At 39.5% G+C, this 72,089-nt stretch overlaps 1 protein-coding gene, 1 long non-coding RNA gene and 2 other non-coding genes across 4 annotated transcripts; 2 read left to right on the top strand and 2 right to left on the bottom strand.

Moving 5' to 3' along the window:
* Positions 1-5,955: 5,955 nt before the first annotated feature.
* On the bottom strand, positions 5,956-13,165 carry LOC133547810 (uncharacterized). The gene is made up of 2 exons (XR_009805624.1): positions 13,044-13,165; positions 5,956-7,739 (listed from the first exon to the last, which is right to left on the bottom strand). It is a non-coding gene; the product is annotated as an uncharacterized LOC133547810 (long non-coding RNA).
* Positions 13,166-19,907: 6,742 nt separating this feature from the next.
* Positions 19,908-19,980, top strand: trnak-uuu (transfer RNA lysine (anticodon UUU)). The gene has a single exon. It is a non-coding gene; the product is annotated as a tRNA-Lys (tRNA).
* Positions 19,981-21,795: 1,815 nt separating this feature from the next.
* On the bottom strand, positions 21,796-21,882 carry trnay-gua (transfer RNA tyrosine (anticodon GUA)). Its single transcript is given in 2 exon segments — positions 21,796-21,831; positions 21,846-21,882. It is a non-coding gene; the product is annotated as a tRNA-Tyr (tRNA).
* A 39,863-nt stretch (positions 21,883-61,745) lies between these two features.
* Positions 61,746-71,609, top strand: LOC133547811 (uncharacterized). The gene is made up of 2 exons (XM_061893325.1): positions 61,746-62,185; positions 70,519-71,609. Exons 1-2 carry the CDS (start codon positions 62,083-62,085, stop codon positions 71,022-71,024), a joined length of 609 nt encoding a protein of 202 aa, XP_061749309.1. The 5' UTR covers positions 61,746-62,082; the 3' UTR covers positions 71,025-71,609.
* The last annotated feature ends 480 nt before the right edge of the window (positions 71,610-72,089 follow it).

Raw genomic sequence — 72,089 nt, forward strand, 5'->3', positions numbered from 1 at the left:
AAGTATATTTTTGCTGTGGATTCAGGTGTGTACTGGTCTCATCATTATAGACTGTGAATACAGGCAGATGATGGGTTATGTAAGTATATTTTTGCTGTGGATTCAGGTGTGTACTGGTCTCATCATTATAGACTGTGAATACAGGCAGATGATGGGTTATGTAAGTATATTTTTGCTGTGGATTCAGGTGTGTACTGGTCTCATCATTATAGACTGTGAATACAGGCAGATGATGGGTTATGTAAGTATATTTTTGCTGTGGATTCAGGTGTGTACTGGTCTCATCATTATAGACTGTGAATACAAGCAGATGATGGGTTATGTAAGTATATTTTTGCTGTGATTCAGGTGTGTACTGGTCTCATCATTATAGACTGTGAATACAGGCAGATGATGGGTTATGTAAGTATATTTTTGCTGTGAATTCAGGTGTGTACTGGTCTCATCATTATAGACTGTGAATACAGGCAGATGATGGGTTATGTAAGTATATTTTTGCTGTGGATTCAGGTGTGTACTGGTCTCATCATTATAGACTGTGAATACAGGCAGATGATGGGTTATGTAAGTATATTTTTGCTGTGATTCAGGTGTGTACTGGTCTCATCATTATAGACTGTGAATACAGCAGATGATGGGTTATGTAAGTATATTTTTGCTGTGGATTCAGGTGTGTACTGGTCTCATCATTATAGACTGTGAATACAAGCAGATGATGGGTTATGTAAGTATATTTTTGCTGTGGATTCAGGTGTGTACTGGTCTCATCATTATAGACTGTGAATACAGGCAGAGGATGGGTTATGTAAGTATATTTTTGCTGTGGATTCAGGTGTGTACTGGTCTCATCATTATAGACTGTGAATACAAGCAGATGATGGGTTATGTAAGTATATTTTTGCTGTGGATTCAGGTGTGTACTGGTCTCATCATTATAGACTGTGAATACAGGCAGATGATGGGTTATGTAAGTATATTTTTGCTGTGGATTCAGGTGTGTACTGGTCTCATCATTATAGACTGTGAATACAGGCAGATGATGGGTTATGTAAGTATATTTTTGCTGTGGATTCAGGTGTGTACTGGTCTCATCATTATAGACTGTGAATACAGGCAGATGATGGGTTGTGTAAGTATATTTTTGCTGTGATTCAGGTGTGTACTGGTCTCATCATTATAGACTGTGAATACAGACAGATGATGGGTTATGTAAGTATATTTTTGCTGTGGATTCAGGTGTGTACTGGTCTCATCATTATAGACTGTGAATACAGGCAGATGATGGGTTATGTAAGTATATTTTTGCTGTGGATTCAGGTGTGTACTGGTCTCATCATTATAGACTGTGAATACAGGCAGATGATGGGTTATGTAAGTATATTTTTGCTGTGGATTCAGGTGTGTACTGGTCTCATCATTATAGACTGTGAATACAGGCAGATGATGGGTTATGTAAGTATATTTTTGCTGTGGATTCAGGTGTGTACTGGTCTCATCATTATAGACTGTGAATACAGGCAGATGATGGGTTGTGTAAGTATATTTTTGCTGTGGATTCAGGTGTGTACTGGTCTCATCATTATAGACTGTGAATACAGGCAGATGATGGGTTATGTAAGTATATTTTTGCTGTGGATTCAGGTGTGTACTGGTCTCATCATTATAGACTGTGAATACAGGCAGATGATGGGTTATGTAAGTATATTTTTGCTGTGGATTCAGGTGTGTACTGGTCTCATCATTATAGACTGTGAATACAGGCAGATGATGGGTTATGTAAGTATAACTTGCTGTGGATTCAGGTGTGTACTGGTCTCATCATTATAGACTGTGAATACAGGCAGATGATGGGTTATGTAAGTATATTTTTGCTGTGGATTCAGGTGTGTACTGGTCTCATCATTATAGACTGTGAATACAGGCAGATGATGGGTTATGTCACAGATCATTACTCCACTGATGTTTGAAGACCGCATATTATTAGTGAAGATGTTATCGATGAATACTGTGCGATGTTATTCTAGTCGGTCTTGTAATGGTTGGGTATAAACTCATACTGTGCATCCTGTTAATATAGTTTTATGTTGCTATGTGGTTATTTGGATTCATGAGATTAATATTATAATCCCCACAAATAAATATTGTTTTATTAACTATTTCTGAGAAAGTTTTTTCAGCCCACTCAGTAAATAGTTCCACATTTGAACCTGCTGACCTGTATATACAGCTAATTATGATGTTTTTCTGCCTTTCATTAATGATTTCTATTGATAAGCATTCAACTATATCATTTACTGATACAGTCATGTCTTTTAATATTTTGTATTTATATTTCTTATGAACGTACATAGCGACTCCTCCACCCATTTTATTTGTTCTGTTAACATAGTTTAAATTATAATCCTTTATCTCAAAATCAATGCCTTTTGCTTCATTAAACCATGTTTCGGATATAGCAATTATGCTAAATGGATTCACAAAATGTTGTAAGTAGTCTTGAATTGCACTGGAATTTGCATCCATGCTTCTACTGTTAAAATGGATGACTGAAAATGTGCCTTTTGATTTTATTGAGTTATTATATTCCCTTTCTGAATAGTATTTGCAGTTAATGGAGTCAGATGATGGAAACATATTGTCTGGATCGAGATGATATTCCAAGTCTAATGAATTGTGATCAGTATACTCAGATGATTTTAGTTCAAAAAGCTCGGAATCTAGAATCCTTTGTTGTATTGTTAAATTGTTGTCTGTAATATCAGAGGACTGATTGTATGCCATTGAATGAACTTGTAAATGTACTTTTTAACTCTCCTTGTCCCACTAATTCACATATTTATTCATATCTCTTCAGTTCCTGTATGTCTCTAACAACCAGCACTTTTGCTTGTTCAGGTGATCCGTTCAGTTTTATGACTATTTTACAGTTTGTGACCCAAGTATTCTGTATTTTGTTTTGTTTCCTTAAGTGCCAGGCTTTTTTTGCAATATCTGCATTCCTTTTGATCAGGTGATCATTCAAATATACGTTGGTGCCTTTTAGCTTTCTCCCTTGTTTCATGAGTTCAGTCTTTCTTTTCCTGTTGACGAACCTCAGGATGACAGCAGGGATGACGTCCCTCTTCGCAGGCAGAGGATGACACGCTTCCATTGAGTTCTTGTCCAGATGAATGTCTCTGGAAGCCAGAAAGGCCACAACCTGCTCCTCCACCGAGCCAGCCTCCGGGTCCCTAGATGCACTCTCGCTCCCCACAGCTTGTGCATATGAGCGGGGTTTCACTTTTAGCCCCGTCACGATCACATCATTCAGTCTAGAATACTGCTCCAGATCTTCCACTTTCCTCTCCAACTCGCCAATCTTCTTACCCCTCTCCTGGATGCACATACGGAGCTCCATGACTTCGTTTAAGAATTATATCCTGTTTAATCCGTATGTCATTTACGTCTTGTGAAAGACATTGAAGTGACTTTTTAATGTCCTCGTTTTCCTCCGCCGCTGGGGTTCTCTTCGGTCCCGTGACGACGAGCCCTTAAGACCCCACAGTCTGGTCAGAGATGATATTTAGCTGCTCAGCGATGTGTTGACAACTTCTGCGTCTTTGTTAGCAGCTAACAAGCTAAGCTAACTAGCGAGCTAAGCTAAGTCAGCACGAAACGCGGCGAAATGCTTCTCGCGCACCAAGACAATCTTATCCCTAAATAAAGACTCAAAGATGTATTTTATACGACGTGAATATTTAAAAACTGGAGAAAAAGTAATGAGACTGACTTATTAGCGTTCGGCTCCCTTCTCTGTCGACGTGCGAATGATGCCAAAAAACATGAAACAAGATGGGAAATCCTTAAAGGCTTATTGTGAAAATGTAATAATGTTTATAGACATGCAACAACAGCAACATATATGCTATCTGTTGTTATGTTCCCGATTTTTGAGTGTACAAAATGAAAGTGTGTGTTGAGTCTGACTTGGACATAATATGGACTATACACAAATGCTTTTTTATGAAAATGTCATTTTGTTTATACATTATATGCAATCTGTTGTTTCCCTAATTGTTGTTGTTGTTGTTGTACATGGATGAGGGTGTGTGTTGCTGAGCCCCACTTGGACATTACCATGAATTGATGAAGGTGGACCCCGACTTAAACAAGTTGAAAAACTTATTGGGGTGTTACCATTTAGTGGTCAATTGTACGGAATATGTACTGTACTGTGCAATCTACTAATAAAAGTATCAATCAATCTGGACTGGACCTGGTTTTAAAAACCTTTAGAAAAGTCTAATTTCAATAATAACCTGGTCTTGTGAAGATAAGGTCATTTTTTATTTTATAAATAAAATCAAATAAGATAAATAAAAAATTGAAATATAAAACATTTTCTTGGATAAAAAAAGAAAGTAAAATAATATAAAACAATTACATACAAAATAGTAATTAATGATAATGTTCGGCACACACAATCATGTGTTTTTCAGGGACTGTGTCCCTTGCCGCCTGTGCTAGATATGTTGAGGGAACCACAATTTTGGTAGCAGAAAGAAACAACCCTTTTTTGTGTGAGTGGGTGTGGATGAGTGTGAATGGGGGAAGGGGGGGGTTGATGCACTAATTGAAAGTGTATCCTGTATATTTTTATGTTGATTTAATAAAAAAAACAATGTATTGAAACAACAGTAGCATAAGGAAAGAAAAACAATAAATACATATTACACTCATGATATTATTATTGTCTTTGATGCTAATCATTTTTATAATGTATTTTAGAATGTGGGAGGTTTTCATGTTCTTTTTAAATTTATTCTGGCATTATATAAATTATATCTATATATGCGAATATATATACATATATTTATTTATTTATTGTTTTTCTTTGATTAGCTATCCATCCATCCATTTTCTACTGCCTGTCTTTTTTGAGGTCTCCTAGGAAAAGAGGCCCCAATTGGGACTTCGGGATGCAAAACAATTGACAACCATATCCTTGAAAGGAGACTACCTGTCTAGCTCAAACGCCAACCTTTAAGTTCTGACTGAAAGCAGTTGTTTTCCAGATATTTACACACCAACATCTCCTTCTGTGGTCAGGTGGTGTTGTTTAGCTTTAGCGCACACCCAGACAGTGAAAGAAGGAACATAGAAAACGATGTTCTGGCTTCTCCAGGAGAGGAGTCCTCCATATTTGACCTGACCTCCTCCCAGGAACTGCAGTCCTGTGTAAATGACGCTCTCTGGTAATTAAGCGACTTTTGCTTCAGTAAAGCGTCTCCGACGTCTGTTTGGATCCAGTCGCTCTGCCGTGTCGCCCTTCTGTCCGGACGAGGATGACAAGACCAGAAATACACTTCAAAAGCTCCAGAGTTTTACCTCAAAAATAGAGAGATAAGACAAAGTCAGAGTCAGTTGCACAAAACACCGAAAGGGATTGGCGCGGTTGGGAGAGTGGCCGTGCCAGCAACCTGAGGGTTCCTGGTTCGATCCCCACCTTCTACCAACCTCGTCACGTCCGTTGTGTCCTTGGGCAAGACACTTCACCCTTGCTCCTGATGAGTCGTGGTTATTGCCTTGCATGGCAGCTCCCGCCATCAGTGTGTGAATGTGTGTGTGAATGGGTGAATGTGGAAATAGTGTCAAAGCCCTTTGAGTACCTTGAAGGTATAGCAGTATGAACCTTTCAAGTCATGGCTGCAAACTGCCAGTAAGAAGAAGAAGTAATAGAGCTGGTTGCTTGTTTCTCTCGTGAGATCTGACAACATTAATAGTTTAAATAGAACAATTGACAGGTTGACAACATCCAAACAAACCAAGTCATCTCCAATACATCTCAACATTACACACATCCTCCAGGCTGAGTTAGTCTACATGATGAAGTAAGCTGGAAACTACATGTAAGTCATATAAAGAAAACATTTAAAAATTGACTGCGATAACAAATAGAATAAAAAACATCCCCACAAATATTAACTACATTTATTGTACCCAATTGTATTTGAATCATACATTGTTTATTGCATAAAGGTCCAGGGACATACAAACCCTGTTTCCATATGAGTTGGGAAATTGTGTTAGAGGTAAATAAAAACAGAATACAATGATTTGCAAATCATTTTCAACCCATATTCAATTGAATGCACTACAAAGACAAGATATTTGATGTTCAAACTCATAATTTTTATTATTTTTTTTAAGATAATTAACTTAAAATTTCATGGCTGCAACACGTGCCAAAGTAGTTGGGAAAGGGCATGTTCACCACTGTGTTACATCACCTTTTCTTTTAACAACACTCAATAAAAGTTAAGGAACTGAGGAAACTAATTGTTGAAGCTTTGAAAGTGGAAATCTTTCCCATTCTTGTTTTATGTAGAGTTTGAGTCGTTCAACAGTCCAGGGTCTCCGCTGTTGTATTTTACGCTTCATAATGCGCCACACATTTTCCATGGGAGACAGGTCTGGACTGCAGGCAGGCCAGGAAAGTACCCGCACTCTTTGTTTTACGAAGCCACGCTGTTGTAACATATGTTGAATGTGGCTTGGCATTGTCTTGCTGAAATAAACAGGGGTGCCCATGAAAAAGATGGCGCTTAAATGGCAGCATATGTTGTTCCAAATTATTATGTCACACATGTTACTTGTGCTGATGTTACTTAAACTTAAAGTTTTTACAGTTTATTTCAAATCCTGCAGTTTCATTTGCTGCTGCTGTTCTCACCAGCACACTTGTGTTTCTTACACTGGTACTTAGAAGACAATCTTTCACCACACACACTGCAACTCAACACTTTCTCACCTGTGTGTGTTCTCATGTGTACTTTTAAACTTCGATTTATGACATAACTTTTACCACATTCTGAGCAGGAAAAAGGTTTCTCTCCCGTGTGTATTCTCATGTGCGCTTTGAATTGGTACCTTTGAGTAAAATCTTTACCGCAGATTGAACATGTAAAAGGTTTTTCTCCAGTGTGTGTTCTCATGTGTGCTTTAAAATTGTGCTTTTGAGTAAAATCTTTACCGCAAATTGAACATGAAAAAGGTTTTTCTCCAGTGTGTGTTGTCATGTGTAGTTTTAAACTTTGATTTAATACAAATCTTTTACCACATACTGAGCAGGAAAAAGGTTGTTCTCCAGTATGTATTCTCATGTGTACTTTGAAATTGTGCTTTAAAGTAAAACATTTACGACAGATTGAACATGAAAAAGGTTTTTCTCCAGTGTGTGTTCTCATGTGTCTTTTCAGATGACAATGGTACTTAAAAGTTTTGTGACAGTGAGAACATGCGAAGTGAGTGTTGTCAGTGTGACATGTCTTATCATCTTTAGAGTCTTCATCATCAGTGTCAGGAGAGTGTGACGTTGTGTCCTCACTATCTGATAGTGGAGCTAAGAGCTTGTCTGCTTGTGATCCTCCACAGTGGTCTCCATCAGCTTCTGTTGTCATGTGTTGTGTTGAGCTGCTGCTTGGAGGCTCCCCCCCCTCCCCTCTCCTCACTTTCACCTTTCACCTCATCATCTTCACTCTTCACAATCAAATGGAACTTCTCCAACCATTCTTGACTGATGCTGTGTTCCTCCTCTTCCTCTTTAAAATGCGGGGTCAGTGGGTTATTTTCTTCCCTTTGCATTTGCAATGTATGTGGCGCCTTCTCTTCCTCCTTAATGTGGAAGGGCTGTGGCTCCTCCTTGCCCATCCTGAAGCTCCACTTCTGTTGCTCAGAGAGAAGATGTTCTTCACAGACGTCTGCAGGACACAGGAAGACAAACATGGTCGAGAGGAGTCCATCTTTTTTTCAGTCACATGTCAGGAGCGATATTGATAAGATTTTACCAATTCAGATTTAATTTTCAATTCTGCTTTACGATTCGGTTATTTGTGGACTCTTTTGCTTTCAAATTCGGTAAAAAGGTGAATGAACAGGTCGATTAGCACCTACAGTGAGGTCTTAAGAGGCCCAGACCTTACGGGTCCCCTATGGGGTGCCAGAGGACCCTAAGGAAATGTTTCTGCTTTGAAAATATCTATAAAATAAAAACATTTTTGGCTATAAATTAACAAGACACTACAAGTTATTTTGGGGTATTTCACAGAACTTTCCTCCAGAAGATCTTAGCTCCGTCCATGTCAGATGAATATCAAATGGAGCTGTTTGGCCACAATACCCAGGAATATGTTTGGAGGAGAAAAGGTGAGGCCTTTAATCCCAGGACCACCATTCCCACCATCAAGCATGGTGGTGGTAGTATTATTCTCTGGGTCCGTTTTGCTGCCAATGGAACTGCTGCTTTAAATGGGACAATGTAAAAGGAGGATTATCTCCAAATTCTTCAGGACAAGCTAAAATCATCAGCCTGGAGGTTGGGTCTTGGATGCTGTTGGGCGTTCCAACAGGGCAATGACCCCAAACACACGTCAAAAGTGGTCAAGGAATGTCTAAATCAGGCTAGAATGAAGGTTTTAGAATGGCCTTCCCAAAGTCCTGACTTAAACGTGTGGACAATGCTGAAGAAACAAGTCTATGTCAGAAAACCAACACATTTAGCTGAACTGCACCAATTTTGTCAAGAGGGGTGGTCAACAACCAAAAGCGCCTTATTGCAGTGAAACTTGCCAATGGACATGCAACCAAATATTAACATTGCTGTATGTACACTTTTGACCCAGCACATTTGCTCACATGTACAGTAGACCCATAGTCAATTCATAAAAAAAAAAAAACTTTATGAATGTTTTTAGTGAGCAACAAGTATGTGCTCCAATCACTACATCACAAAAAAATAAGAATTGTAGAAATGATTGGAAACTCAAGACAGCCATGACATTATGTTCTTTACAAGTGTATGTAAACTTTTGATCGCGACTGTATGTGTGTGTGTATATATATATATATATATATATATATATACACACACACACACACACACACACACACATAAAACAGATTTAAGTGTACCACTAATGGTACGACAAATGTTCTTTAATTGTTTAAGTACAGTGTTTTAGTTTCCTATATTGAATGAACCTGAAAGTTCATTGAGGTGGTACTTGGACAGCCAAGTATTTTTGGTGAAAAAAGTTTGACAACTACTGACGTAGTAAACTACATTGGCAGACACCATTTTGTTTTACCTAAAACGACGTCTGCGCATAACTATCGCTTCCAATGAGATCCCGTTTTTATCTTGAGTTAACAGTAAAAGGAGAAAGCAATATCTGCGTCGTTTCATTTTTCTCTAACTACTTTCCACTGTGTTTGTTAGAAAGTTCCACAACTGTTGACGTTATCCCACGCTTGTGCTACAGCACTCATCTCATTGTGCAACATGTCAATGTTTCAAGTGGAACTAAACCTGATCTCTGAAAGAGGCACACATTATTTCCAAAGCAGGGCCCCCATCCACATATACAATACTAGAACATATCTGATGAAAGCAAACATTATTTTGTTATTTGAATTATAAGTGGGCCATACCAGCTATTAGGGTTGTACAGTATACTGGTATTGGTATAGTACCGCTAATGAATCATTCGCTGTACCGTACCCTCGCATCGAAGTCACGTCGTGACATTGCGGGTTTACGAGCAGACGAGCATGTTCGGCGGCACACAATCACTGAGTACTTACAAGCAGACACAGCGTGGAGACAGAAAAGGAACAACGGATTCATTTTGGCTTAAAAACTAACAATAAAGGTGAAGTTATAACACTGAAACACCCTCAGGAAGAGGGGCTTTAAGACATAGCAAGCTAGCTAGCGGCTAACATCCATCCGCCGTCGGCAGTGTTTAGCTACTTCTAAATCACTAATCCTCGCCTCCATGGCAACAAATAAAGTAAGTTTCTCACAAGTAACATTATCACTGGAGGACGAGGAACAGCTAAACATGCTTCACTACACACCGTAGCTCACCGGCTTCAAAATGTAAACAAACGCCACATATCTAGCCGATACTACTATGATTACGTCAATATTTTTTGGTATCACAACATTTTATTTCACTTTTTTTTTTAAATGTATACAGTATTATGTTTATAAACACAGGAAATATGTCCCTGGACACATGAAGACTTTAAAGATGACCAATGTATGACCCTGTAACTACTTGGTATCGGATTGATACCCAAACTTGTGGTATCATCCAAAAACTAATGTAAAGTATCAAAGAAGAGAAGAATACGTGATTATTACATTTTAACAGAAGTGTAGATAGAACATGTTAAAAGAGAAAATAAGCAGATACTAACAGTAAATGAACAAGTAGATTAACTATCCATTTTTACAGTTTGTCCTTAATAATGTTGACAAAATAATAGGTGTATAAATGAGACAACATGTTAGTGCATATGTCAGCAGACTAATTAGGAGTCTTTGTTTGTTTACTTACTAGTAAAAGACAAGTTGTCTAGCATGTTCACTATTTTATTTAAGGACTTAACTGCAATAAGAAACATATGTTTAATATACCCTAAGTTTTTTTTGTTAAAATAAAGCCAATAATGCCATTTTTGTGGTCCCCTTTATTGAGAAAAGTACCAAAATAAATTTGGTACCGGTAGCAAAATATTGGTATGGTTCCAACACTCCCAGCTATATTTGAATATTGTCTAATGGAAATGACTGCTGTCTGATAATCACATGAATAACCAGTGTTGGCGTTAACACACTTTGTATGTCTTTTTACGCATTGAAATCAAAAAGGACGTGCATTTCCTTAAGTCCGGGCGTCCCTGGATTGCAGAGTGTTTTTTTTTTAAACCGAACTGCCTTCTGTGGGTCAAAACTCCAGTTTGCTTGTTTTTTTTTTTTAACGAATATCACTTTCCGCCAGTGTTCCAGGTTCGATCCCCGCTTCTGCCATCCTAGTCACTGCCATTGTGTCCTTGGGCAAGACTCTTTACCCACCTGCTCCTAGTGCCACCCACACTGGTTGAAAAGTAACTGTCCGGCTTGCCCCTGACAGTTTGGTTGTGTTTTAGTTTTTCCTCTGTGTGTAGTATTTCCTGTCAGCGCCATTATTTATCTGTTTCCTGGTTGTTTCCCTGAGTGCTTTGTCTCCCCAGCTGTGGCTGATTGGCACCTGGCCACACCTGGTGTCAATCAGCCAGATACTATTTAAAGCTGCCTTCCCCACCAGTCAGTGCTGGATTATTGTCGTGTCGTGTGGATGTCACCACTACCTGTCAATGTCATTTATACTAATCGTTGTAGCTGTGTCTACTTCTGTTCACTCTGCTCATGTCATAGTTCCTTCGTGTCACAGTAAGTGTTTTTGCTTTTAGTCCCCAGTTAGCCTTTGTGCTAGTTTTGTTCATAGCCAAGTTTGTTCTCCGCCTTGTGCGCGCCTTTTGTTTGTACCCTTTTGTTTGTTCAGTTTTAGTGTTAAATTAAATCATGTTTTCCTGCACAATGCCTGCCGCCATCTCTGCATCTTGGGGTTCAGCAACAACACCCCCTGACAGTAATTCAGATATTAGGTTTCACTATGTAAAAACGCTTTGAGTCACTAGAGAAAAGCACTATATAAACATAATTCACATGATTGATAAGCATTTGTTTTTAAATGGTGGTGTTAAAGGCCTACTGAAAGCCACTACTAGCGACCACGCAGTCTGATAGTTTATATATCAATGATGAAATATTAACATTGCAACACATGCCAATACGGCCGCTTTAGTTTACTAAATTGCAATTTTAAATTTACCGGGAGTTTCGTCTTCAAAACGTCGTGTATTGATGACTGACACCACTTTGTGGTGATGTTCTTCTACACATGGAATAATCATCAGTTATTGATTATTATGAATTGTGTAATTGATCCTGTTTCCTGCATTTACATTAATTATTGATTAAAAAGTAACAACTTATAGAAAACCTCCTGCTGGGATTTTAATACCGTCATGACTGCATGAAGTCAGTCTGCACGTATAAAAGTGTCATTGTGCTGCAGCATCAAGTGACGCCAACCTGCTCCTCCCACTACCAACCTACCAGCCAACCTTGACGTGCACCTCCAAAATAGTCCCACCTCACGTCAACGGTGACCAGGACTACAGAGCTGTGGTCGGTTGGCTTTACTTTTACGCGCAATATCCTCTCCTTGTTCTTCCTTCTGCGAAAGCAACATTCTTAAAACCAACGGAAAAAAAACAGAAGTGCAGTGAAGCACGTGTAACAATTGCCAGCAAGTATATATATATATATATATATATATATATATATATATACAAATTTATAAATATCAACATATTTTTAGAATATTTGGGTACCTCATGATTCGACTACAAACAAAATATTGATGCAAATTCATTTTGTGTGCAGTATATTAAAGCTATTTTTAATATTTAACATTTATTTAATTAAATATTTATTTTAGTCCGACTGAATAAGCATTAATCACTTACAATTGTGCAAATAGTGTATTCGTAATAACAAACATCAGTTGATTTAATTTCCATGATATGTCCACCCAATGCAGCTAAGATAGGCTCCAACACCCCCCGCCCCCCCTCGCAACCTCAAATAGGGACAAGCGGTAGAAAAGGTATGGATGGATGTTATCAAGGGAATAGAAGTGCGTGCAAATATCATTTGTATTTATTGCTAATAAAGTTGACACCAATATAAAGCAGACCACTGCAATAATACATTATATTACACTGTCATTACAATAACAATAATATTTTTTGTTCATCCTGTAAAGCATCTTTGAGTACACTGAAAAGCGTTATACCAAATAAAATGTATTATTATTATTATTATTATACCATGTGACTTATTCCAGACTTAAATTTCGAGACGTTCGTTTCTTTCTAGTAACAAATATTCAATGATGTTAAGCGTGACTGTAATATACAACAAAAAACAGTTAAAGTATTAAATAAGTCAATATAATTCTCATAGAGAACATATAAAATACACTCCTCCAAAAAAAAAACGCTCGCATTTGCTACAAAGGCCTGCTAGCGGGCTAACGCTAGCACGTTAGCTTCGAACAACATATGAGGTAAATAAGATAAATAATATGAAAATATATCATGTATATTACCTCATAAGCCGCGTGTACAAGAGAGGAGTGGAATATATTCTTCCTATTGTTACACCAGCAACTCTTTTTTGTCTTCTGTGGCCGGGCGAAGGAAGTGTGCACCACTCACTATTGTCCCAGTGAAACACGTGTTTGAAGGAAGTGTGCACCACTCACTATTGTCCCAGTGAAACACGTGTTTGAAGGAAGTGTGCACCACTCACTATTGTCCCAGTGAAACACGTGTTTGAAGGAAGTGTGCACCACTCACTATTGTCCCAGGGAAACACGTGTTTGGCCAACATTTGTTCCGCAATTGACAACACCTCGATGACGTCACACAGGAGGAAGCACAAAACAAGATGGCGTCTGGCGGAGAATACGTTGTTTTGGTTATTATGGTTTCTAGGTCTTAATTACAACGTACATGTGCACAGGTGTGTCGTTTAACGCAGTAAACGTCCTTATTAATTGTTTGTATGCGGATACATTAGTCTGAGTGCACTTTGACGTGCTAGCCTAGCCTGCTGGTTAGCTTAGCTTGTTAGCTGCTAACAAAGAGAGGCGGAAGTGATCGACACATCAAAGCAGAGATCCAATGTAAGTGTAAAGTGTTTTTATTGTGTGAACATGTCTACGTTACAAATGATGTGAGTGTTGGTGACTCAGCGACTAACTGCTGCCGCTGAAGAAATATTTGTGATGTAAAAAAAAAAAAAAAAAACGACAACAGAATAAGAGGAGGAACTTTGTTCAACAAAAGAGGAGAAGGAGCGACAACATCAACTACTGGACACAGTTTTCTAGAAACATCAAATTGTGTTACACATCCATCCATCTATCTTCTTCTGCTTATCTGAGGTCGGGTCGCGGGGCCAGCAGCCTAAGTAGGGAAGCCCAGCCTTTCCTTTCTCCAGCCACCTTATACAGCTCTTTCTAGGGGATCCCGAGGCGTTCCAAGGCCAGCCAGTTTCTAACATAATAGTGAGAGTCCAGTCCATAGTGGGGCCAGCCAGAGACCATCCCGAGCGCAGACAGGTCAGTAACGCAGAGATGTCCCCAACCGTTGCACAGTTGAGCGGTCCACCCCAGGTTCTGACTCTGGACAGATATACATAGATATATATATCACACACTGGTGAAAAACCTTTTTCTTGCTCAGAATGTGGTAAAGATTTTGTTCAAAGTAAACATTTGAAAGTACACATGAGAACACACTGGTGAAAAACCTTTTTCTTGCTCAGAATGTGGTAAAGGTTTTGTACAAAGTCCCCTTTTAAAAGTACACATGAGAACACACACTGGTGAAAAACCTTTTGTCTGTTCAATCTGTGGTAAAGGTTTTACAGAAAGTCGATGGTTGAAAGTGCACATGAGAACACACACTGGTGAAAAACCGTTTTCCCGGTCAATCTGTGGTAAAGGTTTTACAGAAAACTGGTGTTTGAAAGTACACACTAGAACACACACTGGAGAGAAGTCCCATTCCTGTTCAATCTGTAACAGAAGCTTTTGTGAAGGATCAACCCTTGTAGCACACATGAGAAGACACCCAGGAGAGAAAGTGTTGAGTTGCAGTGTGTGTGGTGAAAGATTGTCTTCTAAGTAGCAGTGTAAGAAACACAAGTGTGCTGGTGAGAACAGCAGCAGCAAATGAAACTGCAGGATTTGAAATAAACTGTCCAGACTTTCATTTTGACTTTCTAACAACATCAGCACATATAACATGTGTGACATTGTTGTTTGTGTAACACAATCTTGTTAATATGCTTCCACATTTATAGATTAGATATTTTGTATTAATGATTTCATCAGTCAAGCACATGCATTAATATGCAACATTGTGTACTTTTATTAAAAAATGGACAGAACAATTTGAGTAGATTAGATAGTAAACAGTACAATACATATTTTACATGCAATAAACATTTTGTGCGTATGTATACACACACACACACACACACACACACACACACATATATATATATATATTTATATATATATAATTATATATATCCTGTATATTCATCATACAATTTTATATGAAATATTGTATTTGTAATTGTTAATAATCCCATAGATTATCACCTTTATATGATATACATATGTACTGGTTCACATCTGAAACATCTTCTGGACCACTTCAGGAAGCATATTATTATTTACTTTATACATCATTTGAACAGTTGTCTTTCATACAATTTTAAAATGTGTCTTTTTAAACCATTTGTTGGGTCTCTATAATCATTTTTATTCATTATCGTCATTACTCTGTATTATGATGATTGTGTTGTGATTGTTTTATATGTATGTCTCCTGACCTTTATGCAGTATAAAAGTGAGAGAAAATGGCAGAATTTTTTTTTTTTGTGAAATGATGGTTTTGTTTTTACAAACTTACATTTGTGGATGTATTATATATATTGTGTTTTAAACATTTGTTTTACTGTTTTTTATGTTCTTTTTTAACATCCCCAAAACAACATCAATATCAGTCAAAGTTTGGAGTGTCAGGCAAAAGCCAATATTGTACATCATCCCACAGAGATTTACTTTGCATACATTCTTAAAATAAACTGTTTATTGTGTTTCCCAATCACAGATCGAACAAGTGTTGTCTTCAATTGCAAAACAACATCCAAAATATTACTTTAAGTGGTCAATTCCGTCTTTTTTTTTCTTAAATTAAGTCTTTTGCCTTAGAAAGAATGGAACATTTTAAGTTATGAGTTTTTTTCTTGTTCCAGGTTGTACTTAATGAAATCTTCAAATAATAAACTATTTTTATCAGTCAATAAGTACATCAGTGACCAAATGCCTTTTTCAAACCATTGCTGTTCAAAGATGGATTTGTTCCTCATTTTAATATAAGAACAATTCCATAGTGGAGTATTGTGTGTGATGAAGTTGTGTTTGTAAATTAGTTTCCAATACAACAACACTTGCTGGTAGGGATGGGTACTGTTCACATTTCAACTGATTCGGAACACATTCCACTACCTCCAAATCAATACCAAGCCTCAACAGTACGACTTTTTGGTACTTTTGTGTGTGTTAATCATTTTGATTGTGATAAATTTATATTGCAATGTTTAAAAATAAGATTATTATTGATAATTGCGGTCCTTTCGTTACCCTTTGTTTTTTTGTTTTTTTTGTTTTCATATCATCATTTACATGTAGCTTTATTTACATTTGCAAGTCCAGTACGCTAGATGGCTGTAGTGTAAATTCATGATGTTTTTTGTTGCGCCCAAAAAAGTGTTAATACTGTATATATTGGATTTATTATGCACCAGCTGTCTGATACTAACATTCATCTTAGTTATAGTTTTAATTAACTCATTTGGTGGGTGTTAACGTCATGAGAAATTGCTAATGCTAATCAGTAGCATGTCAATAGCAAAGCCAATGTATATTAGCATCAAGCTAACATAACTTTTATAGCGTTTTTTGAGTCCATTTCTTTGTTGGCATTGACAATTGCAACATTTATCTAAAGGTAGTTTGACTCAGACTGCTCTCAGTGCTGCTGGAGTGACCTCCAAATGCCAAACAGAGGTCAAATGAGTTTCCAAGTTGGATATTCAACAGACATTCAACATCCAGCCAGGCTGACTGTTTGAAAACTCATGCCACGTCTGTCAGTCCCTGCTGACAAGTGCTTTACTTTAAGGGACCGTCAATAAAGTACTTGTCATTAGCTCACTAAGAACATTTCAATCGTCAGTAGCTTCAGTCATGTGACCTAGAACCTCAAACCTACTTTCATATTGTTTGTTCATCACTGCTGTAGTCGGCGCATGCCTTGAATTGTCCAGTTTTAAGGGATAAGCAGTAGCAAATGGATGGATGGATGTTTAGTGACAGAGTGGAAACTGTCAAACCTCAAGCCCACCAAGTGCTCGAACCCAAAGCAGTTTTGGGAGAAAAGTTTACTGGTCAGATGAGACTTTGCCTCACCTCCAATCAAGAGTGAAAAGGCTGATCTTTGTACACAAGCAGCTTTTCCAACAAGACAACAATATTAAACACACATAAAAACTGTTTTCAAAGGGTTTCAGGCAGGTTTCTGGAATGTCCGTTCCAGAGACTGGACCTTAACCCTGCTAAACATTTGAGAACATTGCTTTGAACTGGCTCTGTGTCAAGAAAGCAACACATGTCAATCAAATCTACCAGTATTTCCAAGAACGGGGTCAAATATGCAAGCAAAATGTTGCCAGAAGCATCTTGCTTCATTTTTATTTATTTTTACGTGTTGTGAAGAAACCCTGAAGTGCTCTGTTATAAGAACATCAGACTTTCATTCTGACTTCCAGGATTCAAGTCCATAACTTTTATGGACAGAATTTCGAGGCGCAGTCAAGGCGTTGAGGGGATCGGGTTTGGTGACTGCAGGATTAGGTCTCTGCTTTTTGCAGATGATGTGGTCCTGATGGCTTCATCTGGCCAGGATCTTCAGTTCTCACTGGATCGGTTCGCAGCCGAATGTGAAGCGACTGGGATGAGAATCAGCACCTCCAAGTCTGAGTCCATGGTTCTTGCCCGGAAAAGGGTGGAGTGCCATCTGCGCGTTGGGGAGGAGACCCTGCCCCAAGTGGAGGAGTTCAAGTACCTCGGAGTCTTGTTCACGGGTGAGGGAAGAGTGGATGGTGAGATCGACAGGCGGATCGTAATGCGCACGCTGTATCGATGAAGAAGGAGCTGAGCCGAAAGGTAAACCTCTCAATTTACCGGTCGATCTACATTCCCATCCTCACCTATGGTCATGAGCTTTGGGTCATGACCGAAAGGACAAGATCACGAGTACAAGCGGCCCAAATGAGTTTCCTCCGCCTGGGTGGTGGGTCTCTCCCTTAGAGATAGGGTGAGAAGCTCTGTCATCCGAGGGGACCTCAAAGTAAAGCCGCTGCACGTCCACATGGAGAGGAGCCAGATGAGGTGGTTCGGGCATCTGGTCAGGATTTAGGGCACGTCCAACCGGTAGGAGGCCACGGGGAAGACCCAGGACACGTTGGGAAGACTATGTCTCCCGGCTGGCCTGGGAACGCCTTGGGTTTCCCCGGGAAGAGCTAGACGAAGTGGCTGGGGAGAGGGAAGTCTGGGCTTCCCTGCTTAGGCTGCTGCCCCCGCGCGCTGACCTCGGATAAGCCGAAGAAGATGGATGGATGGATTAAGTAATGAAGTTAAACATTGTACTGATATGATCCATGAGCTTATAATGCAATTTTACCAAGTGATAAAGTAACAGCACAAAGCACACATCAGTCATATTAAATGATGCATCAAGGACAATACTGTAATGACATCAAATAGATATTTTTAATTTCGCCAGAGTACCTGGTTGGTTTTCACATCTTGTTCAATACCTCTTTTTTCAAAAGTTATCCTGCCACCGTCACCGTGTGGGTTGCCGTGACACTGGACACAAGACGCATCATAGCAGGTTTGACTGTTTATTATTTCAATAAAGCAGTCTTCTTCTGGCCATCCGATCGCGTCACTTTTCAGCGCGCGGGCTCTTCCTGCTTGCCGCCGCCGCACGCCTTTCGGCATACGGCGTTTGCGTCCGTTGCGGGGGTCGTCATCTCACTCTCTCGTCCTTGATCGTCGTGCTCGTTGTCTGTTTGCCGTGGTGTCCTCGCCTACTCCTCCTCGCTCGTTCCTCCTTCCCCTCTTTTGTGCTGCAACAATAGATGAGCAGATTGAGCACAGGTGTGTGGTGAACGCACCTGACTTGGCTGGCTGGGGGCGTCGCTCTGAGTGCGTCCCGCCTCCTCTCTCCGCCGCACGCCCCGCCTCCTGGCCGCCATTGCGGGTAGGACCGACATTTGTCCGACCCTGCTGTTGGCTCCTCTGCTCCGTCTCTCCACACATCCAAAAAAAAACAGGAAGGGTATGGTGCCATGAGCCGGAGTCAAACCAGGGTTGCTGCAGCCACAACACAGAGTACTAACCACTATACCATCACGGCTGTAACAAACCATCCTGAATGATAATGTGTTTGCTTCCCTGTTCATGTTCATAGACAGAATAGTCACATCTAGTTTGAATGCTAGTGACCAAGCCCCAACATGTTTTACTCTAACAAGAGGAAGGCGTGCTCAGGTAAGATTTGTTTTGTTTCACCTTTTTCCTCACCCACTTTATTCTGATTGAATGTCCCAAGTATACCAACAGATACATCTTCCAGTTATCTATTCACAATAAAAAAGACAAATTATGCATGTTCCAGTTAGTAGATATTTATTTTAAATGCAAAAAAACACTCTCAAAGAAACAGCACTAAATTTTGTTTCAGTTCAATTAACAAAAACCAATGAGCTAGCCAGGAGTTGAACCTAGAATCTTCTAATCTGTAGTCAGACGCATTATCCATTGCACCACTAGCCCTATGTGAAGAAATGTTTTACTGTAGTACAAGTTGTATATTGTAAACATCTTAGGCCAAAGGAACACACAGTTTACATGAGGCTTACTACCAAAACAGGGCTTTACTGACTGCTTATGTTGGACTTTAAAATCTAGTGACCTTCTATTTGTTGCAGCCTGGGCCTTCACCAGCTCTACCTGTTGCAGCTAACCTCCACTAAAAATTAAAACAAAATGCTTCTGGCAATATTTTGGGGAGCATCCAAGTTAAATGCAGCTCAGAGTTTGCAACTTTGGGAGAGGAGCTTCTTTTTTGGTCAAAACCTTCTTTGTTGATGACGATGTAAAACTGGCCTATCTGTCAAAAATGAGCTTTGGGTTCAAGCACTTGGGGAGCTTGAACTTTGACAGTTCCCAGCTTGTCACTGAACATGCTGACTAATTCACTTTCACCTGAGATTGCCAATATGGATGTTATCTCAGATGTTGGACATATCAGCACACCAAAGGTCCTGGGTAGCTCAGTCGGCAGAGCATCAGACTTTTAATCTGAGGGTCCAGGGTTCAAGTCCCTGTTTAAGTGGCTGATGCTGACCTCCATACATTTCTCAAAAAATGTCCCTTTGCCCCCCTGCAGCAGTCCTTCGAATCTATATTTAATTTAAATAGTTTTCAAAAATGATTGTTTTTCCTCTATTTCATTTGAAAAACTGATATTCAAAAACATCCCTCACATCCACTTTAGTTCAGGTGGGAGAGCGTTAATGTGATCATCAGAAGGTTTAACCGCAATACCTTAAACACAAATTGTTAGACAGTGTATCTGTATGAAAAAGTTGTGGTTAATATTTTGCTGTAGGTGTGTTAGATGCACCTTCACCTCACACTGAGCTCAGCTTTATTACTCTCAGTTTCAAGTTATACAGTCCAAGACAAACCCCTAAGGCAACACATTTGTGTTTGAAACAGCCCGATGTAAGGCTCAGTTAAAGACCGTTAAACCACGTAACGCTTGTCCAAATTAAAAATGGAGGAAATGTTTGTAACAACTGATACTAGGACTCCACCAGCAAGGCTGGCAGGCCAGGGAGACCATTTCAGTATTGTAAGAGCCACAGAAGGCTTATTAACAATAGCTACCATTTTAGAAGCACACATATTTATGCTGAAACCCAGGATCGAACCAGGGACCTTCAGATCTCCAGTGTGACTCTCTCCCAACTGAGCTATTTCATCTATACGAATGCTTTGGGTTTTCTTATTCAAATGTAACCAAGGTCTGCCCTATTGGTGACTTTTGAGGGGTGGAAGGAGGTCTTTCCAAGGGGGTCTCAAAGTCTAGTATTGGTCAGCAGAACAGGTACTTGAATCCCGGAAGCTCAAAAAGAATGTCTTACGCTCCATGACTGAGCATTTCAGGCTCTCTAAAAAATGTACCAAAATGCTTCTGAAGAATGTTTTATTACCGAGAATGTTATGATTATTGCAAACATTTGGCAGATTTTTCAGAAATTTTCAAAAGTTCTTAGCAGGCTAATAATTAAGTCTTCAAGTGTAGATGAAAAATGCTGAAAAGAAAAGCAGTTTAAGCGTCATGACCCGGAATTGAACCAGGGTTGCTGTGACCACAACACAGAGTACTAACCACTATACCATCACGGCTGTTCCTACTCATCTTGATTGATAATGTGTTTGCTCTCCTGATGTCTAATGTTAAACCATCTGCTCAAGCCACATTCTGTTTGAACGACATCATGGAAGAGAATCTCAATCAGTGTGCTAATACTTGATGTTCTGGGGAAATATTTAGGTTTTACTCCATGGTGGTGTAAAGAACAACTGCTAAGATGTAAAATAGTCACATTTATATTGTTGTGCTCACCTTTTTCCTCACCCACTTTATTCTGATTGAATGCCCCGAGTATAAGAACAGATACAACTACCAGTTATACATTCACAATAATAAAGGGAAAAAAAACACATTTTTCAGTTTGTAGATTTAGAAAAGCCAAAGCAAAGTAAACTCCCCCCAAAAATCACACAGAATACTGTTTCAGTTGAGTTAACAAACAACAGCACGCTGGCCAGGAGTTGAACCTAGAATCTTCTAGTCCGTAGTGAGACACATAATCCATTGCATCACTATCCCTACACAAAGAAACATCTTACTGTAGGACAGGTTGTGTTTGGTAAATATCTTACGCCAAAACAACACACAGTTTACATCCTCAGGATGTAAGACATTGTTTGGATTCTTATTTGAACCACATCACACAGAAATGTAATGTATGAATGAGTGAGAATGAGGGAGGGACGTTTTGGGTTGGTGCACTAATTGTAAGTGTATCTTGTGTTGTTTATCTTGATTTAATTTTAAAAAAAGAAGCGTAACGGGTGATCCTTCGAGCCAGATTTGAACCAGCGACCTAAGGATTTCAGCATGAGCAACTACAGTCCTCCACTCTACCAACTGAGCTATCGAAGGTTAGGATCAAACAATACTAATTCTGATTTTTGAGTCACATTATTATCAAGCAATTAATCAATCAAAGTTGACTTCTATAGCCCTAAATCACAAGTGTCTCAAAGGGCTGCACAAGCCACAATGACATCCTCGGCTCAGATCCCACATCAGGGCAAGAACAAACTCAACCCAATGGGATGACAATGAGAAACCTTGTAGAGCAGTGGTCCCCAACCACCGGGCCGCGGCCACAGAATAAATTTTTATTTATTTATTTTTTAATCACAGTCAGTTTTTTACTGCATGCCACTGGTAAGCGCACGGGTGAGAAGAGGTTTTAAAATGATTAGCTCCTGCTTACTTTTACCGCATGCCTTGATTAAGCGCAGGAGTGAGAAGAGGTTTTAAATTAATTAGCGCCCCGGCGCCTATTCAAGGAACTACGGTATATTATCACACAACTCTTATGCTTAAAGGCTGTTGCTATGGTTATTATCAAGTGTGCTGAAATTATTTTTTCTTTGTCTGTGCAAAGCTGGCAATCCACAAGATTGCAAGCAAGTCTCTTATCAGTGTTTGTTTCCAGAACCGGCCTGCTGACTGCCAAGACCGAACATCGAGTACCGTGACGTAGACAGAACAGAGACAAGGTGATATCACAACTGTCAGCACATTTACATTTATGTATAATTATATATTGTGTCTAGCTGGAGCTGTGAAGATGACCCCCTTCCCTCAGCGACAGCCTCAGTGATGTAACCAGGGACCTCCCAAATAAATAGAGGCAGCACGTGGGCTGGACTTTTAGAACGTAGTTTGGATCTGTAACTAGAGTACAGCCCAAAACACATCTCTCCTCAATTGAGCAAAATGTAACTCTGTCTGTGCATGATTTCTTCCTTCTCGTCTGTTTAATAGACGCATCAGTGTTTGAACCTGACACCACTATAATCTTTTTACTCTTTTCTACTCTTTTAGCACTCGACTTACCTTCATGACCTTCTCTCCCCTCTAGTCCTATCCATGTCCATACCTTCCTCATACATCAGCTCACTGTCCCCTTCCATCTCCTTTTAAGCAGCTACCAGAAATCCATAGCTGGATAATGGAGAGGTTTTGTGAAATAATAATAATACAAAATAATTGCCTAAAACCAAAAATTAAAATGAAATACATCTCCTCTGTTCTGTACATCATTGTCCAAGTGACATTATATTGTCATCTTCCTCTTTATGCCATTTCCTCAAGGTGACAGAAAAACATGATACAACCTGCCTATCATGTGATTCTACCATGTTGGCAAAATACAAACACACAATATATTGACATATATAACACATAAAACATGGAATTAGAAGTGAACAGTACCCATCCCTACCAGCAAGTGTTGTTGTACTGGAAACTAATTTACAAACACAACTTCATCACACACAATACTCCACTATGGAATTGTTCTTTTATTGAAATGAGAAACAAATCCATCTTTGTACAGCAATGGTTTGAAAAAGGCATTTGGTCACTGATGCACTTATTGACTGATAAAAATATTTTAATATTTCAAGATTTCATTAAGTATGACCTGCAAATAAGAAATATTACAACATTTAAATAGGCTTTTATTTAAAATATTCTAGTTACTGCATCTTTTTTAATTGTTTTCTATTTCTTCTTCTTCTTATTTTCTCTGAAACAAAAAAATACTTAAAAGTATCCATTCTTTCTGAGATAAAAGAGTTAATCTAAATTAAAAAAAAGGATGGAATTGACCACTTAAAATTATATTATGGATGTTATTTTGCAATTGAAGACAGCACTTGTTGGTTCTGTGATTGGGAAACACAATAAACAGTTTATTTTAAGAATGTATGCAAAGTAAATCTCTGTGGGATGATGTACAATATTGGCTTTTGTCTGACACTCCAAACTTTGACTGATATTGATGTTGTTTTGGGGATGTTGAAAAAAGAAAAAAATACATAAAAAATGTTTAGAACACAATACTGGATTTATTTGATGTATCCACAAATGTAAGTTTGTGAAAAGAAAATCCTTTCACAAAAACAAAAAAAAAATCTGCTATTTTCTCTCACTTGTATATTGCATAAAGGTCTGGGGACATACATATAAAACAATCACAACACAATCACTATAATACAGAGTAATAACGGTAATGAATAAAATTGATCATAGAGACCCAACAAATGAATCATAAAGTTGTTGGAAAGTCAAAATGAAAGTCTGGACAGTTTATTTCAAATCCTGCAGTTTCATTTGCTGCTGCTGTTCTCACCAGCACACTTGTGTTTCTTACACTGGTACTTAGAAGACAATCTTTCACCACACACACTGCAACTCAACACTTTCTCTCCTGGGTGTCTTCTCATGTGTGCTACAAGGTTTGATCGGTCACAAAAGCTTCTGTTGCAGATCGAACAAGAATGTGATTTTTCACCAGTGTGTGTTCTAGTGTGTACTTTCAAACTGTTACTTTGTACAAAACCTTTACTGCAGATTGAACAGGAAAAAGGTTTTTCGCCAGTGTGTGTTCTCTTGTGTACTTTCAAATATTGATTTTGTGTAAAACCTTTACCACAGGTTGAACAGGGAAAAGGTTTTTCTCCAGTGTGTGTTCTCATGTGCACTTTCAAATATTGACTTTGTATAAAACCTTTACCACAGATTGAACAAGAAAGAGTTTTTTCGCCAGTGTGTGTTCTCATGTGTACTTTCACATTATGACTTCGAACAAAACGTTTACCACAGACTGAACAGATAAAAGGTTTTTCACCAGTGTGTGTTCTCATGTGCACTTTCAAATATTGACTTTGTATAAAACCTTTACCTCAGATTGAACAAGAAAATTTTTTTTCACCAGTGTGTGTTCTCATGTGTACTTTCAAATTCTGACGTTGTGTAAAACCTTTACCACAGATTGAACAAGAAAAAGGTTTTTCACTAGTGTGTGTTCTCATGTGTGTTTTCACATCTGTACTATTTGTAAAACCTTTACCACAGGTCGAACAGGAAAAAGGTTTTTCTCCAGTGTGTGTTTTCATGTGTACTTTCAAATTTTGACGTTGTGTAAAACCTTTACCACAGGTTGAACAAGAAAAAGGTTTTTCACCAGTGTGTGTTCTCATGTGTACTTTCAAATTCTGACGTTGTGTAAAACCTTTACTACAGAGTGAACAAGAAAAAGGTTTTTCTCCAGTGTGTGATCTTATGTGTACTTTCAGACTACAATGGTATTTAAAGGTTTTGTGAGAGTGAGAAGATGTGAAGTGAGTGTTGTCAGTGTGACATGTCTTATCATCTTTAGAGTCTTCATCATCAGTGTCAGGAGAGTGTGACGTTGTGTCCTCACTATCTGATAGTGGAGCTAAGAGCTTGTCTGCTTGTGATCCTCCACAGTGGTCTCCATCAGCTTCTGTTGTCATGTGTTGTGTTGAGCTGCTGCTTGGAGGCTCCCCCCCTCCCCTCTCCTCACTTTCACCTTTCACCTCATCATCTTCACTCTTCACAGGGACACCAGTCACTGGGAACTCCTCCAACCATTTAGGCTGACTGATGCCCTCTTCCTCCTCTTCCTCTTTAATGTGGGGTGGCTCTTGGTCCTCCTCTTCCTCTTTAATGTGGGGTGTCAGTGAGTCTTCCTCTTCCTTTTTACAGGGAAGGGTCTGTGTCAAAGAGGAAAAGGAGACGCCAGAGGGTCCGTGGCGCCTGGTCTTCCTCTTTGAAGGATCCTCCTTCACCAACCTGAAGCTACTCTCCTTTTTTTCAGGCAGACCTTGTTCTCCACAGACGTCTGCAGGACACACAATGACAAACATGCTTGAGAAATGTCCAGATTTGCTCAGTCACATGAGGCATTCAGTAAGTTTACATGTACTTAAAATAAAAAGTGATTATATTAATTGGCCTGAAAACAAACACATTGCTCTTTACAACATTATTCACAGGAATAGAAGACCACTTTTTACGAGGGATGGGCAATATGGCCTAAAATCTAAATTGCGATAAATTCCCTTTAACCTGAATGCAGCTGGGATAGGCTCCAGCGGCCCCTGTGATGTTAATGTCAGTTACTGATGTATAAACTTGGAGAAAAGATGAGGTTGTTTACAGTGTAAATCTGTATTCTGTATTGTTGTCTCTGCTATGATGCCATCTTGTGGTCGAGTTCGCTCACTGCGAGGGCTGTGGGTTGAAAGTGTATTTCCTTTTGCTTCATGCCTTGAACCTGAAGTAATGTTTCGTCATTGATCTCACCAAGCAACGTATGTAAGTGAAACCGGGGATTCCCATTGGATGTGGAACGGCGCCCCCATAGGGACGGACTTGTTCCGTTTTTTGTTTTCAAGTCAATGTGTCAGTTTCCACCAGCTGGCTTCTATATTTAGTGGTCGACACAACAAAGCTGTAAAATTGAGCTAAAATCTGCTCGTGTGGGACAGGAAGTCATGTATAAACACAAAATAAATGATCCAGTTTACTTTCAAAGTAGAATATTCTGTTTAAGGTGGATGGTATTTTACACTTTGAAAAGTCCTAATGGAGATGAAGTCAACTTGTCAAAAGGTTGTCAGACCTAATTTCACTTAATTGACACAAAGGGATGAAAACATTCTGATTCCAAAAGGCCCAAAATTAAAGAATCATAAAACAGGCATATCCTGGGCAGCTATACGGAGGTCTGTACTACAGCGTTGTATTAAAATGACTATTTCCATCTCCAACATGAAAACGAGTGTCGCTAACACTACTGCACACAGGAAATCATGTGGAGGAGAATTGCAAGTAGTTGAAACAAAGATTGTGAATGACTGACAAGAGGCCCACTTTGTTCATGTAAGTCTACTGTGGGATAAACAAAGTGAGACCTCTTAGTCCAGTTTAAAATCCACAGACCAAGAAGGAAACACTTGGATATAACAATATATTGATGACGGCAATAATTAAGTTATTAGGTTTATTTTCATTTATATCGGTCCTGGCCTACGATTGTGTGAATATTTTAATGCCTCTGGAATTCGTTTTTAATGCTTTTTAACACCATTTAAGGCCTTAATTTAGGCAAAGTCCGTTCAATGATTTTCAATGCTTTTTAATGACGCACAGATACCCTGCTAAAGCTCTTAAATTTAAACAGATGTGGACCGATCCATACAAAAATTCACGATAACATTACCAAGCATAATATCAATATAAGGTAATTACAGAAGTTTGATCGATATTTTGTATTATATATATATATATATATATATATATATATATATATATATATATATATATATATATATATATATATATATATACATATATATATATATATATATTTTGTTGAGTTTGTTATTGTTTACAAACTCAGTAAAAAGGAAGACTTTAAGGGCATAAACCTAATGATTTAATTCAGAGCCATATTTAAATATTCAATTGATATTCTAACACCAGCATCCTGTGTTTTTGTCTGATTATGATTGCCAACAAAAATGTAATCATTCAATTATCCTGATGACTTTAAATACCAGTATCCGCATTGGTATGACCGATACTGCTTCTGAAACTATTTGGTACTGGATCGATACCAACATTTGTATTATCAGCCAAAACTAAAGTATCAAACAACAAAGACAGTGATTATTACATTTGAACAAAAGAGAAGACTAAGTGATTACTACATTTTAACGGAAGTGTAGATAGAAACACATCACATTAGAATGTTCCTAAATAAAAAATATTCTTCATGGAATTATTGAGACATTTCTAGGATGTGTTTATGATTTTTACGAGATTTTGATTGAATTTAATACAATCTAAGGCAACTGGACGGTTTCAGGTTCGATCCTAGTCACTGCCGTTGTGTCCTTGAGCAAGGTACTTTACCCACCTGCTCCCAGGGCCACCCACACTGGTTTAAATGGAACTTAGATCATGGGTTTCAATATGTAAAGCACTCTGAGTCACTAGAGAAACGCGCTAAATAAATATACTTCACTTCATTTAAAAGGAAACCGCACTTTTGTAATTTATTTTGCCTATCAAGAACACATATTTTTCTTTTTTATGCATTCTAAATAGTAATAAATGCGATCACAATCTGTTTACAATAGAGGCTACTAGAGTCGCACTATTCTGCCTAAAAATAACTTAAAAAGCATCCAAACACTTCCATTAAGGTTTTATGTACATGCAGTAGGTATATATGTCATTTAGTAACAGGTACTTTTTTAAAAAGATGGAATATTTATGTATTTTTGCTTATTAGCGCATTACTTTCAAAAAAGCATCACTACATGTGCTTTTTTTTTCAACATCACTGAATATTACACACTACAGACTTCCTGAGAGCCAACAAATATAATAAAACATCACTTACTGTACAATGTCTGCTGTCACTGTGATGCAGACTGATAGACTCTTGTTATATTCCCGTTTAGATGAGGAAAGACTCATAATCGTCGCACGATATGGGGGGTGAAGCCAAGCCTCTTTTCGGGCCTAAATTGGCTGTCAAAGGGAACCAACTTGTCAGAGTACGTCCTCATCCTTCTACTACCCAGGTGAGAGGCCACTTATAATAACAATATCACTAATACTTGGTTGGTATTCAAGCCACAAAATGCAAATGGAGTATTGTTGGCACTTTTTGGATGGTTATAGAGGACCTCTCATTGGCTCCATTGCATGTAGACTTTTATTTACATTTATGAGTTAGAATGGGATTTAAAAATATATATATCAATAGTCATGTCTTTCATAATGATTGTGAAGGATAGAAAAAATTCCCCCAAAAAGTGCAGTTGTCCTCTAAATTCAAACGATTAGATTTAAAGGCCTACAGAAATGAGATTTTATTCAAACGGGGATAGCAGGTCCATTCTATGTGTCATACTTGATCATTCACGATATTGCCATATTTTTGCTGAAAGGATTTAGTAGAGAACATCCACGATAAAGTTCGCAACTTTTGGTCGCTAACAGAAAAGCCCTGCCTTTACAGGAAGTCGTAGACGATGACATCACCTGTGTGATGGCTCCTCACATCCTCACATTGTTTTTAATGGGAGCCTCCAACAAAAACAGCTATTCGGATCGAGAAAACGACAATTTCCCCATTAATTTGAGCGCGGATGAAAGATTCGTGTTTGAGGATATTGATAGCGACGGACTAGAAAAAAAAAAAACGCAATTGCATTGGGACGGATTTTGATGTTTTTAGACATATTTACTAGGATAATTCTGGGAAATCCCTTATCTTTCTATTGTGTTGCTAGTGTTTTAGTGAGTTAAATAGTACCTGATAGTCGGAGGTGTGTCTCCACGGGTGTCTTGACGCCAATGTCTCAGGGGAGTCGACGGCAGCTTTATGGACGGCACAAGTTCAGCTTTTCTCCGGTAAGGAAGCGACGTTTTAACCACAATTTTGTCACCGAAACCTGCTGGTTGACGTGTGGTCGTGATTCATGTTCTCTTGACCGCGCTCTGATCCATAGGAAAGTTTGATCTCCGGGAATTTTAAACAAGGAATCACCATGTGTTTGTGTGGCTAAAGGCTAAAGCTTCCCAACTCCATCTTTCTAATTTGACTTCTGCAATATGAATTGAACAAATTGCAAAAGATTCAGCAACACAGATCTCCAAAATACTGTGTAATCATGCCGTTAAAGCAGACGACTTTTAGCTGTGTGTGTGTGCAGCGCTCATACTTCCTAAAAACCCGTGACGTCTTGCGTACACGTCATCATTACGCAACGTTTTTAAGACGAAACTCCCTGGAAATTTAAAATTGCAATTTATTAAACTAAAGCGGCCGTATTGGCATGTGTTGCAATGTTAATATTTCATCATTGATATATAAACTATCAGACTGCGTGGTCGCTAGTAGTGGCTTTCAGTAGGCCTTTAGGAACCAGTACTAAAAAAAAAAAATGGTACTTGGTATACATCTCTTATCTTCATCACTAAACCTTTGAAATATGCTGACATATGTGCTGCTAAAGGTAAATAAACAGTAGCCATATTGAATGTTTGCCTTCATTTGACCAGGTGAGGTAAGGAGGACGGCCTCTAGGTCACATGGTTACACCCCAGCAATTACACTGTTGATGATTGATGAGCATTCATATTTAAATGGTGGTGTTAAAAAGCAAGTATATCTCCATCTTTAGTGATAAATGTGTCCCCCGGATGAACATGTGTCACAAACATTGTATTAGATGATATGTGGATGTTGTGCTTACTTGGACTGTGATGAAGCTGTGAGGACTCAGGTGGTTTGTCTTCATGCTCTTCAGTTTTCACAGAGACAACAGTCAGTGGAAACTTGCTGACATCAGCCTCCTCCTGCCCTACAGGACACTCTCCCTCCTGACTGATCCACACTTCCTCCTCTTCCTCTTTAATGTGGGGGGGCTGTGGATCCTCCTGCTGCTGAAGGGGACGTTCTTCTTGACGAGCGTTCATCTGTTGGACGTCCGCAAGACAACACAAACAAACTTCAGCTCAGATGTGTCAAATATGCTTAGTCTATCAAATATAATATTTTCCAAGTGGACTGACACCACTTTGTGGTGATGTTCTTCTACACATGGAATAATCATCAGTGATTGATTATTATGAATTGTGTCATTGATCCTATTTTCTGCATTTACATTCATTATTGATTAAAAAGTAACAACTTATAGAAAACCTCCTGCTGGGATTTTAATACCGTCATGACTGCATGAAGTCAGTCTGCACGTATAAAAGTGTCATTGTGCTGCAGCATCAAGTGACGCCAACTGGCTCCTCCCACTACCAACCTACCAGCCAACCTTGACGTGCACCTCCAAAATAGTCCCACCTCACGTCAACGGTGACCAGGACTGCAGAGCTGTGGTCGGTTGGCTTTACTTTTACGCACAATATCCTCTCCTTGTTCTCCATTACCTACCTGCTTGGCACTCAGCATCAAGGGTTGTGATTGGGGGTTAAATCACCATAAATGATTCCCGGGCGCAGCACTGCTGCTGCCCACTGCTCCCCTCACCTCTCAGGGGGTGATCAAGGGGATGGGTCAAATGCAGAGGACACATTTCACCACACCTAGTGTGTGTGTGACAATCATTGCTACTTTAACTTTCTTCTGCGAAAGCAACATTTTTAACCCAACAGAAAACAAACAGAAGTGCAGCGAAGCACGTGGAACAAGTGCCAGCGAGTATATATATAAATATATACATATATGTATATATATATATATATATATATATATATATATACAAATTCATAAATGTAAGCAAATATTTAGAATATTTGGGTACCTCATGTTTCGACTACATACAAAATATTGATGCAAATTCATTTTGTGTGCAGTATATTAAAGCTATTTTTAATATTTAACATTTATTTAATTAAATATTTATTTTAGTCTGACTGAATAGGCATTAATCACTTACAATTGTGCAAATAGTGTATTCGTAATAACAAATAATAATTTCCATGATATGTCCACCCAATGCAGCTGAGATAGGCTCCAACACCCCCTGCCCCCCCTCGCAACACCAAATAGGGACAAGCAGTAGAAAAATGGATGGATGGATGTTATCAAGGTAATAGAAGTGCGTGCAAACATCATTTGTATTTATTGCTAATAAAGTTGACAGCAACATAAAGCAGACCACTGCAATAATACATTATATTACACTGTCATTACAATAACAATAATATTTTTTGTTCATCCTGTAAAGCATCTTTGAGTACACTGAAAAGTGCTATACCAAATAAAATGTATTATTATTATTATTATACCATGTGACTTATTCCAGACTTAAATTTCGAGACGTTCGTTTCTTTCTAGTAACAAATATTTAATGATGTTAAGCGTGACTGTAATATACAACAAAAAAACAGTTAAAGTATTAAATAAGTCAATATAATTCTCATAGAGAACATATAAAATACACTCCTCAAAAAAATGCTCGCATTTGCTACAAAGGCCTGCTAGCGGGCTAACGCTAGCACGTTAGCTTCGAACAACATATGAGGTAAATAAGATAAATAATATGAAAATATATCATGTATATTACCTCATAAGCCGCGTGTACAAGAGAGGAGTGGAATATATTCTTCCTATTGTTACACCAGCAACTCTTTTTTGTCTTCTGTGGCCGGGCGAAGGAAGTGTGCACCACCTACTATTGTCCCAGTGAAACACGTGTTTGAAGGAAGTGTGCACCACTCACTATTGTCCCAGTGAAACACGTGTTTGAAGGAAGTGTGCACCACTCACTATTGTCCCAGTGAAACACGTGTTTGAAGGAAGTGTGCACCACTCACTATTGTCCCAGTGAAACACGTGTTTGAAGGAAGTGTGCACCAATCACTATTGTCCCAGTGAAACACGTGTTTGAAGGAAGTGTGCACCACTCACTATTGTCCCAGTGAAACACGTGTTTGAAGGAAGTGTGCACCACTCACTATTGTCCCAGTGAAACACGTGTTTGAAGGAAGTGTGCACCACTCACTATTGTCCCAGTGAAACACGTGTTTGAGGGAAGTGTGCACCACTCACTATTGTCCCAGTGAAACACGTGTTTGAAGGAAGTGTGCACCACTCACTATTGTCCCAGTGAAACACGTGTTTGAGGGAAGTGTGCACCACTCACTATTGTCCCAGTGAAACACGTGTTTGAAGGAAGTGTGCACCACTCACTATTGTCCCAGTGAAACACGTGTTTGAGGGAAGTGTGCACCACTCACTATTGTCCCAGTGAAACACGTGTTTGAAGGAAGTGTGTACCACTCACTATTGTCCCAGTGAAACACGTGTTTGAAGGAAGTGTGCACCACTCACTATTGTCCCAGTGAAACACGTGTTTGAAGGAAGTGTGCACCACTCACTATTCTCCCAGTGAAACACGTGTTTGAAGGAAGTGTGCACCACTCACTATTGTCCCAGTGAAACATGTGTTTGAAGGAAGTGTGCACCACTCACTATTGTCCCAGTGAAACACGTGTTTGAAGGAAGTGTGCACCACTCACTATTGTCCCAGTGAAACACGTGTTTGAAGGAAGTGTGCACCACTCACTATTGTCCCAGTGAAACACGTGTTTGAAGGAAGTGTGCACCACTCACTATTGTCCCAGTGAAACACGTGTTTGAAGGAAGTGTGCACCACTCACTATTGTCCAAGTGAAACACGTGTTTGAAGGAAGTGTGCACCACTCACTATTGTCCAAGTGAAACACGTGTTTGAAGGAAGTGTGCACCACTCACTATTGTCCCAGTGAAACACGTGTTTGAAGGAAGTGTGCACCACTCACTATTGTCCCAGTGAAACACGTGTTTGAAGGAAGTGTGCACCACTAACTATTGTCCCAGTGAAACACGTGTTTGAAGGAAGTGTGCACCACTCACTATTGTCCAAGTGAAACGCGTGTTTGAAGGAAGTGTGCACCACTCACTGTTGTCCCAGTGAAACACGTGTTTGAAGGAAGTGTGCACCACTCACTATTGTCCCAGTGAAACACGTGTTTGAAGGAAGTGTGCACCACTCACTATTGTCCCAGTGAAACACGTGTTTGAAGGAAGTGTGCACCACTCACTATTGTCCCAGTGAAACACGTGTTTGAAGGAAGTGTGCACCACTCACTATTGTCCCAGTGAAACACGTGTTTGAGGGAAGTGTGCACCACTCACTATTGTCCCAGTGAAACACGTGTTTGAGGGAAGTGTGCACCACTCACTATTGTCCCAGTGAAACACGTGTTTGAAGGAAGTGTGTACCACTCACTATTGTCCCAGTGAAACACGTCTTTGAAGGAAGTGTGCACCACTCACTATTGTCCCAGTGAAACACGTGTTTGAAGGAAGTGTGCACCACTCACTATTCTCCCAGTGAAACACGTGTTTGAAGGAAGTGTGCACCACTCACTATTGTCCCAGTGAAACACATGTTTGAAGGAAGTGTGCACCACTCACTATTGTCCCAGTGAAACACGTGTTTGAAGGAAGTGTGCACCACTCACTATTGTCCCAGTGAAACACGTGTTTGAAGGAAGTGTGCACCACTCACTATTGTCCCAGTGAAACACGTGTTTGAAGGAAGTGTGCACCACTCACTATTGTCCCAGTGAAACACGTGTTTGAAGGAAGTGTGCACCACTAACTATTGTCCCAGTGAAACACGTGTTTGAAGGAAGTGTGCACCACTCACTATTGTCCAAGTGAAACGCGTGTTTGAAGGAAGTGTGCACCACTCACTGTTGTCCCAGTGAAACACGTGTTTGAAGGAAGTGTGCACCACTCACTATTGTCCCAGTGAAACACGTGTTTGAAGGAAGTGTGCACCACTCACTATTGTCCCAGTGAAACACGTGTTTGAAGGAAGTGTGCACCACTCACTATTGTCCCAGTGAAACACGTGTTTGAAGGAAGTGTGCACCACTCACTATTGTCCCAGTGAAACACGTGTTTGAAGGAAGTGTGCACCACTCACTATTGTCCCAGTGAAACACGTGTTTGAAGGAAGTGTGCACCACTCACTATTGTCCCAGTGAAACACGTGTTTGAAGGAAGTGTGCACCACTCACTATTGTCCCAGTGAAACACGTGTTTGAAGGAAGTGTGCACCACTCACTATTGTCCCAGTGAAACACGTGTTTGAAGGAAGTGTGCACCACTCACTATTGTCCCAGTGAAACACGTGTTTGAAGGAAGTGTGCACCACTCACTATTGTCCCAGTGAAACACGTGTTTGAAGGAAGTGTGCACCACTCACTATTGTCCAAGTGAAACGCGTGTTTGAAGGAAGTGTGCACCACTCACTGTTGTCCCAGTGAAACACGTGTTTGAAGGAAGTGTGCACCACTCACTATTGTCCCAGTGAAACACGTGTTTGAAGGAAGTGTGCACCACTCACTATTGTCCAAGTGAAACGCGTGTTTGAAGGAAGTGTGCACCACTCACTATTGTCCCAGTGAAACACGTGTTTGAAGGAAGTGTGCACCACTCACTATTGTCCCAGTGAAACACGTGTTTGAAGGAAGTGTGCACCACTCACTATTGTCCAAGTGAAACGCGTGTTTGAAGGAAGTGTGCACCACTCACTATTGTCCCAGTGAAACGCGTGTTTGAAGGAAGTGTGCACCACTCACTATTGTCCCAGTGAAACACGTGTTTGAAGGAAGTGTGCACCACTCACTATTGTCCCAGTGAAACACGTGTTTGAAGGAAGTGTGCACCACTCACTATTGTCCCAGTGAAACACGTGTTTGAAGGAAGTGTGCACCACTCACTATTGTCCCAGTGAAACACGTGTTTGAAGGAAGTGTGCACCACTCACTATTGTCCCAGTGAAACACGTGTTTGAAGGAAGTGTGCACCACTCACTATTGTCCCAGTGAAACACGTGTTTGAAGGAAGTGTGCACCACTCACTATTGTCCCAGTGAAACACGTGTTTGGCCCACATTCGTTCCGCCATTGACAACCCCTTGATGACGTCACACAGGAGGAAGAACAAAACAAGATGGCGTCTGGCGGAGAATACGTTGTTTTGGTTATTATGGTTTCTAGGTCTTAATTACAACGTACATGTGCACATGTGTGTCGTTTAACAGAGTAAACGTCGTTATTAATTGTTTGTATGCGGATACATTAGTCTGAGTGCACTTTGACGTGCTAGCCTAGCCTGCTGGTTAGCTTAGCTTGTTAGCTGCTAACAAAGAGAGGCGGAAGTGATCGACACATCAAAGCAGAGATCCAATGTAAGTGTAAAGTGTTGTGATTGTGTGAACATGTCTACATTACAAATGATGTGAGTGTTGCGGAATCAGCGACTAACTGCTGCCATTGAAGAAATGTTTGTGATGTTAGAAAAAAAACAAAAAACGATAGCAGAGTACAAGGAGGAATTTTGTCCGACAAAAGAGGAGAAGGAGCAACAACATCAACTACTGGACGCTGTTTTCAAGAAACATCAAGTTGTGTTACATATCCAGCCTTCCATCCATCTTCTTCTGCTTATCTGAGGTCGGGTCGCGGGGGCAGCAGCCTAAGCAGGGAAGCCCAGACTTTCCTCTCCCCAGCCACTTCGTCCAGCTCTTCTCGGGGGATCCCAAGGCGTTCCCAGGCCAGCCAGGAGACATAGTCTATTCAACGTGTCCTGGGTCTTCCCCGTGGCCTCCTACCGGTCGGACGTGCCCTAAACACCTCCCTAGGGAGGCGTTCGGTTGGCATCCTGACCAGATGCCTGAACCACCTTATCTGGCTGTTCTCGATGTGGAGGTGCAGTGGCTTTACTTTGAGTTCCTCCCGGATGACAGAGCTTCTCAGCCTATCTCTAAGGGAGAGCCCAGCCACACGGCGGAGGGAACTCATTTAGAATAGAATAGACTTGATTGTCATTATATTTGCGTATAACAAGATCAAAGACTCCAACTAAAGGTGCGGTAGGGGGAACAAATATCAATCAATCAATCAATCAATGTTTATTTATATAGCCCCAAATCACAAATGTCTCAAAGGACTGCACAAATCATTACGACTACAACATCCTCGGAAGAACCCACAAAAGGGCAAGGAAAACTCACACCCAGTGGGCAGGGAGAATTCACATCCAGTGGGACGCCAGTGACAATGCTGACTATGAGAAACCTTGGAGAGGACCTCAGATGTGGGCACCCCCCCCCCCCCCCCCCCTCTAGGGGACCGAAAGCAATGGATGTCGAGCGGGTCTAACATGATACTGTGAAAGTTCAATCCATAGTGGCTCCAAGACAGCAGTGAGAGTCCCGTCCACAGGAAACCATCTCAAGCGGATCAGCAGCGTAGAGATGTCCCCAACCGATACAGGCGAGCGGTCCATCCTGGGTCCCGACGAGCGGTCCATCCTGGGTCTCGACTCTGGACAGTCAGTACTTCATCCATGGTCATCGGACCGGACCCCCTCCACAAGGGAGGGGGGGACATAGGAGAAAGAAAAGAAGCGGCAGATCAACTGGTCTAAAAAGGAGGTCTATTTAAAGGCTAGAGTATACAGATGAGTTTTAAGGTGAGACTTAAATCCTTCTACTGAGGTGGCATCTCGAACTGTTACCGGGAGGGCATTCCAGAGTACTGGAGCCCGAACGGAAAACGCTCTATAGCCCGCAGACTTTTTTTGAGCTCTAGGAATCACTAATAAGCCGGAGTCTTTTGAACGCAGATTTCTTGCCGGGACATATGGTACAATACAATCGGCAAGATAGGCTGGAGCTAGACCGTGTAGTATTTTATACGTAAGTAGTAAAACCTTAAAGTCACATCTTAAGTGCACAGGAAGCCAGTGCAGGTGAGCCAGTATAGGTATATATGTATGTATATATGTATATAAAGGTATATACAGTATAGGTATATATGTATGTATATATGTATATAAAGGTATATACAGTATAGGTATATATGTATGTATATATGTATATAAAGGTATATACAGTACAGGCGTAATGTGATCAAACTTTCTTGTTCTTGTCAAAAGTCTAGCAGCCGCATTTTGTACCAACTGTAATCTTTTAATGCTAGACATGGGGAGACCCGAAAATAATACGTTACAGTAGTCAAGACGAGACGTAACAAACGCATGGATAATGATCTCAGCGTCTTTAGTGGACAAAATGGAGCGAATTTTAGCGATATTACGGAGATGAAAGAAGGCCGTTTTAGTAACGCTTTTAATGTGTGCCTCAAAGGAGAGAGTTGGGTCGAAGATAATACCCAGATTCTTTACCGTGTCGCCTTGTTTAATTGTTTGGTTGTCAAATGTTAGAGTTGTATTATTAAATAGAGTTCGGTGTCTAGCAGGACCGATAATCAGCATTTCTGTTTTTTTGGCATTAAGTTGCAAAAAGTTAGCGGACATCCATTGTTTAATTTCATTAAGACACACCTCCAGCTGACTACAATCCGGCGTGTTGGTCAGCTTTAGGGGCATGTAGAGTTGGGTGTCATCAGCATAACAGTGAAAGCTAATACCGTATTTGCGTATGATGTCACCTAGCGGCAGCATGTAGATGCTGAAGAGTGCAGGGCCAAGGACCGAACCCTGGGGAACTCCACACGTTACCTTAACGTAGTCCGAGGTCACATTGTTATGGGAGACACACTGCATCCTATCAGTAAGATAAGAGTTAAACCAAGACAGGGCTAAGTCTGACATACCAATTCGTGTTTTGATACGTTCTAATAAAATATTATGATCGACGGTATCGAAAGCAGCGCTAAGATCGAGGAGCAGCAACATGGATGACGCATCAGAATCCATCGTTAGCAATAGATCATTAGTCATTTTTGCGAGGGCTGTCTCAGTCGAGTGATTTGCCCTGAAACCGGATTGAAAGGTTTCACATAGATTGTTAGACGCTAAGTGTTAATTTAACTGTTCCGCAAAAATTTTTTAAAGGATTTTTGAAATAAAGGGAAGGTGAGACACCGGTCGGTAGTTTACCATGAGGTCAGGATCGAGGTTAGGTCTTTTAAGAAGAGGATGAATAACCGCTTTTTTGAATGCTAGGGGAACAGTGCCCGAGGAGAGTGATAAGTTTATAATATTTAGCACTGATGGACCTAATAATTCAAAGAGCTCCTTGATCAGTTTCCCAGGAAGAGGGTCAAGTAAACATGTTGTCTGTTTTATTCCATTTACACGTTGTAACAATTCCTCTAATGTTATTTCCTCAAAACGGGAGAAACTATTTTGGAGGGCAGTATCCGCCGTATATACCATCGTGTCAGTGTTAATAGAACCCCGTTGTAGCTGGGACGCATTGTCTTTAATCTCCTTTCTAATGACTTCAATTTTCTTACTAAAGAATTGCATAAAGTCATCAGCTGAGTGGGTGGAGCTACTGGAAGGAGTCCCTTGTTGGGTTAGCGATGCTACCGTACTAAACAAAAATTTAGCATCGTTTTTATTACGGTGGATGAGATTTGAGTAATATTTAGCTTTAGCTAAGGTAAGCATGCGTTTATAAGTTATTAAACCATCACTAAATGCTTGATGGTGCACCTCAAGTTTAGTCGTGCGCCATTTGCGTTCCAGCTTTCTACATAATAATTTCTGAGCTCTAGTTTCTTCTGTAAACCACGGGGTGCGCTTTTTTGGAGCCTTTTTTAACTTTAGCGGTGCTATGTTATCAATGGTTTCGCGCAGGGCGTCGTTAAAGTTGTTAGCGAGGTTATCAATAGAGCCCACATACTTTGGGAATGGTGCCATTACCGAGGGCAGTAGGTCAGCATGAGTTGTCGTTGTGGCTGTATTAATGTTGCGGCTGCTATAGCAGGTATTATTATTATTAGTTTGACGATCATGCGTCTGAACCTCGAATTTTATAAGGTAATGATCGGACAATACTTTAGTACACGGGAGTATCGTAACTTTGGAAACGGTGATGCCCCTGACAAGCACTAGGTCTATCGTATTACCGTTGCGATGCGTGGGTTCATTTATTATTTGTGTGAGACCGCAGCTATCAATTACAGTCTGGAGCGCTACGCACGGTGGGTCCGATGGGGTATTCATATGGATATTAAAGTCCCCCATTATGATTATATTATCGGCGTGTGTCACTAGATCAGCAACGAACTCTGAGAATTCATTAATAAAGTCCGAATAGGGCCCTGGGGGGCGGTAGATAACAGCCAGGTGTAGAGGTAGCGGTGTGACAGACCTCATAGTAAGCACCTCAAACGATTTATATTTATTATTTATGTTAGGACTAAGGTTAAAGTTTTCGTTGTATATTAGTGCGACCCCCCCCACCCACCATAAAACTTATTTCCATAAAAATATTTAAATATTTGAAAATGTTTTGAAACAACAGTAGCATAAGAAAAGAAAAACAAGAAACAAAATAAATATTACACTAATGGTATTATTTTTGTCTTTGATGTTAATCGTTTTTATAATGTATTTTAGAATGTGGGAGGATTTCATGTTCTTTTAAAATTTTCTTTGTCGTTATTTATATTATATCTATCTATATATCTATATATCTATATAACTATATATATATATATATATATATATATATATATATATATATATATATACATATATATATATGTATATATATGTATATATACATGTATATATATATATGTATATATATATATATATATATATATATATATATATATATATATATATATATATATATATATATATATATATTAGATTAGATTAGATTAGATTAGATAGTACTTTATTTATTCCGTCAGGAGAGTTCCTTCAGGAAAATTACAATTTTCAGCACAATCCCATTCAAGATCATACAAACATTACAGGGAGACAGAACATGATCGCTGACGGGTCTGCCGGCTTCCAGCGCCCCTTACAAAAAAGATGACACACAGTTAAACAAAAATAAAATAAAAAATAAAAAATCGGTCTTAGCCTAGGCCCTGGAGTGGCGGTGCGGACTGAGGCCAAGGGAAAACAACAACTCATAGCCATAGTACACATCCCTCTTACATGTTTGTAAGAGGGAAACATCAAACATCAAAGAACACAAAGGACATTAAAGACATTAAAGCAGCAGATACAACCACACACTTCTACATACAGCTATGAATAAAAAGTAAAATAAACATATACACTGTGGTGGCCTCTGCGGTGTTCCACGCCATCGTCTGCTGGGGTGGAGGGAGCATGGCCAGAGACGGGAGCAGACCCAACAAAGCAACCAAGAGAGCCGCCAACCAACTCTCGGCCAATGTCCAGTCCACATGGATGAGCGAGGATACGTCCCAGGTGACCGAGGTGTCCGACACCTGCTCACCCAGCCAAGACACCGCGGAGCCTCTCCGTCCCAGCGCTCAGTGCTAGCTCCGCAGTCCTGTCCCCTCATCCGCATCTCCTCCAGTACATCCAAACAGACTCTGGTGTGGCAGAGACCCAGCAGCTGGTCTCTATGGCCAAAAGGCTCCCGGGAGGCAGATCCAGAAGTCCACAAAAAAAAGCACCACAGAGGTCACGAAAGTGCCACCCCTTGTCACACAGTCCCAAAGGGTCCCGCACCAAAATGCAAAAAAATATAATAACACATGAAAACAAGAGGGAAACACAAAAGGATGACACAAGAGCACAGAGCTCCTGCCTACAGCAGCCACTACAGCAGCGCCATCTTGGAAAAAAAAAAAAATATATATATATATATATATATATAAATATATATATATATATATATATATATATATATATATATATATATATATATATATATATATATGTATATATATATATATATATATATATATATATATATATATATATATATATATATATATATATATATATATATATATATATATATATATTAGGGCTGGGCAATGATTAAAAATTTTAATCGAAGTTAATCACACTATTTCTCCGATTAATCGCGATTAACTGCATTGTATACACAAAGCCCAATAATGAATTCAAAAGTAGTGTGTAGTGCACCTTTATTGGAATATTCTCTCACATGAACAAAAGCGCCAAAACATTTGTTGTGCAAACACAATTTAAATCAGTCCTTGTTAAACAGTAGCAGTTAAATAGCATATTTTATGAAAATCAACTCAAAAAATGTAAATACAAACATTTAAGCTAATTGCCACTGCCAGGGTATTAAAGTTATCCTGTTTGTTATGGAAAATAAATATAATCTACATACAAATCTCTGAGCCACAATCATAACATCTGAACAGGCAATTTATGAGGTAACAGCAGAAACATTTTTTTTATCAGGGATCTTATGTTTAAAAAACCTATATTACAGGTAGTGGGCTGTTTTAGGGAATTTTGGATCAGATTATCCATAGTAGCAATATTAATAATGTTATGTTTATTCTGCGTAGTGCACTTAAAATAATTATGACCATATCTAGGAATTGATATGATGGGAATTTTCCGATTGTTTGCTTGGTGCTTTAATAAACTGAACGCATCATATACATGGTACTATTTGTGATGTTATGAGCCAGGGAAAAAAAATAACTACCCTACCCAGCATGCAACAGGAGTGACGAGCATGCGCGGTAGCCCGGTATAGGTTGTGTGTCGCCATGACAGCATCTTGTATGTTGTGATATGCACGCTCTGAAAGCAAACGTTAAGAACTCAGCCAACACTCCTGGTCTGCATTATTCATAAATAGACAGACAACACATATACTCCGCTGCTTCACAGGCCGCTGGATGTAGCCGGCAAAGTATTCCCATGCTAGCTAGCCGGTCTACCAAGCACGCCTCATTCAGTCCAAAACGGCCCGATCTATCCACATCCAGAATTGTCTGGCGGTCGTAAGTGATCCCGGAGTGACCACGCTGTAAGCCAGCCATGACATTTGCAGAATTGTCCGGTATTTTTGCCAAATGTTCCATCTTTACCAAGAGCCCATCGACGCCGAAGTACATCCGGGAGATGCCATCTTGTTAAGAAAAGGCGTTAACAAAATAAAAGCATGTAAACAACATACGCAAATGTGAGATAAAATAATTGTCGGGGTTAATAGATTGATGAGTTAACGCGTAATTAACCCATTAATTTGCCCACCCCTAATATATATATATATATATATATATATATATATATATATATATATATATATATATATATATATATATATATATATATTTATATATAGTTTTTTTAATATAAATAGTTGACAGCAGAGGCTCCATGTATTACCTGAATAAACATTTGACTTCTGACCTTTCCACATTATTTCTCTCATCTTTACTGCTGAAGTTCAGCTCACTGAGGATGTAAGCTCTGTTTTTTGTATTTTAATTATCTTTAATTATTCATAAACAGGCTAAAAACAAACCATTATTATGACTACTTCCTCATTTGTTTCACTCTCTACTAATTAAAACTATTCAGGATGTTAATTCAAACAATATTACACATCCCCAAACGTACCATTTTACTATTGTATTAATATCATACATTATTACATTGAATATTCACATGTTAATGAAAATGTTTATTTCCACTCAGGGATTAATAAAGTATTTCTGATTCTGATTCTGATAATTACATCACTCTCATAAAGCCTTCAAAGCAGAATATGTTTTTTACCATAGCTCAGCTTCACAATGTTGGAATATTGACTGCTGATATTGATATTCTTCTATTGTTTACAATATTACACTTTACTCTCTTTCTTTGCTCAAATGAACAGGATGAAAGTGTCTTTAATTGTCACTACTATCTATATATAATTATGTATATAATAATCTTCCATTCTTCACCTTCATTACCGCTTGATTTAACTCTCATCTTATTTTATCCAGAGAGAACTTGACCATAAAATAGATAGCTGCACGTCAATAAACTGTCACTAAACTTCAATAATCCAATCAATCCACTTTATTTATATAGCACATTTAAACAACAATAACGTTTCCAAAGTGCTGCACAGCCATGTTAAAAACAATATTATGCTCCACCAATGAGTGCATAAAACAAAAAATAAATACAAATAACTCCCTGCATTCCTCTGGGCCATCTGCAAATTCCTCGTTTACACGGGTAGGTAGACCTAAATTCAATCTAACACAAAGTTTCCTTTCTACTTGTCTACACAATGAACAAAATCATATTTGAATAAAATGAGATAACTTTTTTACAATTAGTCCAACATTTCCTTCCTGTTTATCGTATTTTTATTCAAATTCTCACATCACCTTGAAACGACCACTTCTTTCGATTTTCAAAAATATGATTACACTCAGAATATAGATGTTGCAATTTCATTATTCGGAGTCATATGGATCTGGAAACAAGTCTGGTAATGCAGGTGCAAGATCGTCTGTGTCATCATCATCATCAATTTGTTGTTCAGACAGTAAATACATATCTGGAAACAAATCAGAAACACCATCCAGGTAGGTATTCTCATCTTCATATTCATCTTCCTTGTCGTCCACCAGGAAGTGCATCTGAATAGCTTTATCGTCTGCTGGGCTAATCGCTGTGGTAATCAAGACGGTTAAGCAGAGAACACAAGACAGGAAATATAACAACATCCACACAACGTCAGTCTTGCTGAACACGGCCATAGATACTAAATATCAAAGACTTGTATTTGCCAAACACGTCCAACCACCCCTCCCACATAGATGTATCTATGCCAGAGTACTTTTTAATCTTACCGTTAAGGGTGTGCAGGCCTTCCAGTGCTTTGGTCAGGCTACTTTCTGCATCAGTGTAGTTTGGTATGAACGTGCAACACTGTTCACCAAATATTGTGCACACGCCCCCTTTTTCCACTAACAACATGTCTAGTGTCATACGGTTTTGAAAAGCCATAAGGAAGGTGGCGACGAGTTGATCAGCGACGGCTTCAAGTCGGCCTGTGTAATTTTCTAATCCCTCTACGTTCTAGTAGACGTAGTTTATTCTGTCAACATTCTTGTTAATCGTACACCACCAGTAGACAGAATTCAAATTCAGCTGCAACCTGATTTACCAATTTATAGTCGTCAGATACACTTCTTTGGACATCCATTGGATCGATCAAGTTAGATCTAAAACACTTTGCCAGTTTACATCATGTCTAGTTCTTTTCCAATGTTCAGGTATCAAACTGTTCAGATATGTTAACAATCCTTGTACAAATATTCATACATTTACTACGTGTAAGCAGTTATCTTATGATAAGTTTCCTAACTGTTGTACGTGTCAATGCAGGTATAATTAGCTTCTTTTTTTTTACACATTGATCAAATATTGGTTTCTGTTTTGTCTCTTTAGCTACAAGGTAAATTTCGTTTTGATCATTACTTCAATGAAACCTTTTTTGACTCATCTTTGAGTAATTGTCTGGGCTTTTACATACAAAACAATCAATTTTTGTAGCCTTTCCTACTTGCTCCATCATGAGGAACAAATTAATTGCCAAAACAGGAACCAATTATTATCAAACTTTGACACACCATCAAATGGTATGCTTACAACTGTGAAAGTGGACTTTGTAGTGCACTGGTTAACATGTCCCTTTTTGGTGCAGTATTTCTACACTCCTGCCAGACTTTTTTACACATCTGTCTGTAGTTTGACCTGCAGACTCGGTTTGTGGGTGGACAATGAGTCCCACTTGTCTTTTAAGTCGATACAATACCATTTGACCTTTGGGACTTGTTTGATTGAACTGTGCACTTGTCTCTTCCATCCTTTTTGTGGATGAATGTACTCCTGGTGGTTTCCACAAATACCATATTGCTAAAAATACCAAAATGGTAATGAGAGTGGCTACCCAACATGCGATAGCATCATTAATCCACTTCCTTGTTTTTGGCATCTCTCAGAGGTAAGGTTCTCTACGTAGGTCGGTGTCCTTCTAAGATCTTTACTGACGTTTGGGTTTTTCCCAGCTGCTAACCGTCTAAGACCACACTATTGATCAGACTTTGGCTCACCTTCCTGTTTGGACGTTACCTCGTAAGAGATGACCTTTTTGCAACGTGTCAAATGTACCCAAGTTGATTTCTCTGCTATTTTAATGGCTGTTGGTGTAGTCAGCAATACTTGCTATGGCCCCTCCCACTTGGGAGAATGCCAGTTCTTCCTTTTGATGCTCTTAATTTAAACCCAATCTCCTGGTTCCACTAATTCCAGTTCCTGTTGGGGGACAGAAACATCCTCGTTAAGTGTTTGTTCTTTTTGTCTTTCAAATATTTTTCTCATATAGTCTGCCAAATTTGAATCATCATCAGTTTCCCATTCATTTCTGAAATAAGGTAATCTATATTGTCGTCCAAACAATGTTTCATATGGTGTTAAGCCCATGGTACTCGTAATGTTTATGTACAATTTGACCAGATCTAAACATTGTGTCCATGGTCTTCCTGTTGCTTCGATGCACTTTTTTAACCTATTTTTAATTGTTCCATTCATTCTTTCTACTAACCCTGCACTTTGGGGATGATATGCACAGTGATGTTTCAATTCTTTATGGAACATAGTACTTATCATTTTTATTATTTGGTTTACAAAGTGTGCCCCATTATCACTGTAAATTCTCTCTGGGATCCCGTATCTTGGTATTATGTCTTTGCACAATGCTTTTGCTACTGTCAAAGCATCTGGTGTTTTAGTTGGAGTTAATTCAATCCATTTTGAAAATGCATCTATTATGACCAGGCAATATATATTTTCTTCACTTTGGTATAATTCAATAGAATCCATATGTATTACTTGAAACCGATATTGTGGTTGGGGAAATTTCCCTCATCTCGGTCGTAAGTGACCCTATGGATTGTGTTTGGCGCATGTCAAACATACTCGACAAAAAAACATTTTTAATAAGATTTGTAACCATACGTTGTGTAACTTTGGTTAACCTGTCCAAACCACCCCCCTTTTGAGACATGGGACAATATTGCTACCCATTTGTATAGGTTTTTGGTAGGATAGGTTTTTTGGTAGGATAGGTTTTCCCTCTGGTTATTTAAAGATGCCATTTTCTATTTTTGCCCCCTTTATTTTTATTTTTTTTCCAAAATTTAATTTCATTCTCTGGGCTTTGTTGTTGCATATCTTGTACAAACAATCTTGTTCCATATGTTTGTTTCGAAATAATTATATGTGTAACGGTTACCACATTGTGTTTGATTTTGGATTAATTTCCTGTGGTATTGTTATTGCTGCCTCCGCCACACTTTCAGTATCCGAATACAGATATGTAACTGTGGCTCTGACGGGTGACACTATCATAAGGGTGTGGCTTTCATTGGCTGTTTATCAGGCACTGCCAAGGCATAGTAATAACATGGTTGTCCTGCACCTTGGAAAACCATTGCATTACTTTCTGATAGTTCAAATTGTCTTTTTACCACTAGCTTTCCACTAGGGTCTGTTATCAGTGCCAATTTCAATTTTGTCAAGCCATCTCTTCCCAATAAGTTCATTGGACAATTTGGGTATAGTAAAATGGTCAATTTGCATGTCTCTCCCTCAGGGTCTCTTATCCAAACTAGCTCAGATTCACTGACTAGAGTTACTTGTCCATTTGCAGCTTTAACTCCCACCATGTGTCTTGACAAATGCGAACCTGCTATTAATTCTTTACAAACTGTCTTGCGTGCTCCGGAATCACACAAGAAAGTCATTTGCTTTTCGTCTACCATTAGTTCGATCTGTGGGCTTTTTGTGTCTAATGCAAATATTTCCTGTATGTTTAAACTGACTTCTATTTCTTTTTGACAGTCAAGTTCCAACTCTGTCATGTGAGAATCTGACTTAGTTTGATTTTGGCCAAGTCATGCTTGTTTTTGTCTTTTTGGGCAGTCACTTGCAATGTGAGCGTCTTCCCCACAACTCCAGCACCCTGTTTGATATGCAAACCGTCTTCCCCCGGCCTCTAAAGCCTCCTATGGAACTGACCTCGTCTTCTCTGACCTCCCCCACCTTTGCCTGTGTTTTGATAAAACGTGTCACTGTTCTGATCTAACAGGAAAGTGTCTTTTGTTGCTTTCACGTCTTTTTGTTTCTCTTTCACTAGTTTTTCCGCATGAAGTGCATGGTTTATATATTCTTCCAATGGGCCTGTTGTCATTCCTATGTAATGTTTGGTAACCCATGCATGTATAGCTGCTTTAGACCCAGCGTGGAGGGCCTTTTTTAATTGTTGCTGATAAGCACCCTGGGGTGCATTATCTTCCACCAATCCACTGTGTGCTTTAAACACTTTTGTCACACGTACTCGATATTCAGCAAAAGTTTCATCGTCTTTTTGCTTTGTTCTTCCTATTTCTGTATAATTTGCTCTCATTCTGTATCTGTTGCGTGCTCGGTTACTCAACCCTTCTACTTGATGGTGTAATTCTAAGCTGTTATAGGGCAAGGGTTGATCGTGGCCATTGTTGGGTGTCCGGTCCCCTCTGATTAAATGCCAATCTGGTCCCAGAGCAGTCATCCAAATTTGTTGGACTTTAGTCCCGCTCAGGTTGTAAGATCTCCTCAGACCCTCCATCTCTGTGCAGTACTGTTCAATATCCTTCACTATGTAAATGATTTAATAAAGCTAATGTTATTTTTCTCCTAATTCAAATGTTATACGCATTACTTTATGTCATTTTTTAAGTAACATTTTAAACTCACTTAACTGTCTATATGCCACTTGATCTATACTTTTACATTCAGAATTTACATTCTTCCAATTGTTTATATTTCTTATTTGCAATTATTATTCAACAATATTCAAAGCAAATAGTTGTCTATTGCTAATTGATAGTTGTTTTGATTGCCATGTTTCCTAATTTATTCTATGTTATGTTATTATCTTATCTTAGCTCGACACCCAGATGTATGCTGTAATAAAAATGTCCACAACATATATTAACCTAATAATGTTATACTACACTTCAAAGTTAAACCTACTTTAAAATTACATGTGTTACATTTCTTTTCACACCTCCCCAGTGCACCACGCACACACACACACACACACACACACACACAAAGTTGTGTGTGAGTGTGTGCTTGCACTCCTAAGGGCAAAGGTCAGCAACACTTGAAGAGCGTTTCTTGTTTTTTTCTTCTTTCCTCAGCGAATAAACGCATATCCCACTTTATCATGCTATACATATGAACACTTATTATAGTTATTAATCTAGGTTTTTATTTGTTTCATTATTTTAAAAATATACATATATATTTGCATATATAACAGCGCTATTTATCTACTCAAACATACATGTATCTCTTCAGTCTACAATTTATTCACATCTTATTTCAATACCCCCACATTATCTCTGTCGTACGCATTAGTTTATTCCATTTTGAATTAATTCTTATTGATTTCTTCTCATTTCTTAATACATTTTTACTTTTATCTCACTTTAGCACTTTGAGTTGTTTTTCCTTTTTTAATTTGATCTTAACCTATTTTTATTTGTATTTGAACTTTTGGGGTTTTTACACACTTAAACACACATTAACAAACAAACAAACCAGATTGCAGCGATCTTACCACTATTAAAAACAATAAAAGCTTAACCATTCAATCAATCTTTACTTGTATAGCCCTAAATCCGGAGTGTCTCAAAGGGCTGCACAAGCCACAACAACATCCTCGGCTCAGATCCCACATCAGGGCAAGAAAAAACTCAACCCAATGGGATAACAATGAGAAACCTTGGAGGGGACCGCTGCAATGGACGTTGGGTGGATCTAGCTAGCATAATACATAGGGACGGCGTGGCGCAGTGGTAGAGTGGCCGTGCGCAACCCGAGGGTCACTGGTTCAAATCCCACCTAGAACCAACCTCGTCACGTCCGTTGTGTCCTGAGCAAGACACTTCACCCTTGCTCCTGATGGGTGCTGGTTGGCGCCTTGCATGGCAGCTCCCTCCATCAGTGTGTGAATGTGTGTGTGAATGGGTAAATGTGGAAGTAGTGTCAAAGCGCTTTGAGTACCTTGAAGGTAGAAAAGCGCTATACAAGTACAACCCATTTATCATTTATTTATTTAATGGCATACGCTGACAACATGACTAATTGGTGTCGTCTTTTAACATTCATGCTGAGTTACTTTGTTCTTTTATTTTTTCTCTCAGGACAGTCTCTTGCAAAATGTCCTTCTCTGCCACAACGCCAACAAGCAGTAGGGTTTAACTGCTGTTGTTTTTGTTGTTGTTGTTGTCTTCTATTTTCTTTTTCTTTTTCAGTACAGTCTCTTGCAGAATGTCCCTCTTTGCCGCAACGCCAACACGCAGTAGGGTGTATCCGCTTCCGTTGTTGTTGTCTTCTATTTGGGTTTAAATAGATTGTAATAGACCATATCAGATCTGCGTTTCTTTGTGTCACTCTTTCCATTTTGAGAGTTTGGAGTAATCCGTCGTCCCCTGCAGGGCGGCACGTATAAGGATTACTGTTGTCACGTTGTAAGATAGTGGTTAAGATATATTATTGTGGTACACGTCGCTTCCACTGGTGATTATTACCCAGTGGAGGTGTCTTACCTAAAGTACCCACAAATAACCCACTATTTACTTCTTACAACTTTCAATATGGAGTGAAAAACCAAGTGGTAATCACTCCCAATCACACTCACCTTCACACCATTCACACACAGAAATTTCAGTTTTCGCGGTTTCTGTCGACCTACAGACTGCAGTTTTGCGGAATTTTTTGTGTCTTGACACAACAAAGTGCCTTTAAATCTACAAGTACTTTCTGGAGACCGAATTCCAGTACCTTCGGAATTCTTTGCGCGTCTCTGCAGTCCTTCTATTTTACCTGTTAGAGCCTAGGATTTACAGGGTTTGTCTATGCGTCACATCCCTCAGTCACACGCTTTTTTTTATTTATTTTTTTATTTTAGCAAGAAAAAGATTAACTTACCCACTGGCTGTCTTCACCTCTTCTTCGGAATACCGTCAACCGTTGGACTCCAACGGACGAGCTGACACCCAGCCTTTTTTAAAAGGGTTACTTAGGAATCCTCCTAGAGGTCCTGCCGTGGCCACGGTCTTTCTGGATCTCCGCTGACATCCGCTGGAATCCTCAGGAATATTGGTATTCGGCTCCAAGGACCAAGTTAATGTCAGGGTCAAATACCATGAGACATTATATGGACACAAAAACAGAGAATAGAAAACAAACCAGTGATTGCTTTTCACGTACGAGGAGAGAAACTGGAGCAAGTTGTCAGTTACAGGCTCCTAATTTATTCTGACACTTTCTCCAGCCTCCTCGCCTTTCTAATTCATTTAGAGAAGCCCTTTCAGTACAAACACGCACACACAGCTGCGCTCAGGGGGGGGGATTTACAGCTGTACGGGATAACTAACCCCTGTGGTGAGAATTAAACACAGGCAAATACATAGCAATAAAAAGATTAGCAACTTCCTGCATTGCTCTGGGCCATCTGCAAATTCCTCGTTTAAGTGGGTAGGTCAACCTAAGTTCAATCTAAGCAAAGTTTCATTTATAATTGTCTACAAAATGCGCAAAACAATCATATTTGAATAGAAATTTGATAACTTATTTACAATTAATCCAACACTGCCCCCTTCTTTCCTCTCTCCCCTCTAGTCCTATCCATGTCCATACCTTCCTCATACATCAGCTCACTGTCCCCTTCCATCTCTTTTCGACCAGCTACCAGAATCCATAGCTGTATAATGGAGAGGTTTTGTGAAATGATGCTATTTAAAAAAAGAATAGTCTAAAAGCAAAAATACAAATGAACTAAATCTCCTCTGTTCTGTACATCATTGTCCAAGTGACATTATATTGTCATCTTCCTCTTTATGCCATTTCCCCAGGGTGACAGAAAAACATGATACAACCTGCCTATCATGTGATTCTACCATGTTGGCAAAATACAAACACACAATATATTGACATATATAACACATAAAACATGGAATTAGAAGTGAACAGTACCCATCCCTACCAGCAAGTGTTGTTGTACTGGAAACTAATTTACAAACACAACTTCATCACACACAATACTCCACTATGGAATTGTTCTTATATTAAAATGAGAAACAAATCCATCTTTGTACAGCAATGGTTTGAAAAAGGCATTTGGTCACTGATGCAATTATTGACTGATTAGAGTATTTTATTATTTTAAGATTTCATAAAGTACGACCTGCAAAAAAATATATATTAAAAAGGCTTTCATTCAAAATATTCAACTTACTGTATATCATCTTTTTTATTATTTACTATTTCTTATTTACTGTATTTTCTCTGGAACAAAAAATACTCATAACTTGTAAATGTCCATTCTTCCTAAGGCAAAGGAGTTAATTTATAAAAAAAACAAAAAACATAATTAACCACTTAAAATATTTTTTAGGATGTTGTTTTGCAATTGAAGACAACACTTGTTTGTTTTTGTGATAGGGAAACAAAATAAACAGTTTATTTTAAGAATGTATGCAAAGTAAATCTCTGTGGGATGATGTACAATATTGGCTTTTGTCTGACACTCCAAACTTTGACTGATATTGATGTTTTTGGGATATTAAAAAAACAAAAAAACATAAAAATATTTAAAACACAATACTGGATTTATTTGATGTATCCACAAATGTAAGTTTGTAAAAACAAAGCCATCCTTCCACAAACAATTCAGACATTTTCTCTCACTTTTATATTGCATAAAGGTCTGGGGACATACATATAAAACAATCACAACACAATCATAAAAAAGATAATGAATAAAATAGATTATAGAGACCCAAGAGATGATTGAAAAAGTCACACATTTTAAAATTGTATAAAAGACAACTGTTCAAATGATGTATGAAGTAAATAATAATATGCTTCCTGAAGTGGTCCAGAAGATGTTTCAGATGTGAACCAGTACATATGTATATCATATAAAGGTGATAATCTATGGGGTTATTAACAATTAGAAATACAAATATGTAATACTTCAATATTTCATATGAATAAGTCTAAAATTGTCTGCTGAATATATATACATATACATACACACATATATACGTACACACATATACATATATTTATATATATACACCCATAAAATGATTATTGCATGTAAAATATGTCCCGTACTGTTTATTCCCACCTTTTTACTCAAATTGTTCTGTCCATGTTTTAATAAAAGTACACAATGTTGCATATTTATGCATGTATTTGACTGAAAAAAGCACTGTCATAAAATATCTCAGCAATAAATGTAGAAGAAATTTAAAAATATTGTTAGACAAACAACAATGTCACACATGTTATATGTGCTGATGTTGTTAGAAAGTCAAAATGAAAGTCTGGACAGTTTATTTCAAATCCTGCAGTTTCATTTGCTGCTGCTGTTCTCACCAGCACACTTGTGTTTCTTACACTGGTACTTAGAAGACAATCTTTCACCACACACACTGCAACTCAGCACTTTCTCTCCTGGGTGTCTTCTCATGTGTGCTACAAGGGTCGATCGCTCACTAAAGCTTCTGTTGCAGATTGAACAGGAAAAAGGTTTTTCACCAGTGTGTGTTCTCTTGTGTCTTTTCAAAGTTGGACTGTCTGTAAAACCTTCACCACAGATTGAACAAGAGAAAGGTTTTTCTCCAGTGTGTGTTCTCATGTGTCTTTTCAGACGACAATGGTATTTAAAAGTTTTGTGAGAGTGAGAAGATGTGAAGTGAGTGTTGTCAGTGTGACATGTCTTATCATCTTTAGAGTCTTCATCATCAGTGTCAGGAGAGTGTGACGTTGTGTCCTCACTATCTGATAGTGGAGCTAAGAGCTTGTCTGCTTGTGATCCTCCACAGTGGTCTCCATCAGCTTCTGTTGTCATGTGTTGTGTTGAGCTGCTGCTTGGAGGCTCCCCCCCTCCCCTCTCCTCACTTTCACCTTTCACCTCATCATCTTCACTCTTCACAGGGACACCAGTCACTGGGAACTCCTCCAACCATTTAGGCTGACTGATGCCCTCTTCCTCCTCTTCCTCTCTAATGTGCGGCGGCCCTTGGTGCTCCTCTTCCTCTTTAAAGCAGGGGGTCAGTGGGTCCTCCTCTGCATTTTTGATGTGTAAGATCAGTGGGTCCTCCGCTTGCCCTTTAATGTGAAGGGTCAGTTTAACATTATGGGTCTGTGGCGTGTCATCTTCCTCTTTAATGTGGGGGGGCTGTGGCTCCTCTCCTCCCTCTTTGATATGTTGGGAATGTGGTACCTCTTCTTCCTCATGTATGTTGGAGGACTGTGGTTCATCCTCCTGCTCACGTGGACGATGTGCTTCATTGAGGTCTGCGGGACAGGAGAAAACAAACATTCTTCAGAAAAGTCCAGCTTTGCTCAGTCACATGAGACATTGTCCTGCACCAACATATGATCCCACAATCTCATCAGTTTCCCCTCACAACAGTCAGGGTACTTCCAGCTGACACATGCAGAAGACCTTCAGGGGAATGTCTTCCCAGGCCAACATCCAATCCACCTTATTCATATAAAAACATCCTAAAAGTCATTCCTGCAATCCTTAATGGTAGACGCCATACGTGAAAGTGTGCTGTTCTCCCTCTGAATAAGTCATACACACACAGAAAATAATGTACCACATGCCAGCCTCCACGCAGTAGTACTAGTGATGAGCTCCCCCTGCTGGTGGACAATAATTACTGTCATTTTCACATTCATCTTTAGAGACATGTCTGTTATAAAAGAAGCATGAGCACAGTCAACATGTTGGCCAAGAAAGATGACATCTGTTTTGCTTTCATTTAGATAGTGTCACCACAGTTAAACTGGGAAGAAGTTTTTAAATTACTGACTACACCTTCAAAAGATAACTTGTTTACCTTATTAATATTAGTAATTGAGCCGCAGTTTTAACAATCCAAGATGGCGCCAGTGTGTGCTGTGGCCTGTCGTCTCTCGCTGTCAGTTCTCTTTGTTTTTGTGCTGTTCACGTTTTTTGTTGTCCCTGTCAACTCACTGTTTGTGTATGATCGCCAAACACTGTTGGATCTGTGTTCCTCTCACACGGACATGATCATCTTGGACGTTGGTTTTTCGACGTCCAAGTCAGCGTTCTCACCTGGCCAGATTCCTCCTTTCCTTTTTCGCCCACTGGCTCCTCCCCCCCGGCGAAAGCGCCACCGGCGCCGCAGCAAACGTGGCAGCCAGCTGGTGAGAGTTAGGGCACTCCTGGCCCGCCTTTCCGTGGCTTCCCGAAGGAGGTATGGTCCGGTACCTGGTCTCTTCCTGCACCCGCGTTCGCTGGATCCCCCCGGGTCCTGGATTGTGCCTGTTGTCGGTCTGCAGAGGGAAGCTCGCCCGCCTCGCTCCTGCTGGCCCCGCCCCCGGAGACGCGGCGTGAATTCCCGCCACCTGCGGGCTCTGTGTCAGGCCCCACCTGGATTAGCAGCGGCCTTGGACGAGCCGGCCCCCGTTAAGTTCAGTCTTGTTAACGTAAGATCCTTGACCAACAAAACAATTATCCTGAAGGATTTATTGGTCTCCCGCGGACTGGACCTCCTCTGTTTGACAGAAACCTGGCTGAGAGTCGGTGAGTCCGCCGCTCTTAATGAACTTCTGCCTCCGGAGTGTTCCTATTTTAATTCTCCGCGGTCGTCCGGCCGAAAAGGAGGAGGATTAGCAGTCGTTTTTAAAAATGACTTTAAATGCCGTCAGATCCGCCTGCAATCCTCCTTTTCAAGCTTGGAACTATGCATGTTTGAACTGGGTCTTTCTGGTGTCGTCCTGTGTGTCGTCGTATATCCACCACCCAAGTACCACAAAGACTTTATAAATGACTTTTCTCAATTTCTGGCCGAAATCCTGCCCAAATACGATCGTGTCTTAATTGTTGGTGATTTTAATATTCACACCTGCTGCCCAGACGAACCTTTATCCAGGAGCTTCCTGAATGTCGTTGACTCTTTGAACTTAGTACAGTCTGTGTGTGGTTCTACACATGAACGCAGGCATACACTAGACCTCATACTGTCTTATGGTTTTATTGTTGACAATGTTGTTATTGGTGATGCGGTGTTCAGTGATCACAGTCCTGTTATGTTTAATTTAACTTTTGAACCTGATGTAAAGCCGCTTGCCGTGCGTCATGCGCGTGTTATTAGGTCTGACACCGCAGCCGCCTTTTCTCCTTTGTTTACTGAGTCCATGCAGAGTATATCACACCCTGCAGACACTCAACAATTGATGTGCTCTTTTCTTTCGACATGTTCTAAGATTCTGGATAGTATAGCGCCCCTCAGAGCTATACGTCCCAAACTAAAACAGGAACCTTGGCTCAATGAAAGCACACACACAGCTCGGCGTGAGCGGCGAAGGGCGGAGCGCAAGTGGAAAGGGGATCACTTGGAAGTCTCCTATCAAATTTTAAAAGAAAACTGTCGAAATTATCAAAGTGTGGTTAAAGCTGAGAAAACAAAATATTTGTCAGACATAATTTTAAATAGCATCAGTAAGCCACGTGTTCTTTTTAATACTATTAGTAATGTTCTTAAACCAAATCCAGCCACTTCACTGGAGTTGACAAGTGAAACTTGTGAAAAATTTCTCTCCTTTTTTAATCATAAGGTTGCTTCTATTCTGGCAAATCTTTCTCGTTTTCCATTATGTTTTAATGTGGCCACTCAGTGCTCGACTGTGTTCTGTCACTTTGAGCCTGTGTCCATGCCTGAACTTACAGGAATAGTCGGCAAGCTAAAACCCTCGTCATGTCCCACAGACTCAGTCCCCCCTCGCTTTTTTAAAGAAATCTGGGACACTATTGATTTGTCTGTTAGGAACATCATCAACAGCAGCTTGATTTCTGGCTGTGTCCCCTCCTTTTGTAAAAGAGCTGTTGTTGAGCCTTTGATTAAAAAAACAGGTCTTGATCCGACAAGTTTGTCAAATTATCGGCCCATTTCCAAATTACTTTTTGTGTCAAAGATTTTGGAGAAATGTGTTCTGGCACAACTGCAGCCTTTTTTAGATGAAAATAGCACTTTAGATCCATTTCAGTCTGGATACAAAGCTTTGCACAGTACTGAATCTGCACTTTTAAAGGTTTTTAATGACTTGCTTTTAATGTCTGATTCTGGCAGCTCTGCCATTTTAGTGCTTTTAGATCTTACAGCTGCCTTTGACACAGTTGACCACACAATTCTTTTAGAGCGCCTGAGAGACTGTGTGGGTGTCAGGGGGACTGCGTTACAGTGGTTCAGATCTTACCTGTCTGAGAGGTCCTTCTCTGTCAGGCTGGGGGACGCCACCTCCTCTTCTGCCCCGCTTTACTGTGGTGTCCCCCAGGAATCTATTTTAGGCCCCATCCTGTTCGCTCTTTATCTCCTTCCTCTTGGAGATATTTTTAAGAAACATGGAGTGTTTTATCACTTTTATGCAGATGACTGCCAAATTTATATGCCGATTTCAAAAAGCCACGGCCCCCTGACACCCCTTCTTAACTGTCTATGTGACGTCAAGGCTTGGTTAGCCCAGAATTTTTTAATAATGAATGAGGGAAAAACGGAAATTTTAGTTTTTGGTCCGGCCCTCACTGACTTGGGACCATCGGACCTCATCCAAATTTACATTCCTGCGCGCGCTCTGAGGTCCGAGAGCCAGTTCCAGCTCGTGGTGCCCAAGACCAGACTTAAGACAAGGGGAGACAGGGCCTTTTCTGTGGTCGGCCCTAAGCTCTGGAACACTCTGCCCCTCCATGTTCAAACTGCTTCCACAGTGGAGTGTTTTAAGTCTCGTCTTAAATCCCACTTTTATTCTTTGGCTTTTAAAACTATGTGAGTTGTGTGGTCCTCTGTCCTCTGTTGTCCTCTGTGTTTTTTATACACTTTGATTATTATTTTACTGTTTTAATTGCTTTTACCCTTTAAAATTGTTTTTAATCATATTTTGTTTTTATATTGTTTTTATATTGGTTTTATATTTATTTATTTTGTGTTTTTATTCAGTCATTGGTGGAACATAAAATTGTTTTTTTAATATTGTTTTTAACATGGCTGTGCAGCACGTTGGAAACGTTCTTGTTGTTTAAATGTGCTATATAAATAAAGTGGATTGGATTGGATTGGATTGACAAAGATTGAGAGAAAAGTTGAGAATAAAAGTAAAAATAGGGAGAAAAGGAGAGAATGAAGGTGAAAACAGATAGAAAATGAGAGAAAGAAGGTATAGAGTATGAATATTAAATACAATCAGGTGAGCAGATACCTCAGCTGGGACGAGTTATCTAATCACCTGTTTCCTTTATCAGCAGCGTTGGAAACCATGAGAGGGGCTGGCGATTGAGGAGTGAGAGCCAGACGAAGGAGATCAGGAGAAACGCATGTCATTGAGAGCTGAAAAGCTGAAAGAGACATTGAGCACAAAAAGAAATTGTAAAGAAATAAAAAGTGTGTAACCACTGAACCAGGCGTGGTGTTTCCGGGGAGGGAATGGAGGATCCAGGACGAGGATCTCCACAGGGCTATACAAATAAACATTGATTGACATTGATTGATTGATATTTGTAGTTGCTCAGATGGATGGTGGATGGACTGTGTTGGTAAAGCTTGGCTTGACTGCTGCTGTGTGAGGGGTTGATAGTCTTGAGCCTGGGGGTTGAGAGTGACTGCTGGTTCCTTGGTTCTTTTTAAGTAGGAGCTCATGCCATCAGATGCTGTGTGTGAGGAAGCATGAAGGCTGGAAGCTTTTAAAGCTGCTAATTTTGCATCAGCAGCTGCCAATTGAGCATCCAGGTCCATCATTTCCTTTTTCTTTCTGATTATTTCCCTCTCCTCTTCATATTTCTTTTTTATATTTTCCTCCTCCTCTTCCAAGGCAGCGAGGGCAGCCCTGTCGGCCTCTGCCTGTCTGCGAACTGAGGAGGTTCTAGAATTACTAGAACCAGACCGTGTGTGACTCCCATGTGATTTGTGACTTATATTACTAATGCTGTCATTTGGATTAATTTCGTTTTCGAAATCCTCCATATTTTCCAGGGTTGGTGTTTTTATCCAGGTGTTAACATGCCCAATGAATTAATGTAGATTGATTAATTTGGCTTTGTACCATATGTCGTGATTGATTTGGTCCTCTGTTGGTAGAATTGGTAGGAGGGATGTGTGTGCACTTGCGGTTTCCTTTATAACATTGAGATATTTGGTGAAAGCAGATTGCACGTCCATTTTGTCCTCTCCATTTTCCATCATTTCCATGATATGTTTCTGCATGTTGCTTGCCTTGTTTAATTTAGATCTCCTCTCCTTCTCAAGTGTTTCCATTCTGTGCATTAGGGCTTTTGGTGTCATTTTCACTGTGCGTTTTTTTTTTTACATCAGATGTTTGATCTGTGTCATACTTGCCAACCTTGAGACCTCCGATTTCGGGGGGTGCGGGTTGGTGGTGGGGGGCATGGTCAGGGTGGGGCGTGGTTGGGGGCGTGGTTAAGAGGGAAGGAGTATATTTACCGCTAGATTCATAGATTTACCAAGTCAAGTATTTCATATATATCAATCAATCAATCAATCAATCAATCAATCAATCAATGTTTATTTATATATCCCTAAATCACTAGTGTCTCAAAGGGCTGCACAAACCACAACACAAAACACCATGTATATATATATATATATATATATATATATATATATATATATATATATATATATATATATATATATATATATATATATATATATATAAAATAAATACTTGAATTTCAGTGTTCATTTATTTACACATTTACACACACATAACACTCATTTACTCATTGTTGAGTTAAGGGTTGAATCGTCCATCCTTTTTCTAACCATATGCAAGTGCAGTAGATGGCAGTATTGTCCTGTTTAAGAGTTTCACAACAATGCTGTTTGGCAGACGAACTGCTTTACGGTAGACGAAAACGGACTGCTGTTGTTGTATGTTGTTTTACCACGCTGGGAGGACGTTAATGAAACTGCCTAACAATAAACCCACATAAGAAACCAATAACTCGCCCTCGATCATTTTACAGTTATAACATCATTGGGCAGACACGCTCTTTATACACGTCACTCAGGTCCGCATGGAGCTGGAGGGGGCGTGGCCTCCAGCTCCGCCTCAATTTCGGGAGAAAATTGTCCCAGGAGGTTTTCGGGAGAGGCGCTGAATTTCGGGAGTCTCCCGGAAAATCCAGGAGTGTTGGTAAGTATGATCTGTGTCCACCTGTTTTTCCATCTCTGCAGGTTGTGACTGATTTTCAATCATTTCTGACAGTTCAGCCTGTGAGGGTTCCATTTGACCTTTAATTGTATCACACATTGAATGCGTTACTTTAACACATGATCATGCATTTCCAAAGCATTGTATTTTCCTTTCCCAGGATCCATGATTATGCACAACCCACAATTCAAAATCAGATCAAATATATGGAAACCTTGTTAATGTCACTCAAAACACCAAACATCAAAACCGCAATTATTCATTTGCATTTGTTCAAACCAAAACCTCACCCACAAATGGGCTTGCACAAGGAATCATAAAACACCACCTTGTATATGAAATATACCCACAAACGGGTTGCAATCATGCACAACATTTCCTGGAAAATACCCACTATCGGGTTCAATAACATTGAATATTAACCACCAATGTATTGGATTTTTTGTTGCTGTCTTTGTGTGCACACACTGTTATATGGCCATATATGACATACCTTTACTTCATGCTGGCCTGTGACTTTGTTCTTGTCTTCAAAAGATTTTCTTCGAAAAGAGTTCCATATCTTTGAAAAGAGTACACAACTTCAAACAGCGCTGCTCAGCTGTCGCTCCAAAGTGATATCTGTTTGTCGAGACATTATGTATTTTGCATCTAAAGGTCGGAGGTTCTGATGATAGTGAAAGCTAAGAGATGAACAATGTCTCCCTCGTTCAGAATACGCAAACTCACACTTATTTAGTTAGTTCTCGAATAAAATTGGAGTTTTTGCCCCATTTGAGAAAAATCCCTCAGAGTATTTTACTATTTCTTTTTTTTTTTTACTTAAATGAAATGCTTTAAAAATAGAATGTGAGGTTACAGTGCACTTGACCTTAACATATATAATAATCATAGTTTGAGTTTGTGCCAAATTTGAGGAAAATCTATCAAATAATTCTTGAGATATGGCTTTAACAATGTGCTAAGTTAAGACAAAATAATAAAAACAAATATATAAAAAAATACCCAAGACCTGCTGTCACATTGTTTTGTTCATGTAAACATTGTTTTATACCATATTGTGTACAGATTCTAAACTGTAATGCAGTTTTTGTTGTATTTCCATTTTTCGTCATTATTCGATATTTTGATTGTTGTCAGCCATTTTGGGCCAAAGTGTTCTTTATTTTATTTTATTTCTTTACTTCCTCTTACAACAAATTATCTGCTGAAAATTTTAATGTATAAAACATTATTGTTAATGTACCATGTGTATGTTCAATTGTACAGGTTGCTATTCACTTACTTTGAAGCATTTTTTTTCATTTGTTTTATATGTTTCATGGTTTAAATTTAAATTAAAGTATACCAATGCTAAAATACCTGTATCAAATGTTAGGTATATGCATTAATGTCAATTTGTTAGAGAGAGTCTGTTTCCAGAATGAATGTAAATATATTTACAAGAAAAAATAGCTGCATAAGATTTTCGTTTTTTTATCATTCCTATTTTTATACATTTATGGCTCTTAAAAAAACTGCCAGGATATTTTGCGGAGAACGTTTAACCTAATGTCTACAATGGCATTGTGTAGGCAAAAAAAGAGTAGTGCCCAGACGTGGGAACGAAAATCACTTTCTAGCCACTTTTTCCTGGTTCACCTTATGGCCTATAACTAAGAGTTTCCCGCTTGTCTCCAACCTTTCCCCCATGCATTCCTGAGAGTGTGTGCCTCACTGACACTCTGCTGTTAACAGGCGGCCTTTCTTCTTAAATAGATTATTACATTGTAAAATAACAGACACTTTACTTATGCTTGTCCTTACGTTTTGGACGCATGGCTGCAATGGTTGTGATCTCTCGGATGCAGAATTTTAGAATAGAATAGAAAGTACTTTATTGATCCCTGGTGGAAATTCAGCACCACAGTTCGCTCACAATAGGCAATAATAATTTACACCAGTAAAACCAGCAAACCAGTAATTACAGTCTGCAAATTGTGTTGTTGTTGAATGATATTTATCAGATTTAAAGTCAAATACAGTTTATATACATGTATGTCTATCTGTGTTGGCCCTGCGATGAGGTGGCGACCTGTCCAGGGTGTACGCCGCCTTCCGCCTGAATGCAGCTGAGATAGGCTCCAGCACACCCCGCCATCCCTAAAGGGACACACAGTCGATAAAGGGATGGATGGATCATTGGTGGCCGTGATTTTTTGTGTAGACACCATGAAAACATACATTTAGATTGAATCGTTCATGACTTGCCCATCACGATGACTCGTTGGCCCCGCCCCTAAGTGACGCATGCGTGGAGGATATGTTCTTCGCAGCAAAGTCCTCCTTTACTCCACACACGCTTCTAAGCCTCGGCACATCTACTAACTACACTTTATTCATCCTCCGTGTCAGCATCAACTCCACTCGTCTCACTCAACTTTGGACATTATTAGGCCCGCTTAGATTGCTCCTTGTTTGAGCGCGCTAGTTAGCTTAGCATGCTAGTTAGCTTAGCTTGTTAGCCGCTAACAAAGAGACGCGGATTTGATCAACACATCGCTTAGTTAAGATCAAGTGTGAGTGTAAAGTGTTGTGATTGTGTGAAAATGTGTGAAAGAACCATAGCAGAGTACGAGGAGGAACTTTGTCCAACTAAAGAGGAGAAGGAGCGACCACATCAAAAACCTCAAGTTGTGTTACACAGAACAGGTTTGTTTACTTCTTACTCTCACATCTTTAGTAACTTTATATTTCATCATTAATATGACGTGTTTGATTAATAATTTATCAATAGGTGTACTCAGACACATGATTGTTATTGTGTTATTAATGTGATTATCAGACAGCAGTCATTTCCATTAGATAATGTTCAAATATAGGTGATTTGGCACACTTATAATTAAAAAAACAAAAATAATGTTGTTTTTCATACGATATGTAGTAGTATTGTATATGTGGATGGGGGCCCTGCTTTGGTAATAATGTGTACCCCTTTCAGAGATCACATTTAGTTCCACTTCAAACATTCACATGTTGCACAATGAGATGGTATAACGTGAACAGTTCTGGAACTTTCTAACTCGGGGGAAAGAACGGGATCTCGTTGGAAGCGCGATGTATGAGCAGACGCTGTTTGGGTATAACAAAATGGTGGCTGCCAATTTAGTTTACAACTTCACTACATCAGTAGTTGTCAAACCTTTTTCACCAAGTACCAACTCAGTAAATACTTGGATTTCCAAGTACCACCATCATGAACAGCATTAAAATATAGTAGCATAGTAGGCCTTAATTATTCATTAATAACAAGGAAGACACATTATTTAACAAGTATATTTAATATTTTAGTTACTGTAACAGTACACACAGTTTGAACAGTAACACAGTGTTTGCATGTTGGAAAATAAAACAATGTACATAAAAAATGAAATAATATTTGGCGTACCATTAGGTGATACCCGCGTACCACTAGTGGTACACGTACCACAGTTTTAGAATCCCTGCTCGATCGGTTCAAGAAGACATGATCAATGCACGCGTGTGCAGAGACAAGGTCACTTCCATTTTATTTGTTTTACGTCAGTTATGTTCCTGCATGTTGTCACTACTATAGTTTTCCTTTTTGCAATCTTTATTTGAATAACAATTTCACATAAAAGATGACATGCTGATCATTTAAAAAATTACAGAGCTCCTAAAGGGACATAGGTACAATTTTTTTGAGATATGTATCTTGTGCGCACCAGAAACTATGATGCAGCTTCCTCAGTTGACCTCTGACCTGGTTCACAGAGATGACTAATGTTTGCGTAGAGGTGGTGGAGGAGGAGGAGGAGGGGGTTGCAACCATGGCTGGGGAGGGGGAGAAGAAAAGGGGGTGGATGCAATGAGGATTGGGGGGTGGGGAGAACAGTACTGGTTAAACCGGTTGAAGAAGTTCTTCATCTCATTGGCCCTCTCTATTGTCCCCCCTACTGCTCTGGTCTTTGTCTTGTGGCCTGTGATGGTTTTCACACCTTCCCAGACCTCCATCATGTTGTTCTGCTCCAGCTTCTTCCTGTAGCTGTCCTTAGTCTTCCTCACGCGTCCTCTCACCTCCCGCTGTGCTGCTCTCATTGCCTCCCTGTCTCCACTCCAGAAGGCAGCTTTCTTCTTGTTGAGCACAGCTTGAACCTCCTGTGTTACCCAGAGTTTGTCATTAGGGTAGCACTGAACAGTCTTAGCAGGGCAGGTCACGTCTAGGCAGAAGTTGAGGTAATCCGTAGGACAGTGAGTCTGACCATCAATGTCCTCACCATGTGGAAACTGTGTACCATTTGTCTGTCACAGAATGACATCACACTAAGATGTTCAGTGACAGTTTTCTTTAGCTATTTAGCATTTTTGTTCAGTATCAATCAATCAATGTTATTTATACAGCCCTAAATCACATTTGTCTCAAAGGGCAAAAAAAAGGCAGTACACATCTTCCAAACAAAGTGTTTGCGAGCGAAATTTTCTGAAATGTGTAGGTATATTCTTGCTATCGTTTACATTTTCAGAATGTATAATATTGTGTTTTAGAGAAATGCTTTGACATTCTTGTCAGGTTCAAACACCGATGACATCTATTTGACAAGACAAGAAGCAAAGAAATCAAACAGAGACAGGATCCCATTTAGCTCATGAGGAGAAACGTCTGGGCTGCAACTTCGTACAGTTTCCCACCACGCTTTAAATAAATAAATGATAAATGGGTTGTACTTGTATAGCGCTTTTCTACCTTCAAGGTACTCAAAGCACTTTGACACTACTTCCACATTTACCCATTCACACACACATTCACACACTGATGGAGGGAGCTGCCATGCAGGGCGCCAACCAGCACCCATCAGGAGCAAGGGTGAAGTGTCTTGCTCAGGACACAACGAGGTTGGTACTAGGTGGGATTTGAACCTGTGACCCTTGGGAGAGTGCGCACGGCCACTCTCCCAATGCGCCACGCCTCCCTTTGACGAGGGAGTTCCACGCTTCCTCTTTTATGTGGGCCTTTTCTGATTACATAGCTGCAGCTGTTTTTAAAGGGATGGGGGGGGGGGTCGTAAGCAGCTTTTGCACTCGGTCGTAAACAGTTTAAAGAAATGGTCTGCTTTGTAGATCTCAGGTTAGGAAAAGGTCTTCCTGTGGCTGTCAATAGATCAAAGAAACCGACACCTCCATGTTGCATCCCATTGCAGACAGTGGAGTTTTACAAGCCTTTTGTTTGATAAGATGAAAGACAGCTTTGGTCTTCTCGCAGGGGACCTGAACTCAATGGAACACAAAGTTTTTTCATAACTTCCATCCATCCATTTTCTACCGCTTATTCCCTTTTGGGGTCGCGGGGGGCGCTGAACTCATATACAATTATTCTGAAAATTTTGTTATTATTGTTAATATCATATGGAATCAATTATTGGTCGCAGTAAAGTGGCAAATTGGGTACTTTTTAGCTCTAAAAAGGGTATTTCAACAAGTAAACAGTACAGTAGGTACTTGATTTTGATAGATGTAATGCTCATAATGCTCATAGGGACTGCGTGGCGTAGTGGGAGAGTGGCCGTGCGCAACCCGAGGGTCCCTGGTTCAATCCCCACCTGGTACCATCTTCGTCACGTCCGTTGTGTCCTGAGCAAGACACTTCACCCTTGCTCCTGATGGGTGCTGGTTTGGCGCCTTGCATGGCAGCTCCCTCCATCAGTGTGTGAATGTGTGTGTGAATGGGTAAATGTGGAAATAGTGTCAAAGCGCTTTGAGTACCTTGAAGGTAGAAAAGCGCTATACAAGAACAACCCACTTATTTTATCATAAGGGTATACTAGTAAACTATACAGAGATGAGATTTTTCAGTATCAAAATATTACTTGAAATCAAATTTTGGCAGCAGCAGAGTGGTTGTTTCGGTATATTTTAGCTTTGTAAAGGGTATTTCTACAAGTATACAGTACAGTAGGTACTTCCATCCATCCATCTTCTTCCGCTTATCCGAGATCGGGTCGCGGGGGCAGCAGCCTAAGCAGGGAAGCCCAGACTTCCCTCTCCCCAGCCACTTCGTCTAGCTCTTCCCGGGGGATCCCGAGGCGTTCCCAGGCCAGCCGGGAGACATAGTCTTCCCAACGTGTCCTGGGTCTTCCCCGTGGCCTCGTACCGGTTGGACGTGCCCTAAACACCTCCCTCGGGAGGTGTTCGGGTGGCATCCTGACCAGATGCCCAGATGCCGAACCACCTCATCTGGCTCCTCTCCATGTGGAGGAGCAGCGGCTTTACTTTGAGTTCCTCCCGGATGGCAGAGCTTCTCACCTTATCTCAGTAGGTACTTGATATATATATATATATATATATATATATATATATATATATATATATATAATGCTCATTAGAGTATTCTAGTAAAATAAGCAGAGATGAGATGTGTCAATATCAAACTATTATTTAAAATACATTTTTGGCAGCAACAAAGTGGCCATTTCGGCAGATATTTGCTCTAAAAATAGTATTTCAACAAGTAAACAGTACAGTAGGTACTTGATATTGATACATCTGTGAATTGTGAATTATATTATATAGCGCTTTTTCTCTAGTGACTCAAAGCGCTTTACATAGTGAAACCCAATATCTAAGTTACATTCAAACCAGTGTGGGTGGCACTGGGAGCAGGTGGGTAAAGTGTCTTGCCCAAGGACACAACGGCAGTGACTAGGATGGCGGAAGCGGGAATCGAACCTGCAACCCTCAAGTTGCTGGCACGGCCACTCTACCAACCGAGCTAATGGTCATAAGGGCATTCTAGTAAAATGCGTGTGTGTAAATATGCGATGTGTAAATATCAAAATATTACATCAGATCACTTTTTGATTGAAGATTCAAGATAGTTTATTGTCATATGCACAGTTAAACAGACAGTTTGCCGTACAATGAAAATCTTACTTTGCTAGTCCACCCTTCAACAAGTCACACTGTACTTAGCTAAAAATAAAAATGTATATACAAGGCACAGTAAGTAACATAACATTATTGCACATTCTGATTGACAGTCGACAGTATAAATATGGAGGTGACCTTGGGTCACAGCAGCAGTTAAAGTGTTTTTAGTGATCAACGGTGAAAAGTGTCTACAGTGATGGTTCACAGTTAGGGGGTGGTCATTGTAGCTGTCTTTTGTTCAAAAAGACAAAAGTAAAGGGTTGGGGGGGAGCTGGCATTCAAAAGTTAGCATTCACAAGCCTGATGGCCTGTGGGTAAAAACTGTTTGTCTGTCTGGTAGTCCTGGATTTCAGGTCCTGTATGGTCTGCCTGATGGTAGGAGGCTGAAGAGACCGTGTACTGTCCTTGATGATGTTGTGTGCTCTCCTGGTGGCCCTGGTAGACTACATGTCCTGTAGTGAGGGGAAGGCTGCTCCTGATATGTACTGAGCAGTTTTAATCACTCGCTGGAGTGCCTTCCTGTCCTTAGCAGTACAGTTTCCATACCAGACCGTGATTGAGCTGGTAAGGACACTCTCAACCGTACTTCTATAGAAGTCGCTGAGAATTTTGGGTGGCATGCCAAATTCTCTCAGCTTTCTTAGGAAATACAGTCACTACTGGCCTTTCTTTATTGTTTGTTGGGTGTTGTGATCCCAGGTGAGGTCCTCGCTGATGTGAGTCCCGAGGAATTTAAAGGTTTTCACCCTGTCCACCTTTGTCCCACCTATGTACATCATCTCCTTGGTCTTGTCTGTGTTCAAGGAGAGATTATTATCCTTACACCAGGCCACCAGTTCCGCTACCTCCCTTCTGTACGTAGTATCATCTGCAAACTTGATGACAGTGGTGTTTGGCAGTCGTGTGTGAAGAGGGTGTACAATAGGGGGCTCAGCACGCAGCCTTGGGGGGTCCCAATGCCTAGAACCTTTGTGCCTGATGTCTGGTTGCCGATACTGACTGACTGGGGCCGGTTTGTGAGAAAGTTCAGGACCCAGTCACAGAGAGTTGGTGTCAGACCAACAGTGAGGAGTTTAGCAGTGAGTTTTTGTGGGATGACCGTGTTAAAAGCAGAGCTGTAGTCGATGAATAATAGCCTGGCATAGGTGTCCTTGCCCTCTACGTGGGTGAGGGTGGTGTGGATGACGGGGTTGACTGCAACCTAACTGGACCGATTCTGCCGGCAGGCAAACTGTAGAGCAGGGGTCACCAACGCGGTGACCGCGGGCACCAGGTCGCCTGTTAGGACCAGATGGTATTCACTTGTTTAAATACATTCATTTATTTTTTTACTTTGCTTCTTATAACTTTCAGAAAGACAATTTTTTGAAGAAAAAAAACAACCTTAAAATTTATTTTAGGATTGTTAAACACATTCACCTTTTTACCTTTTCAATTCCTTCCTCTTCTTTCCTGTCAATTTAAATCAATGTTCAAGTATTTTTTTTTTATTGTAAGGAATAATAAATACATTTTAATATAATTCTTCATTTTAGCTTCTGTTTTTTCGACAAAGTATCCATCCATCCATTTTCTACCGCTTATTCCCTTTCGGGGTCGCAGGGGGCGCTGGCGCCTATCTCAGCTACAATCGGGCGGAAGGCAGGGTACACCCTGGACAAGTCGCCACCTTATCGCAGGGCCAACACAGAGAGACAGACAACATTCACACTCACATTCACACACTAGGGACCATTTAGTGTTGCCAATCAACCTATCCCCAGGTGCATGTCTTTGGAGACAAAGTATATTAGTGAAAAATTTCTTCAAACTTATTATGATTAAAATTCAGAGAAATTATTCTGGCAAATCTACAAAATCTGTAGAATCAAATTTAAATCTTATTTCAAAGTATTTTGAATTACTTTTAAAATTTTTGTTATGGAAAATCTAGAAGAAATAATGATTTGTCTTTGTTAGAAATATCGCTTGGTCCAATTTATTATATATTCTAACAAAGTGCAGATTGGATTTTAACCTATTCAAAACATGTCATCAACATTCAAAAATTAATATTAATTAGGAAAAATGACTAATGATGTTCCATAAATTATTTTTTTAAATTGTTTCAAAAAGATTCAAATTAGCTAGTTTTTCTCTTCATTTTTTTCGGTTGAATTTGGAATTTTAAAGATAAACTGTTTTTAAAAATTGTATTTTAATTTTTTTCGTGTTTTCTCCTCTTTTAAACTGTTCAATTAAGTGTTTTTTCATCATTTATTCTCTACAAAAAAAAACTTCCGTAAAAAGAAAAAACATTTACGACAAAATGATAGACAGAAATATCAATTTTTTATATATATAGATTTGTTTATTAAAGGTAATTTGAGCAAATTGGCTATTTCTGGCAATTTATTTAAGTATGTATCAAACTGGAAGCCCTTCGCATTGATCAGTACCCAAGAAGTAGCTCTTGGTTTCAAAAAGGTTGGTGACCCCTGCTGTAGAGGGTCCAGTGTGTCTGGGATGGTCTTCTTGATGTGTGACATGACTATCCTCTCGAAGCACTTCATCACTATTGGGGTGAGTTGTCTAGTATGTTTACTATTTTATTTAGGAAAAACTTTCAATAAGAATCATATGTTTAATGTACCCGAAGATTTTTTGTTAAAATGAAGCCAATAATGTACTTTTTTGTGGTCCCATTTATTTAGAGAAGTATTGAAAAGTATCAAAATACATTTTGGTATAGGTCCCGGTACTATAATATTGGTATCGGGACAACACTAGTAAGAGCAGAATTCATTGGTTGATTCTTTGACTACCTTAGTAGTCATTTTTTCACTGGAGAGATTAGTCTCTACGATGCAACCAAGATAGGTAATCTCATTTTTGTTTGTTATAATATTGTCACCCACTTTGACTGTGAAGTTGTCTACTTTTCTGAGGTTAGGAATTGACCCAAAAACCTGTGTACTTGCAAGTACCGAGGCAAGTCTTATTTCGGCAGTTTGTCATTGAAAGCCTTGCTAGTCTAGGTCTTGAGGATTGTAGCTTCGCTTATTTTGTGGCCGTCAGCCTCGGTTCTGTTCTTTATGGGTACAGAAAATGATGGAATGATCACTTAAGCCGCACACAGTTGTTCCACTCGTGGTGATCTGAGACTGGTCAGAAGTAACAAGGAGGTCTATGAAGGTTTAACAGGACTCACTCACCCTGGTAGTTTGCTTAATGAGCTAAGTGAGACAATGTTGGTGGCACAGCTTAGTGAAGGTTTTAAAAATGGGTGCATCCTTTCAGGACATATCAGTATTCCAGTCCCCAAGAAGTAAACCTGTATCAACATGTTTACATAAAACTCACACACTCACTAAATACATTTTATACTGTAAACAAATCTAATTAAAGTTATGATTTCACTTCCTAAATCTGACTTACAAGTATCAATAAGTGAACATAAACAATTATTTTCAATAACTAAAGTAGTCAAAACTTGAATTATTAAGGTGACTGACTTTCCTTCAGCGTGTCGTAGATGGTCTCCAATTCCTAAAGAGGAATTGTTGATGAAGATACTCCATAAAACAGCACATAGTAAAACATGTTTTTGTGAAAGTTCCTTTTGGCCCAGGCAACAAAATGACCACCAAAAAATATTTTGCATGATCACAAAAACATACCATGAATGTTTTTGCAGTGATTTTGGAATTAGATTTTTTGAATTTCCATGATATTTTAGTTATAGTAATGACTATGGCATTAAAAGAATATGTTTAAGTTTACAGATAAAGTTTAGGTGTCATAGACCGTATACACAAAACAATTTTTACACACTTTACATCAGTGAAGTTAGTAATTGCTTCAATCAATGCTGCCTCGTACTTATAAAAACTTTTCAAATTGCCCCTCATCAAATTTCCAAGTCTGTTTTTGTACTCACTGTTCCACTTTTGAATTAATTTTAGGAACCAATTGGGTATTTCCTGTGTTTTTATTGTTTGTTTTGCTACACACTTTTAACACAACACACGGAAGAACACAAATAATGTAATTGTGTCAACAGTGTCAGTTCAAAACTATTTCTATTCCCTCTTGATCTTATTTACTTATTTACCCAACAGATGTCCAGCAGCCCCCTCACATTAAAGAGGAAGAGGAGAATCCACAGCCCCCTCACATTAAAGAGGAAGAGGAGAATCCACAGCCCCCCCACATTAAAGAGGAAGAGGAGGAAGTGTGGATGAGTCAGGAGGGAGAGTGTCCTGTAGGGCAGGAGGAGGCTGATGTCAGCAAGTTTCCACTGACTGTTGTCTCTGTGAAGACTGAAGAGCATGAAGACAAACCACCTGAGTCCTCACAGCTTCATCACAGTCCAAGTAAGCACAACATTTTATTCTCAGGGCATTCAATCCATCACAACTGGACTCTTCACTTGGTCTTACAAGACCTTTGTCCTCTCATCCAAGTAGGCTTCATCACTTCATGCTCATACACTTCAAGTCTTAAATCTAATCATTGGAATTTAGAGGAGAACTGCACTTTTTTGAGGAATTTTTCTATCGTTCACAATCATTATAAAAGACATGATGGTGGATATATAAAAAAAAAAAAATCCCATTCTAACTAGGGCTGGGCGATATGGCCTTTTAATAATATCTCAATATTTTTAGTCCACATCACGATACAGCATATATATGTGGATATTTTGCCTTAGCCTTGAATGAACACTTGATGCATATAATCACAGCAGTATGATGATTCTATGTGTCTACATTCAAACATTCTTCTTCATACTGCATTCATATATGCTACTTTTAAACTTTCATGCAGAGAGGGAAACCACAACTAAGTCAAATTAGCAAAAGTGTATTTATTAAACAGTTATTAAGCAGTGGCACAAACATTCATGTCATTTCCAAAGCAAAAAGTGCAAGATTGTCAGAGACATTTTAAAACAAGCTATGAGTGCACTTTTGTGAATGATGTCACTAAGATGACTTATCAAAACAACACTATATTAAAGTGCACTTGTTGTACAGAACACCACTACAATAGTTTAAAACAAATAAAGTGCACTTTTGTGCATGATGTCACACAAGATATATCAATAAGTGTCAAATAAAAATGTGCTGCATAATAGGAAATCAAATAGTGTATGTCCTTCACTATGTGGTAGGTTCCTGCGGACGTTATCTCCTTCTGTTGTTGACCAGTTTTTTAATATGGGGTTGATGTGGAAATGTTTGCTTGGGCATTTTGTGGGTGTGGCACCAAACTGAGATGTTGACATGCAGAGTTTCAAGCACTCCTCATTCTCTAGCGGGTGACTTTTCAAATGATGCTACACATTAGCAGTGCTGCTACTTTTTGTAGCAACACTTTTGCCGCATACTTGACATATTACGGTTGTCTTTTCAACATCTTCCCTTTTGAAACCAAACCACCGCCAGACAATGGACTCTGTGCTGCTTTTCTTGGGAATTAATTATTCCTTCATTTGTTACCAGACTAGCACCTTCTTTCTCTCGTATTACCACTAGCACCACCCCGTTAGCACCACAGCTAACGTTATAATGCCGCTACCTGTCTGCTCTGCGAGGGCGTATGACGTTGCACACGCGACAGTATGTGACGTATGTGAGGAGGTGCGCTTGTTTTATGTCTCTGTGAGAAGGAGAGACAAGAAAGAGTG

This window comes from Nerophis ophidion, unplaced genomic scaffold (genome assembly GCF_033978795.1).
Source record: "Nerophis ophidion isolate RoL-2023_Sa unplaced genomic scaffold, RoL_Noph_v1.0 HiC_scaffold_194, whole genome shotgun sequence".
Taxonomy (NCBI): domain Eukaryota; kingdom Metazoa; phylum Chordata; class Actinopteri; order Syngnathiformes; family Syngnathidae; genus Nerophis; species Nerophis ophidion.

Bases quoted from the DNA above. Each gene is read 5' to 3' on its own strand.
- LOC133547811 (XM_061893325.1), top strand. From the start codon at position 62,083: ATGTGTGAAAGAACCATAGCAGAGTACGAGGAGGAACTTTGTCCAACT. The intron at 62,186-70,518 runs GTTTGTTTACTT...TTTACCCAACAG, and splicing joins AGTTGTGTTACACAGAACAG to ATGTCCAGCAGCCCCCTCAC.